General features: G+C 41.9%; 1 protein-coding gene across 1 annotated transcript; it reads left to right on the forward strand.

Annotated features, from left to right (window-relative positions):
• Nucleotides 1-974: 974 nt before the first annotated feature.
• On the forward strand, nucleotides 975-44201 carry LOC126354655 (ribosomal RNA processing protein 1 homolog). The gene is made up of 8 exons (XM_050004431.1): nucleotides 975-1579; nucleotides 1789-1868; nucleotides 2002-2145; nucleotides 20347-20700; nucleotides 36505-36773; nucleotides 38730-39789; nucleotides 40035-40299; nucleotides 43955-44201. The coding sequence occupies exons 1-8, from the start codon at nucleotides 1426-1428 to the stop codon at nucleotides 44101-44103; spliced, it is 2475 nt and encodes an 824-aa protein (XP_049860388.1). The 5' UTR covers nucleotides 975-1425; the 3' UTR covers nucleotides 44104-44201.
• Nucleotides 44202-72089: the final 27888 nt, after the last annotated feature.

Genomic DNA, 72089 nt, shown 5'->3' on the forward strand with positions numbered 1-72089 from the left:
CAGCCTGCATTGCTGCAAAAGGTGGATATACACTGTACTAGTGCCGACATTGTGCATGCTCTGTTGCCTGTGTCTATGTGCCTGTGGTTCTGTCAGTGTGATCATGTGATGTATCTGACCCCAGTAATGTGTCAATAAAGTTTCCCCTTCCTGGGACAATGAATTCACGGTGTTCTTATTTCAATTTCCAGGAGTTTAAATTCATTTAAGAAAGGTTAAATTTTACATTAACATCTGACGTACTATACACTGAATCCCGATCTATCTGTGTCAAATGGTAATTAAAGGCAGACAAATGTTCATTGCTTATATGTCTATAGGATCTATAGGTGTGGGAGACTTTGTTGCACAAACTAATGTTGTTGGTGTTATGAAGTTGTCCATCATGGTCGGACAGGCCATAAATTACTTTTGTAACATGAGCACTGTTAATTCTCTTGTAAATGAAAATATTATCTAAAAGGCTCTCGCAATTTTGTGTAACTCTAGTGGACCAGTTAATCATAGCAGTCTAGTTGTAAGAATTCATTAAATGATTTAGCTCAGTCTTAAGGTGGTTATCAGTTAATAAGTTGACATTAAAGTCAGCTGCAACTATTAAATTTCTGGTTTTGGAGAACAGTTTGGCCAAAAGAGATTCTAACTAATTCATTAAGATGGAAAACTCCGCTGTTGGAGCTCTATAAATTGTAGGCGCAGTAACATGTCCTCTGCAGGAATTTCAGTCCCACAAACACTAGAATGTTGATCTACGATACTTATTTAAATCCAATCTAATAAATGATTTTACTGTCTATATAAATTAGCTCATCAAGTTCATACAGTTCTTTCTGCAGATAATTTTGTATTGTGTTTTGCATTTAAGTCGCAAAGAACAGAATACTTTCCGCCTTTTCCATGAATAGTTTCACATATTCAGCACTTTTTTTTTTTACCTTTGTCATGTTCGATACACCGCTTGAATAAGTATAAACATTACCTGCCGCCATATTGCCTTTCCCCTAGCTTATTTCCTTCCCTTTCCCAGAAAGTTATTTTCTTTTAGGTTCATCTTGGTGTTTTATAATTTTCCAATGGAAGTTCTGAAGAGTGTAGGGTTTTCCAGTACGTCTTTCCCTCATCTCACTACTGCAAGTCGAATCATTGTTGTTTCGCTCATGGCGTTGGCGACTTAGGAGCTCTCCTACTGCCTGTGTTGCTACCTTTAGTCGCGCGTTCTCTGTTAGCTATTCAGTTTTTTTTATGTTGTCTAAGTTTGCTTCCACTTTCCCGATGTATGTATTCTCTTGGCCTGTAAGCTCACTGGTGCTCTCGCAACAGTCTCATTCAAGACTATCGACTTTGGTTACGAGTTGATTTATTCGATAGTCAACCTGCGTGTTTACAAAGTTCTGAATTTGAAGAGTGTTTCCAAACACGTGCAAGATGGAAACATCGAAAAAAGCTCGGCAAGAAGTTTTATTAACAGCTCAACAAATATCCCTTGCTAAAGTTTTAGCATCAAATGATAAAGCAATACGTGACAAAGGCATTAAAAGATTAAGCAAATGGATAACTGCCAGATCAGGTAGCAAATTAGGTGAGACCAGGTCGTTCCTATGATGACAGTTATTCGTTAACATTCATGTAACTTAGCTTTCGTTCAGTACGATCAATATACATATTTGAAACATAACTTGTATGTGTAATTCACGTTCAGCATATAGTTTCCGTCCATTTTATTGGCTGTGGTGTTTATTTATTGTTTCAATGTGACTTTTCACGTAAGTAGTTCATTTTGAATTGCAGAATTTACCAAACAGGATTTGATGACTATATGGAAAGGTTTATTTTACTGCATGTGGATGGCTGACAAACCGTTGTACCAGGTAACACACCTTTATGTATGGTTATATCTTTATTATATAACGAAAATCATACTATGTAACTATTCATATATGTATGTGTGTCCAAGCACTCGATATAATACCCAACATGCCATTTACACTGATTTGTTTACAGGAGGAGTTAGCAGAACGAATTGCAAATTTAATTCATTGTTTCAAGAAATTGGAACAGGGATTACTTTATGCTGAGTGCTTCCTTCTAACATTGAGGCGGGAATGGTTTGGAATCGACCAACACCGTTTGGATAAATTCATGATGGTAAAATTTGTAAATACTTTCTAATGTTAGTGGCTGTGATTTTCTGGATAGTAGATCATGCGAGCTGATACATGTTGTTCGTAGTAGAAATAACATCCAAAAGTAAATCATAGCAGGGAAGCAATTAGTTACATAAGTTGGTCATAATTTGCAAGTTCCTTTGTGTAGAGTATATGGCTCATTTAACAATTAAGATGTAGGAACATGGACTGACAGCATTTACTCCCCATTCGCCATCAACAAGGAGTAGTAGCTGCATGTCTAAACCCACAGCCACACCAACACTGAAAATATCACAAATTAAAATTTTCTGTATCTCACCATATGTAGATGATTACAGAACTCCGACATTTATTCAAGGGATATCCATGAAATTTTGAGTGCCACTATTAGCTGGTAAATACTAGTACAACACAAGTCTGAATAATTGTTGTGTCATTAGCACTTGCTTCTGCGAGTTAGTCAGACTTGTACAGTGCCAAATGGCCTTCCTGTTTTTATTAACAACACCAGTTTTATTTTTAGGTGACAGCAGTAAGACATATGAAATATAAATATGCACTGTAGAATAATCAAGTGTGTGTGTGTAATTTTGACAAAGGCCTTACTGGCTTAAAGCTATATTTGTGACAGTCTTTCTGTTGTGCGTATCTGCGACTCAGCACCTCTGCAGTATGGTGAGTAGCAACTTTCCTTTTCACGATATTGTACGCTCTAGTTAGGCCTAGCTGCGAACCGCAGTATGGGGGATACTGTCATTACATCTCTGCAAGCCACTGTACAGTGCACTGTGAAGAGTACATTGCACTTTACTCTTCCTATTCTAGTCATAAGTACAGCATCCCAACATATCTCAATCAATCACAAATTGTTATTGTGTGGGATACACGATTGAGGCAATAGAAGCAGTTTAGTCACCTGACATGATAGTCATTGAAGGGGAGTTGGAACACACTATCCCGACAATGTTAAATTTAGTGTCTTGGCTTCCCTGTATTTCAGGAACCACTGTAACCATTGACGTGAAACTTTTATAGGATATTAAACTGTATGTTCTGAGTCTACTGAACTACAATAATTCCATTTCAGCACTGCTTTCAGAAATAAAATTTTTAATTACGTGGTTAAAATTTTGTGTACTTTTTTGTATGTTATCCTAAATAATTTTAATTATACAAAAAATAACGTTCTTCTTTTAGCTCAGTAGACTCAGGATTTGTATGTTATTACTCTCTGAAAATTTGAATATTCTACTCGAAGTGGTTTCTGAGATTTAGGGGAAAATGCAACAGAAAATGTAAATTTTCAGGAATGGCTTCTAAAGTGTCTAAAAACTATAACCCACTTAATATATGCTTACTTTTTTTTTATATTTAGTCACTCAGAAGCACCCTGCACCATACTGTCTATCATCCTCTTTAACATTTTTCCATGTTTTTTCTTCTTTCTTGACTCCTTAGTGGCCAGCTGTGCTGCATACTCTGCTTTATCAATGTGAATCTTCTCCATACGTTGAAGTTCTGTGATGCAGTTTGCTCCAGGATTAATTCCCATATACTGTAGCACTTTCACCCTACCAATGTTGCCATCTTTAAAAACAATAATAGCATCACTGACACCCCACTTTAGTGTCTTCATTCCAACAAAAACATTTTTTGGTAAGTAAGTCCATATAAGATTATTGAAGGACTCGTTAGGATTTTGAGTCTGACCATGCAGACACTTCTTCAGTAATTCAGGATTTGTCAGGTCTCTGTTAATAGGTTTTATGATATCCATGACTGCTGCTGGAATGGAATGTTTATGGCTGCATGAACTGTTTCAGTACTGGGCATTTTTCAACAATTCCTCAGTATTATTTGTAATAGCCATCCCATAATATTGCCGTAGTTCATTAATCATTTTGTCTGTAAGCCTGCCTCTTATGGTTTTACAATCAGAAAGTTTCTTGTCTCTCAAACTTTGTTTCAGCTTCCTCAACCTGGTGCCCGTCCTCTTCTGGACATGACAAACACTGTTAACCTTTATAACACAGCAATCCACAGCCTTCTACATAAAAAATTACCGATAAATTAGCTTTTGGAGTAATGCATGTAAAAAATTTAACATTTTCAACTGGTGTAGATTATATCTAAAAAATAAAATACTTCCCATGTGAGTTTGTAAGAGATATATATATATATCATTTTATTTGGAAAATTGCAAAATTTATAATGTGAGAAAAATCTGAAAATGTGAAAGAAAATATTTTTTCCGATTTTAACTCCCCTTAAACTATTCTAGCAGGATTACATGGAAAGTCCCTATATTAAAGATCACTGAGCATGAAGGTTAACACTCCAGTATTGATGAACTGACTGTCTACAATTTTAGTAGTTGCATAGTTGTGAATGCCATTGATATTCTCCTATAATATGAACAAGGGGTGCTATCAATCTCTCAAGCAGAGCTAACTTCTGGACCAAGGGCAGTGCCAAGCAGTGCATTATTCATCTGTTGTGCACAGGCTGACTGTGTCAGTTTTGTTTAGCCAATGAAAGGACAGTTGTAATTAACCTTTGAGCAGTGACTAAACAGGTGATGTCAAGCACTGAAATTGAAACCGTTCTGTATTCACCGTACATTGTTCGTGATTTCTTTCAATTTTTGGGACAGCAGCTTGACAGTTTGTTTACTTCTGTTTTGTATTTGTTTACTTCTATTTTGTAATAGAGGTTGTGATGACATTTGTATGTAGTGGCACCTGAGGTCACGGTAACTTAAAAGATGACAGTTTGGTTGTGAGCTGGCGAAACCAACAAATGTTATATAAAAATAAGATATTTGTTAAAATCGAGGTTATGGTGACAGATTGTTTGTAGAATCACCCAAGATCTAATGCGAAAGGTTGAGATTTGGTGAAGCGAACAAATGTGTTGTTATGCTGGGAAGTCTGCCTACATTTAGCAAACAATTAATGTTGTTGAAACTTCCTGGCCAATACCACAGCTTACCTTCGTCCACTACCTAATCTCCATTCATTCCGATTAATTTGGTTATTCAGACAATAATCACTGTTCGCATGTTAAAAACATCTTTGTATTTTGTGTCAATATTTCAGTTATACTTTATGTGCCATCAATTTATTTTTAATGTTGCAGCAGCTATCTTTTAAGTTTACCAGTTTTTCTTCTTCTTCTCCTCTCCTTTTTTGGTTTACAATCAGTTGTGGAAAAGCTCTGCGATGTGCTCACATGCTATGTGCCAATCATGCTCCATTAAATAGGCTACATAAGTAATAACACTATGTCTGATCAGTAGTGTTATTCTCAAGCAGTACTGTTAGAAAGTTGCACAAGGCTTTTATTTGTGGCCTCCTTTGCAGCTTTATTACACCTTCCTAGATTCTTCTCAGCATTAGAAGTTACACATACACACACACACACACACACACACACACACACACATATACATACAGGGAGTGAAGGACATAGAGAGACATTGAAAGAATACTATGGACAAAAATTCATATTTGTAAAAGTATGATTTAAGCGAGAGGACCATAGTGAAGTAGTTGGGACTAAGAGGCTGAATGATAGCAGTAGTGAGGGAAGTAGATAAAGGCAGATGATGAGGTTGCCAGAGGGGGAGTACTGGATATTGCAGGGAGCCATTTCATTTGCAGGACCAAGGAGTATGTAAAAAAAGAAAAAAAAAAAACTTACTTGGGCAGTTCAAAGAAGCAGGTATTGTGAGACGGGGATCTGTATGTTACCGCTTCTGAAGCTCATGTTCAAGTTATCAGAGTTGTTTTCACCTGTGTTCTTTGTCAGTGTATGGTAAACCTTACTCGTGTCTTCTATGTAACACTGCCCATTCATTCAGCTGGACCTCTGGTCATGTCCACCTAAAAGGCTGTGCAAAAGTTGTTCAGCTGGTATGTAACATGGCTGCTTTCAGAGGTAATACTGCTTATTATGGTGTAAAAAAAAATACCTATTACAGGACTGGAATAATTTATAGAGGTTGGGTGCATGGGACACACAATCGAAGCTCTGGTGGATAATGTGATGTTGTTGTTGTGGTGGTCTTCAGTCCTGAGACTGGTTTGATGCAGCTCTCCATGCTACTCTATCCTGTGCAAGCTTCTTCATCTCCCAGTACTTACTGCAGCATACATCCTTCTGAATCTGCTTAGTGTATTAATCTCTTGGTCTCCCTCTACGATTTTTACCCTACACGCTGCCCTCCAATACTAAACTGGTGATCCCTTGATGCCGCAGAACGTGTCCTACTAACCGATCCCTTCTTCTAGTCACGTTGTGCCACAAACTCCTTTTCTCCCCAATCCTATTCAATACCTCCTCGTTATTGAGTAATAAAGGATCCAGTCCTTTATACGTGGTCTGTAGGAATATTAGGGATCTTAGAGGATACACTTCTGGGCCAGGTTTTGGGGGAACACCTCACATATAATGTACTGAGTAATAAATTGCCTATCACTGCAGATGAACAGTCTGCAAGAGACAAGGCTGTGCTGGAGACACTTTTTGGTGCAAAAGCATTGACTGATATTTGAGTGGAGTTACAGTCATTTCCTGTATGCAGGGTCTTTTATGAGCTCTCAGCAGGGGGGGGGGGGGGGGGGGGGGTTGACCTCAAGGAATATGAAGTGCTTAGCTGAGGAGAATGAGGTAAAATTAATGGTAAATTTGGAAATGCTGCAATGGATTTAGAACTGAGCGTTGGTCCTGCTTTTATAACATGAAGATATTGGAGGCAGAACCAGGTGAATAAAGGGTTGAGAATTTGAGCATGTAGAAATGTTTCTTCTAGTTGGCGTATAAACTGATACTGTGTTCGAAAGTACCAGGCCAGTGCTCATGCCATGACATCGATTTGTTTTTATATATACCCTTCAGAAGAGAAGTAGTTATGAGTTATATGGTCTTTCATAATTATAAGAAGTGCGATAGAAAGTTTGTAATCAGCAAGACATGGGAAGACAGTCTTTGATTTCAGGAAAGCCATGAGCATGGGGATTGTTGACGTATATGGAGGCATTGAAAGCAGTAACAACTCAGAGGCCAGGTAGTTGTGGGGTAAGTATTGTGAAGAGCATTGGAGGATATGGTTAGTGGCCCAAATGTAGAAAGTTGGCTGCAAACAATATTGGAGTTGGTCAACTAGACCATAAATTTCTTCTGTGATGTCACAGTAAACAGACACAATAGGATGTCCACAGTGTTTTGTAAAAGTAGATTTTAGGGTTCTGGGGATTGGAGATCACATGGGACTGCATAGCAACATTGCTGGAGCCGTTGTCTGTTGGAGAATGACATGTGAAGTATCTTTCAGTTCTGTGGATGTGTGTTCATTCATCTTTAAAAATATCTGTGTTGTTGACACAGGGTATGTAGGCTTCCAGTGGGTAGGAGGGCAGTTGTAGTCTGTCCGTAAACTGAAAAGTGAGCAGTGCTTGTTGTGGAAGGAAGAGGCCTTTCCCAGAAGAATGTTTCAACTGCCATACAGGTTGGCTAAAAATGAGTTTCTCGCCAAGAAGTACAGTGTAACGTGTGCTGATTTACGTATATTCTGTTCTTGTTCATTTCTCTGGACTGTAGTTGTATTAGTTTTTAATTCCTTTATTCAGTATAGTGTTAACACATTTAGTGGCAAATAACACACTTCCAGGCATGTGTGTGGGCCCTCTGTTTTAAAAGGTGCACTGCAGAAGTGCCGGTGTAACTGTGTAAAACGGCTTTTAGTTGCTCCATGATTTGTAGATGGGTAGAGGGAGTGGGCACTTGCTCGCTTATCCATCATGTTGCAGACAGATTATACCAACATTCCAACTATTACCTCCCCCTTATTACTCAGTATTGCCACAGACTGTAACAGCTGCACTAAATCCTATGCTGAGGCTTTGAGTACTGTTTTTATTACCTTCAGATGAGGATTGTGCTCCCCAAAATCCTTCCCACTTCTCCCAAATTGTTATCGTCACCCTCATAATGTATGAAGCATCCTAAACCATGGCGCTCCTATCTCAAATGTCATGTCACATGGGTCATATGCAGGTGAAAGATCAATGTGCAAGAACTGGCCCTTGCACTCACTCAGCACACCCTATTCCAGTCCCATTATGAGTATTTTCTACCCCATGAGAGGCAGGGTTGTAAGTGAGACAAGGTGCTTCATATACCATCACGCACGAGCTTGTCAGGTTTGCGTAGGGAAGATCAGGCCCTTCCAAAATATCCTCCAGTCAACAATAATCCTCAAGTCCGTTATCACTAGAGTCTGCCCTTCAACAACTCTGCCTTTGTCCAGGTGGCTTTTTGTTTTCACTTCTGACTCACTCATCTCATCTGCACTGCTTTTTGCATTTCCTCATGATCGTATACTGCTCCTGCTACATTCAGTCTTTCTCCTATGAGTATTTCTAAAAAAAAATTATGAGCTGAACTACAGTGTTTCAGGTCTTGTTAAAATGCCTATTTACTGCTCAACTGACTAGTTACATTTGTTTATTCCATTGTTTTTATCCCAAAAGTTTCATATCTCTGTAAACCCATACACTTGGAAATAGCCATTTAAGTACTAATTTAAAGCATTAGAAAGTAGCAAAATATAATAAATTATAAACAGCGTTCCTGTTAAGTCACTGTAATAAGAAGTAGCAGTGCCAAGCAAAATGTAGAAGTTTGCTGTGGCTTCCTTTTCGCTTGTGACTTTTAAAATTATTTACGCATTTAATGTGAATCCTATTACGGTGCTATATAATGTGTTTGTTGGACTTGAATTATATGATGATGCTCGTGTAAGACCCACCAAGGTGTTAATTGACAAGGGAAAAAAGCATTATTGTTTGCGCGGGGGGGGGGGGGGGTGAGAGAGTGAAATTCCATACCTTGCTGAGTGTATACCCCTGTCTGTGTTAAATAAATTCAGTACCTACACTTATTATCAAAAAATTTAATCATATAAGGTGTATCAAATGAAATTTGTAACTGAATTGGAGATCTATTGATAAGGAGGATGCAGCCTGTTTACCTTCGACTGAGAGTTGCAGACAGATATAGAATTCGTGTACCTTGGAGATAATATTAACAGTAACCTCAGACATTTTGTAAATGATACAGTTATTTATAATGACGTACTTTCTGAGGTGAGGAGGGACTGCACTAATATGCAGATAGATCTTGATAAGATGCAGAAGTGGTGCAAAGGGCTGGCAACTTGCTTTAAATGTTGGTTAATGTAAAATTGTGCAATTCACAAAATAAAAAGAATAATATAGTGGAAGCCTGCAATATCGAGTCACATTTATAATTGGTCAATTCATACAAACACCTGAGCATAAAAATTTGTAGGCATGTGAAAATAAATAGTCACAAAAGTTCAGTGGAAGGTAAGGCAGGTGGCTGACTTTGGTTCATATGCAGTATGCTAAGGAAATGCAGTGAGCCTACAGAGGAGGTTGCTTACAAAAAGCTTGTGCGACTTGTATAATACTTCTCAAGTGTGCAGGACCTGTACCAAGTATAACTAACAAAGAATACTGATCATATACAAAAAAGAGCAGCACATATACTCATCTGATAGAGGGGCTGTTGAGTTGCAGACAGACTCAACAAAAATACAGCTGTACATTTGAACTTTTGGCCAAAAGGTCTCTTTCTAAAGTAGAAAACACACATTCATGCAAGCACAACTCATACACACTGACCACTGTCACCAGCCACTGAGGCCAGGTTGCATGCAACTGTGCTTAACGGAGGTAAGAAGGAAGGTGGGGAGGTGGAGGGTGCAGTGCTGATTGTGGGAGCATGAAGAGACATTGTGGGGACATGGTAGGGCTGTTAGATTAAGTTGAAAGGTTTAAGAGGAAGGGGAATGGAAAAGGAGAAAAGTAGTGGAAAAAAGAATAGTGGGTGTGTTGGTGTAATAGAAAGCTAAAGCTGTGTAGTGCTACAGTGGGAGCAGGGAAGGCGGTAAATGGTTGAAGGACAAGAACAAGCAAAGGTTGAGGCCAGAGTGGTTGCAGGAAAGTAGGATGTTTTGTAGGGAGTGTTCCCATTTGCACATTTCAGAAAAGTGGAGTGTTGATGGAAAGGGTCTAGATGGAGCAGTATGTGAAGCAGTGATTGAAGTGAAACACAATGTGTTGGGCATCACGTTAAGAAAATGAATGGCCCAGATATCTCTTGGCCCTAGTTTGTCGATGGCCTTTCACGCGGAAAGACAGCTTCGTGGTTGTCATGCCCTTTCACGCGGAAAGACAGCTTGGTGGTTGTCATGCCCACATAGAAAGGAGCACAGTTGCTGCATAGTTTGTAAATCACATGACAGCTTTCACAGGTAGCCCTACCTTTGCTGGGATAGGTGATGCTTGTGACCAGAATGGAGTAGTTGGTTGTGGGAGGATGTAGGGGACAGGTCTTGCATGTAGGTCTATTGAAGGGATATGAGCCAGCAAGTGGTTGGGAGCAGAGCTGGAGTACGGATGGACGAGGGTATTAAATAGGTCCTGTGGGTAGTGGAATACCACTAGTAGAGAATGTGATTCAGTTGTTCCAGTCCTGTGGTACTGAGTGACAAGGGGATTGCTCCTTTGTGGTTGAATAGTGGGAATGTGGAAGACAGTAGGTGACTGGAAAGACAAGGCACAGGAGATAAGTTTATATGCAAGGTTGAGAGGATTTTCAGTATATTTGGATAGAGCCTGTTGGTCCATACAGATGTGACAGTCACTGATGGCTAGGCTGTATAGAACGGACTTGCTGGTACAGAATAAGTGGCAGATATTAAAGTGAAGGTATTGCTGGTGGTTGGTCAGTTTGATATGGGTTGAAGAACTGATGTAGCTATCTTTGAGATGGAGGTCAATGTGGAGGATGGTAGCCCATTGGGTTGAGGAGTATGAGTTAAAGCAAATGGGGGAGAAGTTTTGAGGTTCTGGAGGAATATGGACAGGATATCCTTATGCTCAGTGCAGATGACAAAGCTGTCATCAGTGAATCTGGAATAGGTGAGAGATTTTGGATTCTAAGTGGTTAGGAAGGATTTCCCTAGGTGGCCCATACCATGCAGGTGTCCATTGCCACACCACAGATTTGTTTGTAGATAATGCCTTCAGAGTTTAAGTAATTGTGGGGGTCATGGTAATCAGGAAGGAAATTGTAGGTTTGGAGTCTGTTGAGCATTTGGAAAGGTAGTATTCAGTAGCAGCGAGGTCATGGGCATAAGAGATGATAGTGTAGAGGGATGTCCCATTAGGAGTGACAAGGAGGGTATTATGGTGTAAAGGAACAGGAACTGCGGAGATTTGGTGGAGGAAGTGGTTGCTGTGTTTTATACAGGGTGGTCAGAAACAGTCTGAAAAGCTTGTAAGGGTATTTTGCAGAGGAAAGATTGCGCTGAGAAATAATTGTCAAGAAAAAAATTCAAAACATTGTACTTTCTCAGAGTTATTTAGTGTGAAAGTTAACCAATCAAGTTGATGTGTGTGCAAATTCAAGCACTTGCATATGCCAACATATGGTAATGCACCAACATCTGTGGGTCCTTGAGGTACCACTTGTCGAAATGCTCATTACTAGTTAATATGTGCCTTTTTCAGAAGTTATAAATCTAAACCAGGTGAGCAAAAGTTACAATTATCCAGTTTAAGGAGAACTAATTTGGCAAGACTGCCTCTGGCAGGTTGCTTGAATTTGCACCTGTGACGGCCTGATTGGTCAACTTCAGTCCTAAATAACTCAGAAACTGCACATGGTCACAGACTTGTTTCTTAACTCTTATTTCTCTACACAATGCCCCCTCCCTACAACACCCTTACAAGATTTCCAGTCGGTTTCTGACCTTTCTGTATTGGAGGGTAGGTTACAGGTAATGGGCTGAAAGTGTTGGGCCATGAGAGCAGAGTTCCTCTCAGTGGGGACACAGTAACCGGCCACATTGGGGCTTCTGAGTTGTTGGGTTTACGGACTTTAGGAAGCATGTTTGTTGTTGTTGTGGTCTTCAGTCCTGAAACTGGTTTGATGCAGCTCTCCATGCTACTCTATCCTGTGCAAGCTTCTTCATCTCCCAGTACCTACTGCAACCTACATCCTTCTGAATCTGCTTAGTGTAGTCATCTCTTGGTCTCCCTCTACGATTTTTACTCTCCACGCTGCCCTCCAATAATAAATTGGTGATCCCTTGATGCCTCAGAACATGTCCTACCAATCGATCCCTTCTTCTGGCCAAGTTGTGCCACAAACTTGATCCTCTGCTGCCTTCACTACTTCATCCCTCAAAGCTACCCATTCTTCTTCTACTGTATTTCTTTCCCCCATTCCTGCCATTTGTTCTCTTATGCCCTCCCTAAAACTGTACAACCTCTGGTTTAGTCAGTTTATCCAGGTCCCATCTCCTTAAATTCCCACCTTTTTGCAGTTTCTTCAGTTTTAATCTACAGCTCCTAACCAATAGATTACGGTCAGAATCCACATCTGCCCCTGGAAATGTCTTACAATTTAAAACCTGGTTCCTAAATCTCTGTCGTACCATTATATAATCTGTCTGAAACCTGTCAGTATCTCCAGGCTTCTTCCATGTATACAGCCTTCTTTTATGATTCTTGAACAAAGTGTTAGTTATGATTAAGTTGTGCTCTGTGCAAAATTCTACCAGGCGGCTTCCTCTTTCATTTTGTACCCCCAGTCCATATTCACCTACTATGTTTCCTTCTCTCCCTTTTCCTACTGACGAATTCCAGTCACCCATGACTATTAAATTTTCGTCTCCCTTCACTACCTGAATAATTTCTATTATCTCATCATACATTTCATCAATTTCTTCGTCATCTGCAGAGCTACTTGGCATATGAACTTGTACTACTGTAGTAGGTGTGGGCTTCGTATCTATCTTGGCCACAATAATGCGTTCACTATGCTGTTTGTAGTAGCTTACCCGCTTTCCTATTTTCCTATTCATTATTAAACCTACTCCTGCATCACCCCTATTTGATTTTGTATTAATAACCCTGTAGTCACCTGACCAGAAGTCTTGTTCCTCCTGCCACCGAACTTCACTAATTCCCACTATATCTAACTTTAACCTATCCATTTCCCTTTTTAAATTTTCTAACCTACCTGCCCGATTAAGGGATATGACATTCCACGCTCCGACCTGTAGAACGCCAGTTTTCTTTCTCCGGATAACGACATCCTCTTGAGTAGTCCCCGCCCGGAGAGCCGAATGGGGGACTATTTTACCTCCGGAATATTTTACCCAAGAAGATGCCATCATCATTTAATCATACAGTAAAGCTGCATGCCCTCTGGAAAAATTACGGCTGTAGTTTCCCCTTGCTTTCAGCCGTTCGCAGTACCAGCACAGCAAGACCGTTTTGGTTAATGTTACAAGGCCAGATCAAGCATGTATAAGGTAGGAATGTGGGGAGTGATAGGGTTAGGAGAGAGATGGTTTCAGAGGAGAGGTTCTAGGATGGCGTAAGGATTTGAGGAGAGACTGAAGGTCCTGTGGGATTTCTGGAATATGGTCACTGTGGAAGGGTTTATAGGTGGATAAATCTGACAGCTGTTGGAGTCCTGCCATGTAATCCCTCTGGTTCAGAACACAGTGGTGAAACCTTTGTTGGCAGGTGGGATTGTAATGTTGTGATCAGTTTTTAGGTGGTTGATTGCAGTTCTTTCTGTGGATGTAATATTAGGTTCCATGTTGAAGGATTTGGAGACTAATGGTGAGGCAAGGTTTGTGATCAAGAATTTCTGAAACGTTAACAGGGGGTGATTAGGGGGGCAGTTGGATGGAGAAGTGACCTGAATCAGGCATGGTTCAACATTATGTTTGGGTTTAGTCTCATTGGTAGGGTTGTTGGTGAAAAAGGGTTTCCACTGTAGGCACCAGGAGGAGAGAAGGTCTTTAACAAGTCCAGCATGATTGAATTGGGAAGTGGGACAAAAGGTAAGACGTTTCAAAAAGACTGATACTTTTGTCGAGCTAAGGGTTTTGGAAGAAAGGTTTATGACTGTGTTTCAAGTCCATTGTGGTTCTGGATTCTGTATGGTGGTAGCAAGGAGTTTCTGAGGGTGTGGTAAATGTAGTAGGTCTGCAAGGCAGGGGATGTTGGGGAGGTTCAGAGGCAGTCGGAGAGGTGGTGGAAGAAGCAGCTGGACCACCTAGTTGCTGAACACATGCTGCCCAACCTGTTGTGCTCCACTTCAATGGCTACTTGACAGCCTGCACCATTGGGGTCCATCCAACTAATGCCAGCTTTTCTGTACTGCACTGGTGGGAACTCTCCCTGCAATATATCCTTCATCGACAACCACAGATTGCTTCTCCCATTAGGCACAATTACTTGCAGTCCTGCCTCAGTGGGCGCATATGTGTGTGTTTTACACATGCGCTTGAGATAAACATGCTCAAGAATCCACATATTTTTCTGTCAGAAGCACATGCATACTGATATTTGTCTTCAGGCACCGTCATCCACTCTGGAGAGACTATAGCATTTAGGGTGCCTGTGCATGTAGTTCTGAGTTATTCCATACGTGGAACATTTACAAGCAGACCCTTCAGCCATAGACCATTTTTCGTCTTAATTGGCGTGGTTGCAAAATCTGCACAAGCAGTGATTTAATTGACAGGCATATGACATACCTTTGCATAGTGTGGGATCAATCACTGGCTTACTAAAAAACATATCAACTGGAGAGTATGAAGCAGCAAGAAATTTTTGTCATCAATCTTCTGATTGATTTGATCACCTCAGCACTGCTCTCTCTCTCTCTCTCTCTCTCTCTCTCTCTCTCTCTCTCTCTCTCTCTCTCTCTCTCTCTCTCTCTCTCTCTCTACCCCCCCCCCCTCTCCCTCTCCCTCCCCCCCTCTCCCTCCCCCCTCTCCTGTGCCAACCTTCTCATCATAAAGTAGTGTTTACACCCCGTAATTATTTGTTGGATATTTTCCAATTTCTGCTTTCACCGCTAGTTACTAACCTGTACAACTCCCTCTAATACAAAGGTAGTGATTCCCTGATGTCTCAACACATGTCCTATCATCCTGTCCCTTCTTCTTGACAGTGTTTTCCACGTGTTTCTTTCTTTGCTGATTCTGCAAAGAAACTCTTCATTCTGTACCTTTTCAATCCACCTATTTTTATGTCCTTGCTTTGCCTGTCATGGATTAATTTGCTTCCAAGGTAGCAGACTTTATTAACTTCCTTTATTAACTTCTTCGTGATCACCACTTTCAATGCTAAATCTATCACTAATATAATTTCTGCTACTCCTGTTTAGTTTCATCTTTCTTCATTGTATTCTCAATCCATATTCTGTGTTCATTCTGTTTAGCAGATTTTGTAATTCTTCATCATTTCCACTAAGGACAGCAGTATTATCAACAAATCTTATCATTGATAGTGTTTCATGCTGAATTTTTTGCTGACTCCAAAATCTATCTTGTATTTCTTTCATTGCTTCTGAGATATGCAGATTGAACAATATAGGTGAAAGACTGGATCTCTATCTTATGCCCTTCTTAATCTATTTAATTCTCGGGCTTCCATTCTCATTGTTACCTCTTATTTCTTGTACATTATTCCCAATAGCTTACAACTATTTCTCTGAGAATTTTGAACATCTTGCACCATACAATTACAGTTTTGTTAGTGGTAGGCATTATAAGACATCCCGTGAAACATTAGTAATGCCTCCTCTGAAAACTACCTAGAACAGATAGTTCTGAACCCTACTCATAATGGAAGTATATTGGATCATATGGCAACAAATAGACCTGACCTCTTTAAGACTGTCTACATCAAAAACTGGCATCAGTGATCGTGACACTGTTGTGCAGTGATCATGATGCAGTTGTGGCAACGATGATTACCAAAGTACAAAAGATGATTAAAGCAAGCCGAAAGATATATAAGACTCTCACAATTAAAGCTTTCGGCCATTAAGGCTTTCGTCAACAATACATACACACACGCCTAAACGCAACTCACACATGCACACACCTGATTGCAGTCTCAGGCAACTGAAACCACACTGTGAGCAGCAGCACCAGTGCACAATGGGAGTGGCGGGGTGAGGGTAAGGAGGAGGAGGAATAGTATGATGGGGGTGGCGGACAGTGAAGTGCTGCAGGTTAGACTGAGGGCAGTGGGGAGGGGGAAGTAGTGGAAAAGTAGAGAAATTAAAAGACTGGGTATAGTGGAATGACAGCTGTGTAGTGCTGGAATGGGAACAGGGATGGGGCTGGATGGGTGAGGACAGTGACTAACGAAGGTTGAGGCCAAGAGGGTTACGGGAACGTAGGATATATTGCAGGGGAAGTTTACCAAGGCCTATTCATTATAACGCTAGGAAGTACAGAGAAGGTATAGAAATTCAAAAACACAGAAATGCCTTCAACATAAAAGCAGGAGTGAAATTGGACAAGTTGTCATCTGTAGTCCTAAATAAACCAAACAGACCAACTCTTTAGCAGAATAAGTTCTATATTGCACATTGATGTGAATCTGCATTCGTAAGCAGTGGCCAGATGACATCACAACCAAACTATTACATGGTTGCATATAAACAGTTTGACTTTTGAGCTTCTTTGTGTTAGTATACCATCTAACAAACTCTTTATAATCTCTTAGGTTGTCTCCAGCATTAGGAGTTTTTAGGCACCGAAACGTGCCTTTAGACCACATCCTAATGCCCATCCGAATAAAATCACGTAGAACATCTAGCACATTTCAAACTTTCAAACACTTCTCTAGGTCAACAAATCCTATGAAAGTGTCTTAATTTATTTTAAGTATTGTTCCCATTATCAAGTGCAATATCCAAACTGCCTCACTGATTCAAACCAGTTTTCATCTTACAGATCCTTAGTTTTATTTCCCATTTTCTGTATATTATTCTTGTCAATAACTTGGGTGCAAGAGCTGTTAAGCTGATTGTGAGATAGATCTCACTCTTACCTGCTCTTGCTATTTTTGGGATTGTGTGACTGATACTTTTCCAAAAGTCTGGTGGTATACCTCCACGCTCATAGATTATACACGTCAACATGAATAGTCACGTGGTTGTCAGTCCCCAAAAATTTTAGACCTATGTCTTCCAAATCCACTCCCATTTCTTGTGCTAACGTGTGACTAGACAGTTCCTCCCCCTTGTAGGGGCCCTCAAGTTTCTCATTACACATATCTGCGCTCTCTCTCTCTCTCTCTTCTGCTTTTAACTGAAGAATTCTATTGCACTTCCTATGTTGATACCTTTCCTTTTAATTTCATGAAAAGTTGTTCTGATTTTTTGTATGTGCTGAATCTGTGCTGATGACGTCTTTTCCAGTTTTCTTCACTTTTTTTGGAGCTGTTTCACTTCTCTTCCTCGAATTTCCTGTTTATTTTGCTCATAAGTGACATATTTCTGTATTCCTGTCTTTTTGTGAAGATTTCTGCACTTATTTCTTTTGCTGTTGAAGTTAAGTACTTTATCTATTACCCAAGGTTTCTTCACAGTTACCTTCCTCATACCTATACTTCTTGTTCCAAGGTCTCTGATTGCACCAGTAAGAGATGTCCATCCCATTTTAACTAAATTGTATAGTGTAGTTATTCCTTACAATTATCTACTGCCTTAAAGAACTTCAAATCGACATGTTCATTCTTCCAGTTCTTTCCACATTGATACTTTGTGACAACTCTCTTAAATTTCAGTTTAATCTGGCAGTCCAAGAACAATGTGTTTTCATATTTAGCACACAACTGATGGCCTATTTTCACCACTGGGCCCAAAGACTATTGCGTGGGACATGTACATACTTTTTTTTTTTTCCATGACGATTAACACCATGCTGAAATTTCTCTCTGTCAGAAGAATCATTGCCTCATAATTACTGAAGTATTTAGCCACAGTAGATTCTTTAGCAAGATGTTGCCAAGATACAATGACGACCAACTGGCAAAGTGTGCGAAAGCCCCAGAAAAAAAAATATTTTACCCTAAACAATCTACTTATTTTGATTGTTGTTGGGCATTACTTAAGTTAAAAAAAAAGTGACTGACAGCATTTATTTATCACATATAAAACTGTTCCAATTCTAAACAGCTTGAATTTGCATTCATTTTGTCAGTCCAAATGATGAATATTGTTTTCCCACCATACATGTAGTTCAAAGAAAAGTTAATGTAACACATGACAATCATTCCGTAAGTCATGGCAACTATGGTATATCTTGTGACAATGCAACAACATGAGAATTCCATGATGTGCATTGAAGCAGTATGGCAGTGTGTATGTGAATGCCAACACAATATAGGGTTCCAGTTCAGGAAGTCTTGGTAAAGGTTGAAATGAAACACACGCATTGGAATGCTGTGTAAATTTATTCCGCACGAGTACAAGTGGAACAAAAATGAATGAAAATTAACTACCGTGCTTCAAGATAGTCCCCCAGTGCATATACAAACATTGTTGCCTGTGTTGAATGCCATTGGCATTCCCATCAGTGTGTTGCCAAAATGCCATGAGAACATTTGTCTTGTTGTAAAGTGCGTCCCTTGCTATGGTTTCCTCAGTTGTGGAATGAGGTCAAAGTTGCGTGGACTGATGTCTGGTGAGTAGAGAGGGTGTGGGAGGACCATCTTGTAACACGGCCAACCTTACAATAAATGTCTCTCGTGATGGTACTGAGCCATATTCACATGTGGTCACAATGTGTTGGCTGATTTCAGTAGTATTTTTCATGAGCTTTCAAATGTATTTATTGTGATTACAGTGATTCCATACTTCTGCGCGATATACCATAGTTGCCATGACTTATGAAATTATGAAATGATCCATGTATATCCTCATCAGTCATTTAAGATTCAGTGCCTGATAATAGCCTCCTCTAAACTTTTCCATATATTGCAATCTTAAACTACACACAGCCATGTTTCTCTTTCCATTAGGTTATCTTGGTGTTTTAGAGTCTTTCTGCATTTAGCAAAGAACTTCCTTTGTCCAGCTATTATCCAGTTGCCTACAGTGGGGTGCACATAAGAAGGGAGCAGCACAATGCGTTCTGAGTGGACAAGACAGAGAATATTTTGTGGTGTCACCAGTGTCCCCTTAGTCTCTATCTCGCACCTCACACTCCAGCCATTGCCTACCTTGGTAACTTGCAATGCCAGAGTGAGCATTACACTCGGTCACAGTTTTTGCTTACGACTCTGCCTAACAGAATTTATGTGCTCAGAGAACTGTCGCTGTTGCTTCTTAATGTAATACTTATCCTGTTTCCTTTATGACACCCATAATGAACACTGATGTGGCTAAGTAACATCACAACACCTGAACTAAAACAAAAATTAATGCTCAATGTCCTACATTCACACCGATGTATCTGCTACAGGCACACACACCAGAATGACACTATTGGCTGGAGTGTCATGTGATGCACTGCTCCTTGCCACTGAGCATTGCCCATGACCCGTCATGTTACGACCAAGCGAGGTAGCACAGTGGTTAGCCCACTGGACTCACATTTGGGAGGATGATGGTTCAAACCTGTCTCGCCATTCAGATTTAGATTTTCCTTATTTCCCTAAATCACTTAAGTCAAATGCCAGGATGGTTCCTTTGAAAGGGCACAATGACTTCCTTTTACCCCCTTCCCTAATCAGAGCTTGTTCTACGTCTCTAATGACGCCATTGTCAATAAGGATGTTGAACACTAATCTCCTCCTCCTGCATCTTCTTATGTGCACACCACTATAAATACATGTACTGCTCACTTTTTATCTCATTTTTATTAGACAGTAGTCCATGTCACTCCGGCATAAGACAAACAGGTAGTATGCATTAATTTTTTGAGCTTTCCATTTCACACACATTGGAAGCTTAGTTTTAGAAACTCTGTTTAGTTTACAGGAAGAACGCTTGGCCACTTTTACTCTGACATTTATTTATTCCTCAGGTCACCAGCTCATTAACTTTAACAGCCTTTAATACCAAAACTCCACTACTGACTCCATGACTTCATTGTTAAATTACACTGTTTTCTTTTCAGTGTGTTGGTTATACACTATTTTAGTTCTATCGCCAGGTCCACTTTTTATATATTTCTGTTGATAGTGGTTTCTGAGGTATGGTCTGAATATTTATTTACTTGTTTTATAGCTATATGCTAATGAAATAGAAGTAATCAATTCTTCTGAAATTGTTTCAGCTTGTTCGTCGATGCATACGTCAACTGTTTGCATACTGCTCGTCTCACTCATGGCCCAGTGAAACTTGTGAAGGTATTTCAGGCTTGTTGGAACGGGGCATCACATCGTCTGCCGAGTCATCTCCGTCAATGGGTTTGTTATTTCATGTGGCTGACATAATACTCGAAGAACTGGCAAAAGTGGAAAGCCCTGAAAAGGGCCTTCATGCTGTTCTCTTGCCCTTTGCCACATTAATCGCTTGCAGTAAAGATGGCCGGATTCGTCAGCATGTTTCAGAAAGGGTGTTTCATCACTTGATCCAGCAGTCTCCACTTGGTATTGAATTTCAAGAAAAATTTGAAGCCTGGAAACAGGTTTGTTAAATCTTTATCATGATTTGCTACTACCTGTGTGTGTGTGTGTGTGTGTGTGTGTGTGTGTGTGTGTGTGTGTGTGTGTGTGTAATTTGAAGCAGCTGCAACTTTATGGCACAGCAATTTTGAAAACCAGCAGATTCTCAGTGCCAATATTTTTTTAAAAAAGAGAAAAAAAACATTGCTCAGACTTTGACTTTGATTCATACAATATTGTTCATTATAAATTTTCAGTGTGATTGTTTCAAAGATGATGGTAAAATATTTTTGGTGCATCTCTTATGCTTTTCCCCAATGACATTTCCATCAATATGATATGAAACTAAAGTTGTCAATATGCAGCATTTTCCACTGTCTGAACTTGTCATAAAAATGTAGTTGAAGACAATGATACATTTTATGGAAGTTATTGAAGTTCTGAAGTTTTTCTCAGTTTAGATCCTCAATGAGAAAACAGTAAATCCCTCAACAAGTTATGAGAGTAAAAATTAAGGCTGCAGTCATGTAAATAAGGATTTTTGTCATGTAGTTGAGGGACTAAATAAGGGTACTAACTCATCAATGAAACTCTCACTATCTTGGGTGGGTCAATAGAGTTTTACAGGTCATGACAAAATTACTGCTTGATTGTACAAGACAAATTGAAAGTATTTGCTGGACTTGGAAAGAGCCTTTTGTGGACAGTGCACTAATCAAGCCATTGAGTGTGCCTCTAGCACCAATACAGTATTTGTTGTGGGGTTGTCCCCTCTCTCTCCAATCTCTACATAGGTTCTCTCAAAATATGTAAGATTAAAACCTGTGAAACACATACGCAGGATATAGTATGGGGTTAGGCATATCAACTTTCCATGGTTGTTGCTGAGAATGAATGCTTTTAACATATGCGTATTTGCTAGTTTCGGAGCATTGTGGGAAAGCCTCTGCAGTATTTAAAGGAAAGGAGAGGAACCTATGAGAAGCTGGTGCTCGGAGTTGGTGTATGAGGTGTTCTTGCACTAGGTAATCATTAGCGCATTATTCGAGAAAGGTAGAGATCTGAGTTCTAATCCCTATCTGACTCTCATCTAAAAACTTGTCATGAATCAATGCAGTATCTTCTTTGCATAGAATGATAATTCACTACCAGAAAGTGTTGCTTGTTTAAATATGGGATACTTGGTCATCTTTACTGTATTACATCACCTTGCAGTGTTTAACAATTATAACAGAGTCAGTGCAAGATGATCCCTGACAGCTACACAGTGCAATGGTCAGGGACAACTTATGCCGATCCCCCTGTGGGTCTGGAGCTTAGAATAGGCCTGAGCTATCCCTGCCTGTCGTAGGAGGTGACCAAAAGGAGTCTTTCACCTTTCAGCCCTATAAGTTCAGGTCCCATTTTATGATTTGACCTACCACTTCCCAAATTCTACGGAATTTGGGCTATATGAGGAAGGATGCCTTACGTGGGGCATGAGTTATCCTTTTAGATTCGATCTCTTGAGCCTCCTGTCATGGCTTTGCATTTCCACCTGCAATTCAACTATTTGGGCGAGGACACTTCCGGGGTATGTCATCTTCTCCCATTGTCTCCTGTCCTCTTTTGCACCCATGACATTATTGGATTTCTCTGTGCCTAATGTCCAGCACAGTAGCCAGTCTGTTGTGGTGGGGCAATCATGTATCCATTTGGTGGTAATTCCCTGACAACACAGGGATCGTACTGCTGATGCCTGAGCTGTAAACTTCCCATGTATGCCAAGGAGTACATGCCTGTCTTCCTGGGGCATAAGGACTCCCAGCAACGGTCATCATGCCAGGTGGCCTTTGCTGTGGCTGGGTGACACCTGTGGGGAGAGCCCCTGATCCGAGTGAGTGGCATCAGGGTGGATGACCCGCATTGAAGCAGACTAAGTCATCTCTTGCTGTCAGCAGTCTCTAAGAAGGGCAAGATTGAGTACAACACTGACAGATATGACCCTAAATCGTTTCCCTCCCTCGCTACATCATGGTAGGAATGTAGGGCTACAGAAAGAAGAGCCATATTCACGTCGGTATGGGGACTCCTTTCTACCTATGAAGCCTCAATATTTTGTTGAACATCTTGAGGATACGTTTGGGCAAGTGACAGCACTGCCCAAGATTAGAAACGGTGCAGTCTTGATTCAGACAGCATCCCCAGCCCAATCCCGGCCGTTACTCGCATGTGACCGGCTGGGAGATATTCCTGTTTCTGTCACTTCCCATTAAAGTCTCAACATGGCCTTGGGGATTATTTTCCATCGCAACTTCCTCTTGCGTCTGATGCAGAGCTCCATGCCAATCTAGAACAGTGGGCTGTTCATTTCATCCGTTGCGTTACAGGGGATCCAAAGACAACAGGGTTGCTACCGGTGCCTTCATCTTGGCCTTTGAGGGCGAAGGTGATGGTTTACTGCTGTGACGTTAAACCATACGTCCCTCCCCCTATGCGGTGCGTTAAGTGCTGGAAATTTGGCCACATATCTTCCCGCTGCACTTCCAATGCCACATGTCGAGACCGCAGACGTCCATTGCATACAGATACTCCTTGTGCGCCTCCTCCCACGTGTATCAGCTGTGGAGAGCACCCGTCCCCCTGCTTGCCAGACTGCATAGTACTCCAAAATGAGTGGAAAACTATGGAGTACAAGACTCTGGACCGGTTGACTTACCAGGAGGCTAAACGTAAATTTGAACAATTACACCGCGTTCAGTTGACATCCAGCTTTCACCTCTGCTGTCACTGTTGAATCTCCCCCACATGGTACCATCTGTGTGGTAGTTGAGCAGGTCACTAGAACGATCGTTTCTGCAGCAGAAAACACGATCCCTTGTTCTTTAGGGTGCCCCCAGCGAAAGTCAGTACCTTGGTGGTCGCCGGAAATCACTGAGGCCATTAAAGAGCTTCAGTAAGCTCCACAGCGACATAAGCGGCACTCTTCCCTAGCTTGCATGTTGTCCTGATACAGCTCCTGGGCCAGATCAGATCTACAGTCAGATGATCAAACATCTCTCGTCCAACTACAAGCAACATCTCTTCATCATCTCCAACCAGATCTGGTGTGATGGCGTCTTTACATCATGGTGGCGGTAGGGAACCATCATTACAGCATTCAAAACCCATAAAAACCCACTTGATGTGGGTAGCTATTGGCCCAACAGCCTCACCAACGTTTTTTGTAAGCTGTTAGAAGGTAAGGTAAGTTGGTGGTTGTGTTCGACCCTGGAGTCACGTGGCCTACTGGCTCCATGCCAGAGCAGTTTCTGCCAGGGTTGCTCTACCACTGAAAATCTACTTTCCCTTGAGTCTGCCATCCAAACAGCCTTTTTCAGTCACCAACATGTGGTTTTGATCTTTTTTGATTTACAAAAAGCTTACAACATGACCTGGTGACATCATATCCTTGCCACATTATATGAGTAAGTTCTCTGGGCCCACTCCCAATTTTTATCCAAAATTTCCTATTGTTCCGTACTTTCGGTGTCCAAGTTGGTGCCTCCCATAATTCCCTCCATATGTAGGAGAATGGGGTCCTGCAGGGCTCTGTATTGAGTGTGTCTCTATTTTTAGTGGCCATTAACGGTTTAGCAGCAGCTCTCAGGATGTCCGTCTCACCTTCTCTGTATGCAGACGGCATTTGCATTTCCTACTGCTCTTCCAGTACTGGTGTTGGTGAGCGGCACCTACAGGAAGCCATCCACAAGGCGCAGTCATGGGCTTTAGCCCATGGCTTCCAATTTTCAGCCATGAAATTGTGTGCTATGCACTTCTGTCACCATCATACCCTTCATCCAGAACTGTACCTTAGTGACAATCCACTTACTGTAGTGGAGACATTTTGATTCTTAGAATTTGTTTTTTACCCCCGATTGACGTGGGTTCCTCATCTTCATCAGCTGAAGCAAAAGTGCTGGCAGCACCTCAATGCCCTCCCTGAGCAACACCAACTGGGGTGCAGATCGCTCTACACTGCTGCAGCTCTACAGAGCCCTTGTTCAATCCCGCCTTAAAGAGCCCTTGTTCAATCCCGCCTTGACTATGGGAGCCTAGTTTATGGTTCAGTGGTGCCCACAGTGTTGCGTTTACTCAGCCCAGAGCACCACTGTGGTGTTTGACTGGCAATAGGAGCTTTTGGGATGAGTCCGGTGACCTGCGTCGTCATAGGGGCGAGGGAGTCCTTCCATTGAAGGTTAGGTGTGCACAACTGCTCGCCAGTTACATTGCACACATTCATAGTTCTCCTGAGCGTCCAAATTACTGTCTCCTTTTCCCATCCATCGTGGTTTATCTCCTGCCCCCCCTGCGGGTTCGGGGGTACGAATAGGCCCGCGGTATTCCTGCCTGTCGTAAGAGGCGACTAAAAGGAGTCTTCAAAGTTTCGGCCTTATGTGATGGTCCCCACTTGGGTTTGACCTGCCATTTTCAAAATTTCCGTTGTTAGTGCGTGCCATTTGGGGAAGGACGCCTTACGTGGTGTTTTTCTATTGGTCCATCGTGCACCTCCATATTGCATGCTATCTATTGTCGTGTGGAGGGATTTACACCCCATGTCTTCTGGGTTGCCTCCTCGTCTTGTGCGCAATCCCCTTCTTAGCGCCCACGGCAATTGTGGACCCTTTCAACACCTAAAATCCAGCACGGTAGCCAGTCCGTTGTGGTGGGGACGTCATGTACCCTCTTGGTGGTAGCCCCCTGACCACGCTGTTTCCTCCCCATGCATGCCAAGGAGTATGTGCCCATCTTGTCTGGGGCACGGGGACTCCGGGCAATGGGATATCGGCCAGGTACCCGTTGCTTTGGCTGGGTGGCGCCCTTGGGGAGAGCCCTCGTTCGGAGTAGGTGGCATCTGGGCGGATGTGGCACAATGAAGCGCAATAAATCTCAGCAAGCTGGTGGCCGCACTGCCACCAGCGTCTCTAAGCGAGGTAAAATTGAATTCGATGCTGCACAATATGATCCTCAGTCGTTCCCCTCGTTGGCTGCGCCATGGGAGGGACGCAGATCTTTTGCCAAGCAGGAGCCTTATGTACCACAATACCTTGTCTGCAGCAGAAGTGATGGTGACTCCTTTCTTTCGACAAAGCCTATGTTTTTTGTGGAACACCTGGAGGATAAGTTTGGGGAAGTGGCGGGTTTGTCTAAAATGAGGAATGGGTCCATCCTCCTCAAGACGGCCTCCCCAGCCCAGTCACGGGCGTTGCTCTTGTGTGATAAGCTGGGAGACGTCCCTGTTACCGTCACTCCCCACAGTAGCTTAAATATGGTCCAGGGGATTATTTACCATCGCGACCTCTTGTTACAGTCCGATGACGAGCTGAGAGCTGACTTGGAACGACGTGGTGTGCATTTTGTCCGTCGTGTGCACAGAGGACCCAAGACCAACAGGGTGGCCACCGGTGCCTTTATCTTGGCCTTCGAGGGTGCTGTATTGCCTGAGAAGGTCAAGGTAATGGTTTACCGTTGTGACGTCAAGCCATACGTCCCTCCCCCGATGCGGTGCTTCCAGTGCTGGAAGTTTGGGCATATGTCCTCCCATTGCCCATCCAGTGCCACATGCCGAGATTGCGGACGCCCCTCCCATCCCGATTCTCCATGTGCGCCTCCGCCTGTCTGTGTCAACTGTGGGGAACACCACTCTCCATGCTCGCCGAACTGCCCCGTTCTTCATAAGGAGCGGAAGATTATGGAATTTAAGACCCTGGACCGGCTTACTTATCGCGAGGCAACACTGAAATTTGAAAGGTTGCATCCTGTCCCTCTTCAAACTTCTTATGCTGCAGCTACGTTATCGTCGCCCTCGCGGGCGGCAGTTGTCGCCTCCTCTGTGCCGCCTTCAGTTGGCCCTCGGGGCCGTCCATCTCTGTCTGCCCCCATTGTGTCTGGGGGCAAGCCTTCCTCTGTTGCCCCCTTAGCAGTTGGGGGCAAACCCCCTTCTGTCACTCCCCCCGCACATGCTTCAGGAGTGACATCTGCTCCAAAACCAGGGGGCTCGATCCCTCCCCCTCCCCCTCCCCCTTCTCTGCCGGCGTCGTCTCCGCCGGCGTCGTCTCTGCCGGCTCCTCTCTCGCGGAAGGGGTCCCTCGGGGCCCTCCCTTCTTCCGTTTCTTCTGCTACCCCGCCGGATGTCAGCCAGTGGCTGAAGGTTCATCCACCTGCTGGTCGTAGGGCTTCTGCGTCGTCGTCAGCCTCCGACGCTCCTTCAGAGAAACTCTCCCAGCCCTCTAAGCCAAGGGACAGACGCGAGAAGAAGGACCGGAACGTGTCCAAGAAGAAGGACGCTCCGGCAGTTTCAGTACCGCCTGCTGTCAATAGCTCTGGCTCTGGGGATGCGGTGGAGATTCTCGCCTCTGCCGCGGATCTCGCCCTCACGGAACCCTCGGGGACGTCTCCTATGGACACAGCTGACTCTCGCTCGGTGGCGGCCGTTGACTCTGCGACGCCGTCTGCCTCTTAGTGGACTTAACGCCCTCCCAGTCCCTTCCTGCTTCCATTCTCCAGTGGAATTGCGGCGGTTATTTCCGCCACCTGCCTGAGCTCCGGATGCTTTTGAGTGTTTCCTCTGTTCTGTGCATTGCTCTTCAGGAAACTTGGTTTCCAGCAATGCGGACCCCTGCCCTTCGCGGTTATCGGGGATACTATAAGAACCGCGCTGACTGTCAACGAGCTTCAGGTGGAGTTTGCCTCTTTGTTCACCACTCTGTCTGTAGCTCACCAGTACCCCTTCTGACGCCTTTAGAGGCAGTCGCTGTCAGGATTGAGCTCTCGCCGGCTATTACTGTTTGCTCTGTTTACATTCCTCCGTATGGGCAACTCCCCCGACATGTCTTGGCTGCGCTGCTGGCTCAACTCCCGCCGCCATTGCTGCTTCTGGGCGATTTCAATGCCCACAACCCTCTATGGGGTGGGACTGTCTCCGATGACCGTGGTCGCGCTGTGGAGCATGTGTTGGCTCAGCTCGACCTTAGCCTCTTGAACACCGGTGCTCCCACGCATTTCAGTGTGGCCCATGGCTCGTTCTCGGCCATCGATCTCTCTCTTTGCAGCCCCGGACTTCTCCCATCCCTTCACTGGAGAGTGCATCCTGACCTGTGTGGTAGTGACCATTTTCCCATCTATTTGTCACTGCCCCAGTGTCATTCTTCTGGTCGCCTGCCCCGCTGGGCTCTCAACAGGGCTGACTGGCCGGCTTTTACTTCCGCTGCCACCATTGCTTCTCTCCCACAGGGTGACATTGACGAGGTGGTCCGTGTCTTGACCTCGTCAATTATTTCTGCGGCCGAGACTGCCATCCCTCGCTCTTCTGGACTCCCTCGGAGGAAGTCTGTCCCCTGGTGGTCGCCGGAGATTGCTGAGGCTATTCGCGACCGTAGGCGGGCTCTTCAGCGTCATAAGCGGCACCCGTCTCTGGAGACCCTCATCGCCTTTAAGAAGCTCCGTGCCTTGTCCCGTCTTCTTATTGCACGGCGTAAGCAGGAATGCTGGGAGAGCTACATTTCATCCTTGGGCTCCCGTGTCTCCCCGTCGCTCGTGTGGTCCCGCATCCGGCGGATTTATGGATACCAGACCCCTATGGGTGTCCCTGGAATCTCCCTGGATGGCGCTGTCTGCACGGACGCCGCCACCATTGCTGACCACCTTGCCACGCACTTTGCTACGAGCTCTGCGACTGCAACTTACCCTCCTGCCTTTCGCCCTCTAAAGGAGCGCGCCGAGCGGACGCCGTTATCGTTCCACACACGTCGTTCTGAAAAATACAATGCTCCTTTCAGCGAGAGGGAATTCCTCGCTGCCCTCGCCAATTGCCCTGATACAGCGCCAGGACCGGACTGCATCCACGCGCAGATGCTGAAGCATCTCTCCAGGGACTGCCAGAGACACATCCTCACCATCTTTAACCGCATTTGGAGCGAGGGCGTGTTCCCGTCGCAATGGCGAGAGGGTGTTATCGTTCCCATCTTGAAGCCCGGTGCGGACCCTCTGGCGGTGGACGGCTATCGCCCCATTACACTAACCAACGTTTTGTGCAAATTGCTCGAACGTATGGTGGGGCGGCGTTTGTGTTGGGTCCTTGAGTCGCGCGGTCTCCTCGCTCCATCCCAGGGTGGCTTCCGTCAGGGCCGGTCTGCTGTGGACAGTTTGGTGCGGCTGGAATCTGCTATCCGTACGGCCTTTTCCCGCCGTCAGCATCTCGTTGCTGTATTTTTTGATCTGCGGAAGGCATATGACACAACATGGAGGCATCACATCCTTGCTACGTTGCGCGAGTGGGGTCTTCGTGGTCAGCTTCCAGCTTTTCTTCAAAACTTTTTATTGCGCCGCTCTTTCCGGGTGCAAGTCGGTGCCGCCTCTAGTTCATCTTATATACAGGAAAATGGGGTCCCGCAGGGCTCGGTATTGAGCGTTTCCTTATTTCTAGTGGCCATTAATGGTCTGGCTGCAGCTGTGGGGTCGTCGGTGTCTCCTTCTTTGTATGCCGACGACTTCTGCATTTCATTTAGCTCAACGACTACGGGAGTCGCCGAACGCAGGCTGCAAGCAGCCGTTCGCAAGGCGGCATCATGGGCTCTGACTCATGGATTTCAGTTCTCTGCGGCCAAGACTCGAGTTATGCACTTCTGCAGGCGTCGGACGGTCCACCCTCATCCGGAACTTTACCTCGACGGTCACCTACTTGAAGTGGTGGACACTAGCCGCTTCTTAGGACTCGTCTTTGATGCCCGGCTCACATGGGTTCCTCATATTACTCAGCTGAAGCAAAAGTGCTGGCAGCACCTCAACGCCCTCCGCTGCCTGAGCCATGCGTCTTGGGGTGCAGATCGCAGCACGCTGTTGCGATTGTACAGAGCCCTTGTGCAGTCCAGGCTTGATTATGGGAGCCTGGCCTATGGGTCTGCATCGCCCTCAGTGTTGACGTTGTTGGACCCCATACACCACTGTGGGGTTCGGCTTGCAACTGGTGCTTTCCGTACGAGCCCCGTGGATAGTCTGCTGGTGGAGGCCGGGGTTCCCCCGCTGCGGATTCGCCGCCACCGACTGCTCGCCGACTATGCTGTCCATGTGCATTGCTCACCGGGCCATCCCAATCATCGCCTGCTTTTCCCTGCCAGGGTCCTCCCTGTGCCCGACCGGCGACCTAGGTCTGGGCTTTCCATTGCTGTCCGTGTCCAGTCCCTGCTGTCGGAACTGGGGTCGTTCCCTCTTCTGCCGCCCTTCCGGGCCTGTGCACCCACGCCTCCCTGGTGTATGACCCGTCCGTCCGTCCGCCTGGACTTGGCACGGGAACCCAAGGACTCGGTTCCGCATGTGGCCCTCCGTCACCGTTTTCTTGCGCTCGTCGCCTCGTTTTCAGGCTGTGAGCCTGTCTACACTGATGGTTCCCTGGTGGATGGTCGTCCTGCCTACGCTTTTGCTCACGCTGCCCATGTTGAACAGCGCTCCTTGCCGGCTGGCTGCAGTATTTTTACTGCAGAGCTGGTGGCCATATTGCGCGCTCTTGAGCATATGCGTTCCTGCTCAGGTACGTCCATCGTCATCTGCAGTGACTCCCTGAGCAGCCTCCAGGCTATCGACCGCTGCTATACCTCTTGTCCTCTGGTATCCTTTATTCAGGAGTCTGTTTTTGCCATTACCCGCTCTGGTCGTTCGGTGGTCTTTGTTTGGACGCCAGGTCACGTTGGCATCCCGGGGAATGAACGTGTCGACAGGCTGGCCAAAGGGGCGGTCGACGCCCCCACTTTGGCGATCGGCCTCCCGGCTCGTGATTTGCAGCTGGCGTTGCGCCGTAAGGTGCTTCAGATGTGGCGTGACGAGTGGCGTAGCCTGACTTCTCCGAATAAACTGCGGGCTGTCAAGGAGACGACCGATGTGTGGCAGTCCTCCCTGCGGGCTTCTCGCAGGGACTCTGTCATTCTGTGTCGGCTCCGCATCGGCCATACCTACCTGACGCACGGACATCTTTTGCGTCAGGAGGATCCCCCCCTGTGTCAGTGTGGGTCCCGGTTGACGGTCGCCCACATTTTGTTGGAGTGTCCCTGCCTGCGCATCCTCCGGCAGACTTTTAATCTCCCGGGCACGTTGCCTTTGGTTTTATGCGACGATGCCTCAATGGCTGACGACGTTTTAAATTTTATCCGTGGTAGTCCTTTTTATGGTTCCATTTAGGGGGGACCTGTCCCTTTCCCTTTCTGTGTATCTTGTCCTCGAGTGTCTCATTGGTTACAGATTTTAATGTGTGTATTCGGATGGTTGACTCTTTCCCAATTTTTGTACCCATGGTCAGTCAACCAGTCTCCGACCCTCTTATTTTCTTCCGTTTCTTTCTGTCCAGTGTTCGTCTGTACTCTTCTTGTCTCTAGTGTTCGCTGACACATTGGTGTTCTTTCAGTGACTGGGGGGAGGGGCGTCTACTCCCCCCTTGGGGTTTTACCTGTTCCGTAAATTTTGTTTCGCCGGTTTTTTGGAATGGGGGACTGATGACCTTAGCTGTTTGGTCCCCCTTAAACATCCCAACAACAACAACAACAATTATCTCCTGCATCGGAGACCCAGGTCAGGGCTTAAGATTGCGGTTCGCGTCCAATCTCTTCTGTCTGAAGTGGAGTCTTTGCCTTTACCACCTATACTCGATGTCCGTTCACCTAAAACTCCATGGTGTACACCTAGGTCAAAGCTTCGCCTGGACCTTTCACATGGTCCAAAGGACTCGGTTAACCCACAGCTTTTTGTCACTTCCTCTCGACTCTTGACGTGTACTGAGACCAGGAAGTGGTTTTCACTGACAGCTCAATGGTGGATGGTCATTTTGGCTTCGCGTATGTTCATGGAGGACATATTGGACAGCACTCCTTGCCAGATAGCTGCAGTTTTTCACTGCAGAGCTGGTGGCCATTTCTCCTGCTCTTGAGTGCATCCACTCATGCATCTCTGTGACTGACTCCTTGAGCAGCCTACAAGCTATCAACCAGTGCTACCCCAACCTTCCCTTGGTAGCGACCATCCATGAGTCCATCTATGCCCTGGAATGGTCCATTTGTTTTGTAGTGTTTGTGTGGACCCCAGGCCACGTTGGAATCCCCAGAAATGAACTTGCTGACAGGCTGGTCAAACAGGCTACATGGAAACCGCTTCTGTAGATGGGCATCCCTGTAACTGACCTGCGATCATTATCACACTGCAAGATTTTTCAGCTTTGGGAGACGGAATGGCATATCTCTGTACACACAACAAATTGCGTGCCCTTAAAGAGACTACGAATGTGTGGAAGACCTCCAGGTGGGCCTCTCTCAGGGACTCTGTGGTTCTCTGCATTGGCCATATGTGGCTAACACATCGCTACCTCCTCCGTCGCGAGGATCCACCTTGGTGTCACTGTGGCTCACATATGACTGTTATCCACATCTGGTTGGACTGCCCACTTTTAGCCGCTCTGGGGTGGACTTTTAACCTTCCCAGCACCTTACCTTCGATAATGGGCAACAATGCCCCAACAACAGATTTAGTTTTACATTCTATTTGTGTGTGTGTGTGGGGGGGGGGGGGGAGGGGGATTTATCGTGCCATCTAAGGGTGGGCATTTAGCCTTCTCTCTGATGTCGCCACCCTCCCTCCATTTTAACTCTGTCACACTTTCTTTGAATTTGTTTGTCTTGGTGGTTGTCTTTTCCCTACATGTGTTTGTCTCACCTTGTCTTTTTGGGGTGGACATTTTAATGTGTTGCAGAGTGGTTGGCTCATCCTGATCCACCAGCCCAGACCACGTGCTTTATGATTTTAATACCGTCTTCTACTTTTCCTTGTGTTGTATGTTTTCCCTGTTTTTTGTTCGTTCCATTCGTTTTCTTTTTGGGTGTGGTCTTGGGTGTTTTTGTATCTTGAGCCTTGCTTGCGTCAGGGAAAAGGTACTGATGACCCCGTAGTTTGGTCCCTTTATACCCAAACCAACCAACCAACTAACTTATACTGAGTCAACATTTTCCACTATCACTCTTCATTTCCTTCAAATTCATTTGCAAATGGTATCTATTAAGAAAGACTATAAGTAAACTTCTGTATAAACTTTTATTTTTTCTTATTTTACTTGCCTGGTCATTTTGTAGGATTTTTATGAGAGGAACTAGTATATTTGTGTGACTCTTTATTTAAATGTATTTGTTCTTGGAATTTTAAAATTTGACTTCTTTGTGTTGCTTAAAGCCTCTTGTGTCCACTGCTGACTCTGAGTAACTATCTCTGTGGCACACTCACACTGACTAAAAAGGCCATGATGAAATGTACAGGTCTTCCTTCAATCTCTTTTATCTCCTCTATTAATTTTAGGCTGTTTAGTAACTCAAGTACTGGTCAGAAATGAAGATTTTGTAAAGTATCTCTGTCATAGATAAATACTTCCTTATAATTCTTCCAGTGAATAACAGGCAACTGTTTGAACTACTGGTTTTGTTTGATTATTACATGTCGTATCACTCTGCTTACATACTCTTAAATGTTTTATGATTTTAGTTGATTTATCATGAATGGTGTAATCAAACAATAGTGTGTCTTTGTAGTTGTCTTCCATTGGAATCTACAAACACCTGTACATATGTAGATTGTTCTGACCCTCTGAATTTGAAACCACATTCAGCAAGTTACAAGGGCCAACAATGAAAATGTCTCTCAGTCAATAACAAGACATTCTGGTCTTTCAGACAAAGCATAGAAGGAGAAATGGTTTTGAATGATGTATGTGACTAAAAATACTAACTATATTTTGTATCTTCTTGTGTCTGGCTTTATATCTACTACAAATGGTCTCTACTAGCAATATGATAAGAAAGGAAGAGTGTACTTTCGTACCACTTTCATTTCTCCCCTTTCCTGTTCTATTCACTAATGTGTTAGAAGATTAACAGTTGGTAAACTTCCATACAGTTCCCCGATTTCACCCTTGTAGTCATTTTATGAGATACATCTGATGGCACAGAAATAACGCAGTAATTTCAAACTACTATAATTAGGTTTATTTTGGTCATTATAAAATGTATTTACACAAATGCAGCCTGTAAGTTAACCAATTGAAGAATTGCAATTCTTAAAAGATATCGGAAAGATGGTGTCCTCATTTGTGTACACACATTAAAAGTATTTCCTTAAAGTTCTCCTCAACTTTTGTCAAAGTGTCCCGTGAAACAGCAGAAATTTTTTCATATATTGCAACCTTTAGAACATTGAGTCAACAAGGTTTGCAGCCATATATTTTGTATTTTGAATGACCCCATAAGAAATAGTCAGAAACAGACGTGGCAAGTGTGCCGGACAGTGGAGACCACCAAAACGTGAGATCAAATATTGAGAAAACATCTCGAACAACGCCATGAATCACTTAGCCATTTGGGCTGTGGCTCCATCATTTTGGAACCACATTTCTGCCACGTTGATCCCCAAAGCCTCAAGTTGCGCCCACAAAAAAGTGTGTAGTATTGCGACATAACATTCAGAATTTAATGCTGCACTCATGCCACTGTATTCTTCAAAATAATTGCATGATTACAGGTTGTTTGAAATATCCATACTCATACCTTTATTATTCAATTTTCTTCCTTCCTTTGCCATACAGTTTGTCTGTTATGATTCTTGTAACATACCCTGTGATAGGCAGTCATAATTATATTTTGCAAAAGAGCAGATAACAAATATCAGAATTGCTGGAAGTTGGAAGTGTCCTCATGTACTACATTGTCATAGCATATACTTGAAACAAACATAGTGGTTGATGGTTTGCATAGGTAACTTAATTTGTGTGATTAAATCTTGTCCTTCACCTTGCAATATCTAGATGGTTTTACATCTGGGATCTTCCCGTATTATCATCTAGAGTAAAAATTAATTAGTGTGGAAAAAGTAAATCAGGTTTTAACACTACTACTGCAAGTTCGTGTCTAGTATAACGCTCTATTGCACTCTAGCGTTTCCCTCTGGGATGATTTTTTTGAAGTTTGATCGTGTGTTAACCTAATAGGAAGAGGGTATCAAACAATATTTTTGTTTCTATGGCAAGTAATAGAAAGACTAACAGACTGAGTTTTGGAGATAAGGAAAGTTATAAAATGCATACAAATGACATAATCGATGGTCACCAACCTAATTAGGCATAATACTTTGAAACATTTAACTTTAAAGAAAAACGAACATGGGTTGCTGAAGTGACTTTTGTTAATGCTGCTTTTCAATAGTACAGTGGATACACACAACTAATGAATGAACTACGTAGTGGTTAGCAGTAGATAGCTTTTACACAAACCAGCAAACATAGAGAACTAAATAATACTTCACTCATAGTAATAAAAGTTAATATTGCAATCATTAATTAATTCAGTACTAATTCAACATTAAGATGTTACTAAAGACACACTCGACTGAAATTGGGCATGGAAAGAGTTCTGATTTCAGCTAACACTTACATACCACAAATGAAATGAAATAATCCTACACCTGTATTTATTATGCCTTCATTATTAGCAATGTCACAGATGTCTTTTAATAGCAACGAAAAACCCAGTTATCTTTCAATTTGAGAATAGATTACTGTGGGGAGCCATAAACTGTTACTTTCTCTACTTGCAAACTCGTGACACCAATTGCAATTTAATAACATTAGTTTTTTAGCCCCACTTGCAATAGATTATGTTTTAAAGCTTTAACACAAGTTAGTCAAATATTAAGCTCAAACAATTTCAGAAAATAGTTCATAATACTAATCAATTCAAGTTACTTTTCACCATAGTCCAATATAAGCGCCTTTCTCACCACCTGTGAAGCAGGTAGCAACAACATTCAAATATTTTAGCACTGAACATTAGCACCTTTAATGCAACAACAAACCATTTTACTTTCAGAAACATGATGCTTGGTTATCTGTACATTAAGGACAGGACCCTGTATTGGTTTTTGATTAGGACAAAGTTTAAGGTGCAAACACAGTTTTATGTCACTGGAATTATTATTGGGGAAAAAAAAAACACATCAGTATACCGGTCCATACTGTGATACATATCTGAATTCCTGCAGTTGGTTGAGCAGTGGCGCAATAGTGGTGGCAAGGACGTGATGATTAAGTGGTCCCATGCTCTTGAAGTTGAACGCTCTTTATAAATTCTTCTTGGTGACATATTTCCTTCATTTCAGAGCCATTCCATGAAAACAAGAGCACCATTCGCCAGCCAAAACCACATCCGAGGCAATTTCAAAATAAATTTGCTTCCCGATGCCTCACTTGGCAGCTGCATTATTAACTGTACAACATCTAGCCACTGACTGCGTAACATGCTCTCTCTCTTGCCACCCAGATTGACTGCCAAATCCACCTTTTCCCATGAGCCAAGCCCCTTCCATAGCGGAGGGGGTTCCCGACGTCTTTTAAGTTACATCATACAATTTCCCTAAGTATGAACCAGTATTCAAAGCACAATTTCTCTTTTACGAGCATACATATTTTTTAAAGTTTCATTATTTTTAACCATTATTAAGTTTTTACACTAGATATACTTTACAAACTTCCACTTCCCTCTGACAATTCAAAGATATTAATCAGTGAAGAACAACTACTTCATAGTTATGTACATATAATTGCATTGTATAAACTACTTACAATCGATACTGGTGTTACAAGGTGGGGGAGGGGAGCTTGTATGTACGCAAATGGGGTAGGGAGTGACAGCCTGCATTCACATATTTACTTCTGTCGACCAGGTAAAATATCTTGATGAAGAAAACCTAGCCATATAACACTTTATAAAACAGTTGTGTTTGTTGTGTCATTTCAGGCTGGATTTCCAGGGAACAGTTGGCGTGACATGGTACCAGTGGATGTCAGTGATAATGAAGATGATGAACTAGATGAAGAACAGGGTGAAAATGAAATTTCTTCTTCAGTGACTGGAGAGAAGCTTCTTGACCCTAGAGCTGGGAAGGTTGATATAGTGTTGCCAACTATAGACTTTGATGCTGTTGAAATTGCTTCATTACTTAAGTCACAAATGCAGAAGGCTGCTAATGTGAAACAAAGGAAGGCATTGAATGTTCTCGTATCACAGTAAGTGCACAGATGAAATTTTAGTAATGCTATACCTTTTTTCCTGCTTTGCTGTTCGTGTACAACATGTTACACAAACTTTTAACACTTCAAATATTCTCATTACTATGAAAGATAATAAAGTAAAAGTATTTGATTGCATTGTACAATATAGCTTGCAAACTTGATCAAATAGTTTGTGTACTCTATTTAATTATACAGGCCAGTATGACCAAAGATGGTGCCCACTGATTTTTATTACTTGTTTGTAATTCTTGTTTTTGATTGTAAAGATTGTAACTTTCTTCCAGAAACTGACAGTAAAATTGTAATTGTATGAACTATTAGTGGCCACTATAATCACAAGCCTTACACTATATTGACAATAATAATCACACCACTAACTTCATTTGTTGCAGTCACTTCCCAATTCATGAGCCAAAATTCGGGAAAGATGGCTCAATGATTAAAACAGTGGGCTCCAAGCTAGGAAGAATGGGATCCAAGTCCTCAGATGACCTTTTTTTATCAGATATTATATTGCTCATGAGCAACAGAATTAGTAGGGTATAATAGTTGTTTTCAAGCAGATAACATCAGCTATGAATCTTAGCATGGACACTGAGAATGAGCCTGATCCATGATGGCTCAGCCATTAGCTACAATTCAGGGAGACTGCTCAGAGCAGGTTTCGAGATGGGCATATCTCTCTCCTACCTGACCAGTTGTACAAGTGCCATAACATCCGTTGAATGTGCCTCAAACCCATTCTGACAGTTCAGGGGTGACGGTCACGTGCAATGTGTTGTTGAAAGTGCAGATACTTGTACTGTGCTGTAGGCAGACAAATAGATGGACATGATTCAAGTAGTTTCCTGTGGTCCAGTTTCTTCACACACAAATGTCCTTCACAATGGAATATGTCCACTGCGTGTTTGACCAGTGACCGGCAAGTAAACTGAACTGCCTCACCTGTTTTTCAAGTATTCTTACCACTTCATAAGTTGTAAGGTGTACTATAACTCATTAATCCAGTTGACATTTTTTCCATTGTTTTTGAGCATAAGATATTTGTTTTCCTGTGTCCATCAAATCTTTGTCCCCTGTGACGTACAGTTAGCAGAGATACACCTGATGTATGCAACGAGGAGGAGTGAATTTTTGCTTGGTATGGCTGTTCACAGTTTGTGGTTATTCAGCATTGAATTAGTGAGTAATTTCCTATACTGTGACCTGTCTATCCACTGATACGACTTAGTGGTGGCCCCTGACATCAGCATGTTGTTTCCTGTGGCAGTTGACTGATTTGTTTTGTCCCAAACTGAGGTGCACCTTTGACAGGCTGTTACTTGAAATTCCCAGTGCCTACGTGTAGTGTTACATGCTCATGCACCCACAATGATACAATAAACTGTGTGTTTACCATGTGCATTGACCACCTTGAAGTTGACTGTCACACTTATGCCCAGTCAAGACACAATCCACTCAAGGGGAATTGCAGACTGTTCCATTTTGCAGGGTGGGAGGAGTGCGCTCTCTCTCTCTCTCTCTCTCTCTCTCTCTCTCTCTCTCTCTTCTTCTTCTTCTTCTTCTTCCTGGTCATCTTGCTGCAGCAGAAAGTGTTTCTCCTGAGTATAATGTTTCCAATATTGCTTTAAAGATATTTTATTTATTGACTGGTAGTACTGCAAATTTATATTCACTGTGCAACTACACTGAAAATAATGTGTATTCATAAACCATATTACATCACCACAAAAAATAAAGCAACTTATTATATTGACTCTGCTTTTTGATGTTGCCTCTGCTTTGCGATTGGTTCTAAAATTATGAATTTTGTATTACTTACACAATCCTAGTTCACATCTTTCATTTGTGCTCTGTATAAGGTGCTTAATCTTTTTTATCTTTTGCAATTTTGCGAAACTAGTAGCACCTTTCAAGCATTTTTACTAACTTTCCCAATTCTCTTGACAGATTTGTTACTCTTTCTAACGGCAAGTATCCACTTGGGTTTAAGAAGCCACCAGGATCCACAGATCGTCCCAGTCGTGCTGACCACCAGGAAGAACTCTGGCAAGCAGCAGAAGATCTAATTGGATTTGAAGAAGATCTGCTGCAAAAGAACCCTAATGATGAAGGTGATGATAACAGTAGTCCACAGCCCGTCAAGAAAAGGAAGCGTCCTGATGCCGATGCTGAAACAGTTCAAAGCAAAAGAAAGAAGCATAAATTGTCTGAGGGAAATTCAGAGCACCTAAGTGATTTGCAGAAAAACAGTGGTGACGTAAAGAAACCAAAGAAAGGTGCCCACAACTTGAATAAAGGAAAGAAGTCTTACACAGTTGTTAAAAAAGGTGGAGAGGAAAACAAGGGAAATGAATTAACATCGGAGGGTAATGATAATGTGACATTTAACAATATTGTTGCAGACTCAAAAAGATCTAACATAATGGTACTGTGTCAGAATAGAAATGAGAACAATGATGTACCAAGTAAACAAGTTAATGCTGGAGTGCCGTTACCTGACAAACTTCTGAAGGGAAAGAAGAAAAGGAAACTTAAAGCTGAGGAGAACATAGACACACATGCTCCTGTTGGACTGCCCACACATACAGCTAGTAATGCCAGTCAACCAAGGAAAACTAAAATGAGTAAACAGAATAGCAAAGCCTTCAATGTAGCACAGAATGATGAGAACCACTTCCAACATTCTGATCTGGATTTAGTTAGTGGTGCATCAGACTGTAATCAAATTAATAATGTGCATACATCAAATACTGTTACAGGTGGTAGCAACTTTTTACTTGCTGCTAGGCAGAGTCCAGAAACACGTGCAAAAAAGAAACTAAATGGCTCAATCCATAGAGAAGAAATGGGTTTGTGCATAGGAAATACTCTCCAATCTCTCAGAAACAGTGTAAATGTAACTAAGATGGCCACAAGGAAAAGCCTGCCCTTACAGCAGACCTCTTCACCATACATCCCAAAGAAACGGAACAGTCTTTCATCGTGGATTGTAACAGAAGTATCGCAAGTAAGTCAACTTCTCTGGAACATTAATAAAATTATGTGGAACTTCTGTCAGAGTCTCTCTCTTCCAACTTAGTGTGAGTATAATTTGTGAAAATGAAATTAAAGTCTGTGTATCCACTTTATTGTTTTTTATCGTATAGCTTTGTAATGTTGTAGTTTTATATGGTTTATTTAGACTGATAGACTTTACTTATGTAGTTTTTTATGTAAAAAATTATTGCTAATGAGTTTTTTTCCCCTTAACAGCCATTTAGTATGGACGCAACTACAAAAGAACTTCCAGAATCGACCACTTGCACTGCTACAAATTCTTTGCCAGGAACCGCACCAGAAATGATGAAGAGTTCTGTTAAAACACCAAAGAAAGAAAAGAAAGCAGAAAATGAATATAGTACCAGCCCAAATGAAAATTCTTTGCTAACAACCACACTGGATTCCAACAGCAGTTGTGCCAAAACACCAAAAAGTGCCAAGAAAGTGAACATAGTTCTCAATAAAAATATAGCACATGGTAAAAATTCTCAACTAGTCAAATTTTACTGCATGCAAAAGTGAAAAAAATTCTGTTTTTACTGATTAGAAATGTGGGATAAACCACGACGTGAAAATAAGGTTTATTTTTCACAGGTAACGATCTGAGACATTTTTGACTGTAAGAAAGTTGGGGGGGGGGGGGGGGCAGCTAGAAATAGCTTAGCCTGAGATAGAGACTGCTTTGTTAATGGATTTGTGACATAAAATTGAATGTTTGCTTCATCTGTTTTATATTGAAACTGGATCCCAGTGAAACGTCATTTTGTAGATGACTCTAGTGTTATAGCAACATAGATTTAAATTACAGAATTTTAATAATGAGCTGCAAACAGTTAGAAAGAACTAAAACTTGGAAAAAATTCACATTTGTCGAGGGAGTGGGAAAGAGAAAGGTGTGGTGCTGGTGGTGGCGGTGGCTGTGGCGGTGGTGGTGGCGGTGGCGGCGGTGGTGGAAGTAGTAGTATGTCAGAAATGGAGAAAATTCTGATAAAAAATACAGAGATATGTTAAGAAACTGAGAACAAAAAGGAAAAAAGTAGCATATATTTAAAAAGTGAGGTTTATATTGGAGGCCCAGCAGCTATCTCTGTATCTTGGAAGTACTTAATGAGGATTTGGATGGGATCCACATTTTTTCAAACCATTAAACAATAATGGGAGGTCCTGCTGTTGTAATGCATTCCATGTTCAGCAACAGAATGTTGTTAGGTGGTATTAGTAATTTACACAAAGCACGTTGATGCAGAGACTGTTAATATATAAAGAAGTTATCTGTAATAAGTGTTTTCCTATAACCCATTTCTGCATGTTAAACTATGAAACTGTTTGTTTTTAAGACAACCTTGCATTTTAGTACAAAAATACATTTCTTCTCTTCCATATCATATTCTACAACTGCGAAGCTCAGCCATCTTGCCAGTTGGTGGAATCTTCATTGGAGAATAGGTCCAAGGCTGGCCCTTGGATGTAAGGAGATTTTCTCCCATGCTTGGGTCATCTATGAAGAAAAATGGAAGAGTAGAATTTGATGTGCTATCAAAACCGAGACCGTTAGAGACAAAGCACGTCTTCAGATTGTCAATGATGGGAAAGGAAATGGCCTGTATCCATTTCAGAAGGCGCACCTCATTAATCACATTCGATTTAGGAAAACTACAGAACACTGTTTCTTGATTGGATGAGGATTTGAAATGTGGTCTTCCCAAATGCACCCCCTTAATCTCTGTCACTGGCACACATGCACAAAAAAACAGACATGATAGGGCATGTGAGCAAAAACTACACTTGTCTGACAGTTGACCCTTACGATTGGATTCATGAAAGCATCAGCCACAAAGTTAATTGTAATCAAAGTTTAGGAATACTAGAGTAGAGTCACAAAGACAAAGGTCCTCGAAGACTGTTGTCCTTGAAAGTAGAGCTAGAACAATTTCAAGTATTGCAGGAAGTAGTAAATGTCTTAAACATGGGATGAAATATTGCAGTCAGTCAGTTGTATGTGTTGTTAAAACAAGAAAATTGTAAAACTATAGATGATTTTTATGCATATCTTAAAAAGCTGGTAGAAGGCAAAAGTGTGGAAAAGGAAGCCCTTTCTAATATAGAAACTTTTTAAAGCTAAGCAATGAAAGCATTTGTATTGGATAACTGGCCACATGAATGTAATTATTTGAAAAGTTACTAAATCCGTTAAATTACACTAGTGTTCATTGATAAAGAAAAACTGTGTAATTATTTTTCTTTGTGCTAATGATTTTATCTGTGGCTTGATGAACAGATGATTCAAACTTACTATTGACTGCAAATAAAATACTGTCACTTCATTACGAAAAGTTTCTCATTGAAATAACTGCATAGTTAGCTATCTTGACAACATGCATTTTTATTCTTTGTTTTCTTCAGTCCAGTATGAATTTACCAAAGCTTTGTTAACAGCAAAATTATTATTTTCCTCGATCAAAGGCAAATGAAGACCTGGATTGCTGCAACTATTAATTATTACAGTACTCTCTGATATTCTTTCACAGTAAGGCATACCACAATATGTCCTTGTAGTGAATAAAAAGTGAAGTTTGAATCATCACTGTCCACACAGTACTGACACTTTAAATATCCTTTTTGTTTAACAGGAAGAAACAAAGAAAATTAATTGGTATTTCAAGCAACTCTGTAGAAAGTTGTGATATGCATCTAGATGGCCAGCTTTCTTACAATTCACCATGTCTGTAGGAAGACTCGTGCTATAGTGGTCACTTTCCAATGAGTAAATGGCATTCATATTACATTGTCTTGTATTTTAGAGAGATTGGAAAGGGTACAGATAGGGACATGGCTAGATGCAGTGAGATCCTGAAAGAAATGTTCGAGCAAAATGAAAGATAAGGGTCAGTGCTCTTGTTCTCAGTATTGGGTTTAGTCTAGTCATATTGGAAAGGGGGGGGGGGGGGAGATACATGCTGTGTTATGAAAAATAATCAGTCCTTGACAGGAATAGTTTGATTAAACTGGGAGCATAGTTGGAGATAAAAAATCTTCACACTTTTGAGAAGTTGCTGAAGCAGAGTTTCAAACTAAGGTAACTGTTTTGTTAGAGCTGTGGCTGATCTCATTTGAGTCTAGACATTAGAATCCCTTGGTTAAGCTGGATTCGTGTAAGATGAGGAAAACTGTTGATGGCAGAGCACAGAGTAATTCCATGGAGGAAAAAACTATTAAATTTTTGAAATTAAGCTTAATTTATCATTGTAGCCTAGCTAGACCATATGGAGGATTAAGACTTAAATATGGTTTACACATCAGCAAAAGTTTGAGGATAAAAAGTTAACCAGTTGTGAAACTTTATTCATTCATTGTTCTTTCATTGCAATCTGTTGTACTATTTTGCTGTATAAATTCATTTCTATATTTTGCATTTCATTGTGCAATTCCTTTTTAAGATATTAACGATAACTCATTCATTGTCACTTGCTTGCCAAACAGCTTTTCCTAGAGCCATTGAGTTGAATCAGGCATTTTCTTCAATGCTTTACCCAATTTGTCAGCAGGGTAAATGAGAGAAGCACAAATTAATACTCAAGCTTTCAGAAGTGCTTGATTTTTGGTTTAATGCTTCATTAAGGTTTTCATTGCTCTTAACTTTCAGATATCAAGTTAAATGAAACAATAGATCAGTGAGAAAATAACAATAAGATTCCTACATATTATAGTGGTTGCTGGAATTTCCTTCCTTCTCGTGAGGAACACAGGACATTGTGTTGCGCTGAATGGAATACTTATATTTCTTCAAAGAGTATATGTAGTATTTATAAGTGCTAAATTAGAACTGTGTTCTTCTTGGTCATAGGAAATTGAAGCTATGATTCAGTCTCTAAGAGGGGACAAAAGGAAGTTGTACATTTTAAAATTCCAGACCAACCCTTAATTTTAACTTGTGATATAACATTGTTTCACATGGCCTGTTATAAAAAGCCTGAGAGTGGATGTATTTCATTGTAACATCCAAAATTATCTTCTTGTACTTAACTAATTAAATTGGGCTGTTGTGAGAACAGGGTAACAAGCAATATTAATTTAAGTGCTTTAATAAAGAAAACATTCATTAATGAAATATAAATCACTTTATCTTGTTCCAGATTTTCGTGATTACCCCAAAGCTGTCAAACAGAGTCCCAGTATTCCTTTTGATGCCAACAGAAAACCAGTTCAGGGAGTGCTTAAAGCAGGTCATTTACCAAGTCCTATCAATCCTTTCTATAGAAAGTCACAGAGACTTAAATTGTAACTACTGAAATTGTTTGCACTTAACAATGTTTTTCTTGTAATTGTAAATACTTTTGTAAAGGACATCAATGTAATAAAGCAATATTTTTATTATTTTAATTAATTTGTTGGTTCTTCATGGGAGGCCATAGTTATAAATTCCTGAGAACAACTATATATGTAAACGCATACATAAAAACCTACTCACCAAGTTGAGGCAGGAGTGTGTGCGCGCGCGCGCACACACACACACACACACACACACACACACACACACACACACACACACACACACACACACACAGGTTCATTGTTATATGTGAACAATTGTACTGTGATTTGCAGTTGTTAGCATCTGATGTTTAAAGTCCAATGTTGGATTTTGTTGCAGTAAGTCAATAAGTACTGTCTGCAGGCAGCCACCACAATGACCCTCTCTGCAGTAATAGAAAATTGTTGTAAAGTTTACTCCTACAGAAATGCCATAAAAAAATCTTAAATTCACATATCGAACAATGGAAACTCCTGGTAGGAATATCAACAATGTAGCAAAAGACAGATTTCTACTTACCATAAAAAAGGCACATGAAGTTGCAGACAGGCACAATTAAAAGGTACTTACATAAAGCTTTCGGACACAGCCTTCATCATCAAAAGAGAGAGACACAGCACTCGTGTGCTTGCTTGTGTATGAATGGTGTATGTCTCACTTTTGATGTATTAATGTGTGTTAAAAAGGTAAATAGCAATCTGTCTTCTTTTCATACATTGTTAAATCTTACGGTATACTTTTTAATAGCATCTCTAAGCATGTCAAAAATCTGTTCTTAGTTTTAATTAGGGCCAGAGTTTTACATTTTTTTATTGAAATGCGCAAAATGAATGTGTTCAGGACAGTTTCCCCTTGAGATCTGGCAGGCACAATGCTTTGCATCATGGAAATGGCAACACAGCACGAGCTGACAATGGCACTACTGCTCCCAGTGATTTATTGGTGGTGAGAGCTGTCCATCCGAATATTTGACTAATACAAACAGTCAAATCTAGAGATTCAACTGCATTCCTGTATGGCCTTACAAACTGAACTAGAGGTCAAGTTATGTAACTGAACACTTCTTTTAGTCACTTGACCTTATAGTTTGATATAACTATAAGGTCAAGTGACTAAAAGAAATGTTTAGTTACATAACTTGACCTCTAGTTCAGTTTGTAAGGCCATACAGGAATGCAGCTGAATCTCTAGATTTCAAGATACACAATTGATTACAAAAGTAACAATAAACTAATAGTTCTGACAATTCTACAGTGTGAGGGGGTGTTCAAAAGAAAAGAGACAAAAAACACTAGGGTATAATTGAGGTCTTTATTCAAAAGTAATCACCAGATGCCCCAGTATAACTATCCCACTGTTTCACAAGCTAAAGGATTCCATGTTCCAGAATTCCTATGACCCTGACAGGAGCCAGTCCTCAACTTCCGATTAGATTAGATTCAGTTTTTGTTCCATACACCCAAAAAATGAGATGATTCTCGTGGGGTGGAACATGTCAAAAAGTAAGACATAAAACATTTGAATATAATACTTACTACCCTGACCATTTGTCAGGAGATAGTCGAAAATAAGTTAATACAATGCAGTAAACTGGGACAGCTAATATTTACAGAATTAACACACTGTCAGAATGAAACAGTGTTATCCACTATTAATAAATTTATCGCACACAGAATACCTAATCTTGGCTGTTGTGACCAAGTGTTGTCAAAACTGAAATCTAACATATTTTTACTTAAGCTGATTTAACAGTCTCTGTTAAGATATTCATCTATGGAGTAGAAGGAGTTGCCTATCAAAAAGTCTTTCAAATTCTGTTTAGACCGTGCTTTATCTGAAACCAAGTTTTTAATGGTTGCTGGCAATTTATTAAAAATGTGTGTTCCTGAATATTTGGACCCCATTTTGGACCAAGGTAAGTGATTTTAGGCCTTTATGTATATTCTTCTTATTCCTAGTATTGATACTGTGTACTGAGATATTGGTTGGAAATAGAGATGTATTACTTGCAACAAATTTCATTAAGGAATAAATATACTGAGAAGCAGTGGTGAGAATACAAAGTTCCTTGAACAGGTTTCTGCAAGGTGTTCTTGAATTTACACCACAAATGCTTCTTATCACATGCTTTTGCACCCTAAAAACTTTTGTTCAGTTTGATGAGTTACCCCAGAATATAATCCCTTACGACATAATAAAATAAAAGTATGCAAGTTTTTTCTATATTTATATCTGCTACATCTGACATCATTCACATGGCAAATACAGACGTGTTTAGGCACTTAAGCACTTCTGTGGTTTTGCGCTTCCCAACTGAATTTATTATTGAGTTGTAACCCCAGAAATTTGACACTGTCAACCTCTTCGATCTGCTTGTCTTCATAAGTTATACTCTTACAGGTTCTGAACTGCATATAGAGGGTCTTCTCAAAGTTTAATGACAAAGAATTAGCTTTAAACTGCTTATTAATGTCAGTGAACATTTGATTAGCAGCTATTTCTATATCTGTATTTGACTTGCTACTTATTGCAATGTTTGTATCATCTGCAAACAAAACAAACTTAGCATCTGGAAATGTAACAGATGAGAGGTCATTAATATACACAAGAAAAAGCAGTGGGCCCAGACTGGAACCTTGAGGAACACCACCTGTAAACTAATTCCCAGCTACAAGAAGCCTGACTGCTTACTGCACAGGTATTTCACGACGACACCCTTTGTTTCCTGTTAGATAGATAAGACTCAAATCATTTCGCAGCATTGCCGGTGACACTATAATACTCTAATTTACTTAGAAGAATGCTGTGGTTCACACAGTCAAAGGCTTTTGACAGGTCACAGAAAATGCTAGTAGCCTGCAATTTATTATCTAATGAATTAAGTACATTCTCACTGTAAGTGTAAATAGCTTTCTCTATAGCAGAACCCTTCAGAGATCCAAACTGTGACTTGGAAAATATATCATTTGCAGTCAGATGCTTAAGGAGACACTTGAACACAACCTTTTCAGATATTTTTGAGAAAGCCGGCAAAAGTGAAATTGGTGGATTGTTTGACGGTATCTCTTTATCCCCCTTCTTGTAAAGAGGCTTAACTTCAGCCTATTTTAGCCAGTCTGGAAATGTTCTGCTGATAAAAGATTGATTACACAAATAACTTAAGATAGAACTTAATTCACATGAGCACTCTTTTATTAACTTTGTTGATATGTTATCATATCCACTGGAATGCTGGATGCTACTTCTTTGGGCGATGTGAGTGTCATTTCCATTTTACTGAAGTTATTTTTAAAGACTGGTTTCAGATACTCCATTGCACTGTTTACCAAACATGTTAACCCCCTAGCTGTCAGTAACAGAAATTAAGTAGTTGTTTAAGAGGTCTGCAACACTAACTGTACTTGTTACCAAACTTTCATTTACTTTTAGAGCTATCTGTTCCTCTTCCTTTTTGGTCCCACCTGTCTCTGTCTTCACAATATCGTAAACAGTTTTTATTTTGTTACCTGATGTAATTATCTTTTTCTCATAATAAAGCTGCTTCGATTTCTGGATTACTTGTTTCAATATTTTGCAGTATTCTTTGTAATGCATTGCGATTCTAACTTCAGAGCTGTTCCTAGATAGTAGACAGAGTCTCCTTTTTGTCCCATATGATATCTTTATTCCTTGTGTAATCCACGGTTTATTTTTTGACTTGTGTGTGAGTTGAGTTACCTTTAGGGGAAAACAATTCTCAATAGTGGAGGCAACTTTATTAATGAATGCTTTGTATTTACATTTGAGTCCAATATATTTTTATCCTGACAAGTTTCAACATTTAACACAAGATACTGCATGTCATGATCAGATAGCCCATTTACTATTGGTTTTGTGATATGACTTTTTTTCCCTAGATTTTTCTACAAAGATATTATCAATAGCAGCCTCAGAGCATTTACATGTCCTAGTAGCAAAGTTCACAGTAGGAACTAAATTGAATGATAGTGTTATTGACTGCAATAATTGTTCACTGACAGAGCTTTTCAATAAATCCACATTAAAATCTCCAGCAACCACTATTTCCTTGTTTTTTGCTATGAGGTGGGACAGCAGAGCTTCCAGAGTTTTTATGAAGAGGTTAAAATTTCCTGAAGGAGCTCTGTATATACCTACTATTATAAAGGACTTATTATGAAATACTACTTCTGTTGCAGAAGCTTCTAAGTGAAGCTGTGAGCAAAATTTATTAATATCAATATTCTTGAAATCAAAACAGTTTCTGACAAATATGGCAACTCTTCCTTCTCTTTGAGATGTTTTTGCAGCCAAACATGTGAAAGTCGCAGGGCAGATGCTCAAGCTGCTCCTACTTGAGTGTGACCATTACATTTGGTGTGACTGCAGAAAAAATGAAATGTCGTGTGACGAGGGCCTCCTGTCGGGTAGACCGTTCGCCTGGTGCAAGTCTTTCGGTTTGACGCCACTTCGGCAACTTGCTCGTCGATGGGGATGAAATGATGATGATTAGGACAACACAACACCCAGTACCCTGAGTGGAGAAAATCTCCGAGCCAGCCGGGAATCGAACTCGGGCCCTTTGGATTGACAGTCTGTTGCGCTGACCACTCAGCTATCGAGGCGGACAGATGTGTGGAAACACATTATCATGGAGCAGAATCAGTTCCTCTGTAAGCAGCCCAGGCTGTTTGCTCTTGATGGACTTTCGTAGGCTACGGTGTGTGTCTCAGTACACGTCACTGTTCGAACTTCAAATGTCGAAAAGAACAGTGAGCACCATTGTACCTGCTGAGGGCACAGCTTTGAATTTTTTTTTAGGGAGAAGTGACAACACTACATTTGCTTCCTTAGATGAGTCGTTCTGTTATCCCACAGTTGCCTATGCAAATTTCAATCAGTTTGGTTGTTAGGATGTTTCGTATTGTTTCATTTGAACACTCCTTACACTGCTGGCAATGAGATCTTTGTAACAGATAAGTACTGTCAGTTATGAAGTAAATGAAAGATAAAAGGTTATGAAAAAGATTTGCCCGGAGGAGGAGGAGGAAATGTGAGGAAAGGTAAAACAAATGAAAAGAGTGATATACAATAAAGGAAACTGGTGCAGAATTTAAATAAAGGCTAAGGAAAGTATGTGATATGAATATTCTGGTTGTTATTGAAGGAAAGATGCACTGACAGAAATCTAAAGTGGAACATCTGGACCAAATGCCACTGAACTGATACTAAAGTATTTCCGTGCCTGTAGTATACCATATGCTCATCAAACTATCGTTCTTATGTGAGCTTATTTTCAATATGGAAAAGTCACTCCCGTAGATGAAGAATGGTGTGAGTATGTGATGGCTATTGGGTATGTCTTAACATTACTGGAAGTTTTCAGATGGAGATTCTAACCCTGTGTGCCCATGGGATGTGCACATGCAACTAAGACCACCTTTACAACTTTGAAATACATCGAATCATTAGCATGAGGGACATAGCAGCATCATATCTACCACCCAAGACAGTTGACTGTAGTGCAGTGACTGCAGAACATCCCCAGGACTCGTAACAACTGTATTCCAGAAGAACTACACCAGGCACGTACAATCTTCTGTCACCTGTAGGCCTGATTCACATACTGAGCTCTTGGGCTACTTTGTCATGTGACACCACAGCAGTGCTCACAGCACATGTTGTCAAACTTAAGTGTCCATGATGTTAATGTTTATAGATAAAACCGCTGATATGAATGGCACCCCTTTTGCTACAAACCAAGCCGACAAATTATACCTCAAAACATGCATTTTATGTTCACCCATTGTGAACATTGTTTCTTTACTTATGACGTTTTACTGTACCTGCCTTAAAAACTTCCATTGCGAAATTCTAAGTGCACAATGTTCCTGACACGACAATAATAGTATACATCCAAATATGGGATACAGGCATCTTGAAATGGTGCCATGTAAAACTAAATGTCCTCAAAGCCAACTGGTTGCAGCTAATTCACTGTAAGCTACCCTCAGTTTCAACAGTTGTAGTGTTCTAATATTTCCCAGCCAGCAATCTTCATGAATTGTAAGAGAGTATTCATGGCCACAGGTGTCAGACCTCATACTCTTATATGATGGTGGACATCAGTTCTAAATGGAACCAAAGTTTAATCATTTGATACTCATTATATGGTTTCATCTCCACTTATTCCAAAATGGTCCATCTTTTGCTGTAATATTTTGCGATCACAAGAAACAACTGCCTAATGTTCACGACTTTTGATTATTCTGTTCATTGCCTCACAGAGAAAGAGAATGTAGCATTTTCATTTGTTAAACTACTTCTAAAACCAAACTGTATGTTTAACAGCAAATTATATGAAATGAAATGATCAGTTACTGTTGTATACCAATGGCATAGAAATAGGTCTAAATATGTCTGCATTATCCCTTTACCCCTTTCTATAAAGCAGTTTCAGTTCTGAGTTGCCAGTTTTAGGAAACTGGCTCTTCCTAAAGGAAAAATCATAAATGTGGCTAAATACAGGGCTAACATGCAGCACTGTACTTTAGTATCACGCTAGATACTCCATCATATCCATGAAAGTCCTTAGCCTTTAGTGATTTTATTATTGGCTCAGTTTCCTCCTTGACAGTATCATGGAGGTATGTTTGAAAGAGCAGCCTTGGAAACCCATTTTCTAAGAGACTAACAACAGAAAATCCAGGATGGAATATAGGATTATTGTAAAAGTATGGCCTTAGTTGCCTGAGACTGCAGTTGTGCGTGCGTGTGCGCCATCTAATTTTGACAAAGGCCTTACTGTCTGAAAGCTCTTTTTGTGACAATCTTTTTGTTGTGCCTATCTATGACTCAGCATTTCATAATATTGTTACATTTTCTAAGAGAGTTTTATGATTCCTTGTAGAAAGTAAGTTTATATTTAACTCACTTCCTACATTGAAAAAGGGATTGTTAGTTACTGTGCATTTATCTGACTTATGACTAACAAAAACATTTTTACTGTGTATTGACCTTGTACCCTTGACCCTGTGCTGTTGGCCAGACACTTACTTCATGACTGACCACATTGTTTTAATTTTATTTTGAGAATTAACTATTCCCTTTGCATACCACATGCTTTTACCCTTTCTAAAGACATTGTAAAGAGCTGACAGCAATGTTTGTAATGGGCTACTGCAGCTCAGTCGTGACTCCTTATGACATTTTGATGTAATTCCCACTTTTTTCTACATACCCTGAGCTCAAACATAATGAGGTATATATGTATGGTGTCTGCTCCTTTGGACACGTCTGAAAGAACAGACACCATGGTGGATCATGACAGCCATGCAGAATGGAATTTCAATGAAGTACAAACATCAGATGTGTATGGGACTTTGATAACAATGGGGAGAGTTGAAAATGTGTGCCCTATCAGGACTTGAGCCCGGGACCTCCTGCTTACTAGGCACGCACTCTAACCCCTAAGTCATTGAGGACACAGAAATTAGCACAGATGCATGGACTTATCCCAAACACGCCCCCCAGCAAACTCACATTCTCAGTTTACTCCACACAGTACAAAAGTAGTGCTCCCTGCCCATTAATCTCAATGCTCATGGCAAGGCCTATTCCCGCATGAGTTTGAGTGTATGTATGCATCTGCACAGAAATGATCCGCTGCTTGTGATCACCATTATTATATATGTATGGTGTCTGGTCTTTCGGACATGTCTGAAAGAATTACATATGTATGGTCTCTCCTCCTGCGGACATGTCCGAAAGAATAGACACCAAAAATGTAAAATTGTGCAGTTCCAAAACGAAAAAACATAATATCCTATGACTGTAATATCAATGAGTCACCGTTGGAATTGGCCAACTCATACAAATACCTGAGTGTAACACTTTGTGGGGATATGAAATGGAATGATCACATACGCTCAGTCGTGGGTAAAGCAGGTGGTAGACTTCAGTTTTTGGTAGAATACTGGGGAAGTGCAACCAGTGTACAAAGGATATTGCTTACAGATCACTTTTGCAATCCATTCTAGAATATTTCTTAGGTTTATGGGACCCAAACCAAGTAGGACTAACGGGGGATATTGAACATATACAGAGAAGGGCAGTATGAATAGTCAAAGATTTGTTTGATCCATTGGAGGTTGTCCCAGAGATAGTGAAGATACCAAACTGGCCGACTCTTGAAGATAGACATGAACTATACCAAGAAAGTCTGCTAACAAAATTTCAAGATCTGACTTTAAATTATTACTCTAGAAATATACTACAACTCCCTATGTATTCCTCATACAGGGATCTTGAGAGTAAGATTTAATTAATTACAGCATGGACAGAGACATTCAGACAATCGTTCTTCCCTCGCTCCCTACATGAGTGGAACGGGAAGAAACCCTAATAACTGGTACAATGGGACATGCCCTCTGCAATCCACTTCACTATGGCTTGCGGAGTATAGATGTAGATGTAATTTTCTTATCCCATTAGTTATTAGCCACCACATTGCCTGTTCGTGCTAGTACCATGTTTTAGACATTTTAATGGAAAGCGCTTTTCTAAGACCTTGAGAAATGTAATGAGGTAAGAATTAACTGTATCCTCTGTTATCAGCTCTTTAATGATGTTCAAAAATATCTTTGTTATACTGGATTAACATTTCTAAATAGTTTAATGATATTCAATGGAAACTCCGGGTTGTAATATGAACAGTAGAAGGAAAAGGATAATTTCCCACTCACCTTAAAGATGACATGCCGAGTTGCAGACAGGCACAATGAAAAGACTCTTTATGATACAGATTTAGCATTCAGCCAAAGCCCCCTTGTGAAAAGAAAGCACACACACATTCATCCACACAAGCAAGTACACCTCACCTCTGGTCCGTGCTGCCAGAGTTGGTGGTCATATGTGCGTGGGGTGTGCTTGCTTCTATGAAGGAATGTGTATATGTTTTCAAACAGTGGAAACTACAGGTGTTTTCAAACAATGTAAACTCCAGGTTGAAATATCAACAGTATTAGGAAAAGGATGGATTGCTGCTCACCAACTGAAGCTGCTGATGGTAACAAGCAGGTGTGCTTGAGGTTTGCTTGCTTGTGTGAATTTGTGCATGGTGTCTGTACTGAAAAAAACTTTGGCCAAAAGCTATATGTGTAAAAATCTTTTTATTGTACCTGTCAGCAACTCTATGTGTCTTCTTTACGATGAGTAGCGATCTTTCCTTTTCCTTATATTGTTAATTTTATTTAACGTGTGTGTGTGTGTGTGTGTGTGTGTGTGTGTGTGTGTGTGTGTGTGTGTGTGTGTGTGTGTGTGCGGGCACACTCATGCACATGAATTTCTTTTAGTGTTAAAATTTGTGCATCATAGTCTGAAAGGCCATGTACCCTTTTACTAACAATATACCTCTTCTGATAGTGAAAAATGAACAGAAATGTCTATATTTGTGCTATTGATCACCTGCACTCAGTCTGGAAAATCTGCATCAGATGATATGAATTTAGGTCTTCCAATCAGATGGAATGGAATGGAATGGAATGGAAGCAGTGTCAAAAGATAAAGTATTCACTAAAAAATGTAGCATTTATTATGGAAAGTCATTTAATAAAAGAAATTTTTCTTTTCCTTGTACAATCACTTACACAATTGATATTAAATGTCATCATACCACTATTTTTTTTATATTTTCTACAAAGTGATCCAAAAATATTAGCTTGAGCAAAAATGTCCTGAAATCACAGTTAGAAGACCTATAGATAACTATACACTTATCGCCTATAAATTTTGCCAACGTCCCTTTCCCACACCTAATGAGGTCCAGCCCATACCCTATGAAACACATTCTATCAATAGACTCAAATGTCACCATAGGAATGTAAGCCATACCCTCCATCATCAGTGCCTTCTCAAGCCCCATGTAAATACACCTAACAGCAGTATTAAGAAGAGTCTTATCCTGATGCTGAAACAGCTGCATTAGGTGAACATTTGATCCACCGGTTTGAGTAGCTATCTTTTCCAGGTCACCTCGTATGTCATACTATGTGGCACCATCAAGACTCTTCCCAGCTCCACCCACAATTCCATTAGATAAGTTGAAAACCATCAGACTCACAAAATGTTTAAAAACCACATACGACAGGCCATGATTTTGATACTATCACAAAATTGACTTCACTATGATTAAACAGAACAATCATTAAGGTTGTAGTCTCTGTAAATATTGCACTCTCCTACTACATCTACAAACTAGTGGTCATTTTCAAGAGGACAATTACAGCAGCAAATATATGGATTACACTTATGGTTTGCGGACCGGCATTGTGTAATGATGACACACCGATGACATCAGCTAAGTGATTATTTATCAAACTTTATAAATGATAGAAGCGTTTCTCTTGTAGACAAGTGACAGAAGGGATTTTGTAATAAACAATTAATTTGGGCTGAAGTTATCTGTACAACTTATTGTTATTACCTTTTCACGTGACTGAAACACCAAACAATTCTGAATAATATTTTCTCTAATTTTTAAAAGCTTCAAACCAAAACTAATTTCATAGTTGATGACACATCTTAATACCTGTGACCATTTTGTTATAATAAACAAGCAAGCACCATCTGGATCACAACTTATTGTTTACTTACAACTGGCTTTGGTCTGCACTGCAGCTCATCTTCAGGTCTGATGCTGCAAGGTCCACTTCACACAACATTGACAAACTGCACTTTGTGGTGCCAGACCTAAAGGTTACCTGCTGTGCAAATTTAAACCAGTTGTCAGTAAAATTTATCAAAACTAATTTCTTTTATTAAATGACTTTCCATAATAAATGCTACATTTTTTAGTGAATACTTTATCTTTTGACACTGCTCCATTCCATTCCATCTGTTTGCTGTAGTACAAAATTTTTTAGTCTGTGTTCTCTTCATCTTTTGCTACATATAAATATGTGTGGTGTCAATAGGTCGTATCGACCATGATTAACACCATTTTTGGACTCTTATTGCTCTGCTGAACCTCCATGTTAGTTTTTATTTCTGTTCTGTATCTCAAGCTGTGTACACATTTATGACTAGCAACGAAATATATCTCTATGTGGAATTTAATGGAGATAGTTACTGCATTCGAATGATAATCATATCTCGTTCCCATACTGGGGCCCCAGAAGTTTATACGTCTTCTGCAACTTCCATGCTGGGTGTTGTAAATCAACAGGTTATGCGCAAGATGTCATGGCTACCTCACCCAACGCTTTGTTTGAAGATTTGGAGGCCCAGCTACGACAACCAGACCACACCAGTCCTTTGCCAACGGCCGGCTCTCCACTAACCGACAGTGATTTGCGATCTCCTACAAAGTTACCCTCAAACTTTGTTGTTCTACAATGGTCAAGTGCTACACCGTCACCTCAAACAATGGACTCAGGTTTCGTGTCGCCGGCCTGTGCTTGCCAACGTGTGAAATGTGATGTGGATCATTTTCAGAACTATGTACCTACTGACTGATCATGTAAAGTTCAAAGTGATCTACATTCGAACACATACTTTGACTCTCAATGGGCCACAACGTCAGTTGCAGTCCTGCCGTGTGAAACGCTGCCATTTGTGCAAAACGCACACGCTATCAACCTATTCCAGTTTTGCCTCACTCACAAACTAATGATGGGCATTTTCATGCACCAAATTCCCCTTGCTCACCCACCAGACCTGTTGCTCAGTTTTTTAACCACATGGGCTCGAGCCCATCTTACGGCGCTTCACCTTCCAGGAACGTTTTACCGCAACAATGTGATCTGCAAGTTTCACCAGTAATTTATAGTCGGACCACATGGAGTGTGTTCCCAATGTGCACAGAAAACTCACACTGTTGTTGCACGAAGTACCAAACTGTCCCCCTACCACCACCACCCCCCCACCCCCCCACCCCACGCATGGGGGGACCCGAATCCGACTGTTCAGCCGCTCGCCTCTCCCACAGTTCCACCTGTGTCTGCCGTACCGGCCTTCCGCGTCATTTCCGAGGTGGAGAGTTTCAAATCTGTACCTCTAATCTCTGGTGCAGTTTACAGGACCACCACACGTGTTGCGCAACTGCTCGTTGCCAAAGTACCGTCAATGCGTGCCGCAGCATGTTTTCATGACACATCAAGAACAATGCAACCCGTTGTTGCTTCGGACGTGCTTAACCCTACCATGGACCAGCAGGCCTTTCGCCTTTCAAGATACACCTAAGCTACCTTCATCCCCCCCCCCCCCCCCGCCCCCGGCCATCTGCCAAAGCTGCCCCCTTTATACGAGGACAACCCCGTATCATAGTTTGTGCTTGTGGAGCATCTGTTCAAGTTACATAATATGTGCGACGACAACTTTAAATTCCTATGTCTTGTCACGCACCTCCATGATCATTCGGACTTAATTTGTGATCTACTCCTCTCGCCACCACCTCCACCGAAGTACGAGTTTGCAAAGAAAACAATATTAGACAGACTCACCTGCTCACCACAAGAATTAATCATCAAGGTCTTGTACGAGGAGCACCTTGGGGACCGAACTCCATCACAACTCTGGCACCGCCTTCGATTACTTGTGAGTGAACATACATACGGTGCCAGACGTTAATCTGTGGGGGTTATGGTCTGCCAAGTTACCTACTGACCTACAGATTCACCTGCTACCGCACTCCTTCAAATCAATCGGCTCTCATCTTTGCATCGCAGACCAGCTGTATGCACTGCTACGACAACACCGACCAGCACACCACTCACCACTGGTTGGCACAACTGCTCCTGTTTACTGGCCATCTGTGGGCAGAGGCAGAGCTCGCTCCACATCCATGCCGTCTGCACTGCCTGGCAGTATCTGCTCGCTTTCTCCTCCATCCGAGTACTTAAGAATCACCTACACACCATATGTGCCAGAATACATCCCATCCCGGAACAAAGCAATGAGGACAAGCCTCCTCTGCTGCCGCAGTCACCGCCATCACCACATCTGGCTCATCTGTATTGTTGGTACCACAAGATTTTTGGTGATGATGCCAAGAAGTGTCGATTACCTTGTCAACACCCAAAGACCGACTGCAGGATGTAGAAGACGCCAAGTCCTGCGGGAAACCTCACAGGCATCCTCACGCATTGCACTCAATCCACTGGTCCACCCGACCGAGCAGTTGTTTATACGTGACCGACATTTCATCTCAGCTTGTCTTCCTAGTCGACACAGGTGCTGACGTGTCTATCATACCCACATCGTTGGCTCCTCCCACCTTTTCACCGATGAGGTCACTTCTATGAGCTCTCAACACATCAACGTTACAAACCTCAGGTTCTGTCAAAGTTACGGTGCACCTATCTCCTTCTCTGTGTTTTCCGTGGACTTTCTACATTGCCAACATTGATGAACAAATTCTCAGTATGGATTTTTTGTCACATTACAAACTCTCTCTGAATGTGGTTCAGGGCTCAGTGCTACATCATCCCAGTAACACTCAGATACTGTGCTCCTGCACTTATGTTCCACGTTCTGTTTCTCTTGTGACATGTGAGTTAGTATGTGAGTGCTCTGCCTTCACAGGCGACATTGTGATCTGTGTCACTAACCTATGGTCAGAATATGACTCGGCAGTACAACTCTGCTGGTAAAACGACGAGCTGAAACAACGAATAGCACACACTTACAATGAGCTTGTCATGGCTCGTACCTCGCTGTTGAAACTGCAGTCCACAGTGCCGCCATCCAATCATGTTTCTCCAGCAGACACCAGCTCGGGCACTCATCAGGTTAGTCGAAAAACATTAATTGCCTGTGACGATTCACGTCTGATAGACACTGCACCCCCGACACGCTTGCCACGTTCAGTGCCATGTGTTTCGAACAGTGCTTCTAATGACAGTTGGCGTGCGCGATACGACCACACCCACCGCGCAGGCAGCCGCCCCTTGTGTTGATAAACATTCCCCTGAGCTGTCACTCCCCCTCTCTCCTGCACCATCCACATGACTCGGCAGACATCGCTGTTCCCCACACAATGCCAATGCCTCCCTCGCCCACGCCGGTTACCTACAGTAAGGCTGTCAACAGACAGTCGCTGTGCGTGCAGCCGACCTCGCCAAATAAGTGCACTCCACACTCACGTAATACGCATGTGACTTTTGTGCTGCCTTTTCTCACTCGCACTAACGGTTACGTCTCGTCGTGCCCCACTTGCCCAAAAACTTCATGTCAGGACGTTGCTCAGTCTCAAGTGCAGTTCTCAGTTTCTTCCGCCACTCACAGAATGACATACAAGATAGTTACCACTGCCGGCCCTTCTATTAGGCACAAGGTTAGACGCCTTAATCCCATTAAGTTGTGCGGGGCCCTGCAGCAAATTAACAAACTTTTGGAGGCAGGTGTCCTGCAAGCGTCAGACAGCAACTGGTTTCACCGATTCATCTCATCACAAAACACGACTGTTCTTTCCGAATGTGCGGTGACTACAGACACTTAAATGCTCATACAGACATGACAATTACCCAGTGTCAAACATAAATGATTTCACTCATATGTTATCGGGTGCCACAATCTTCAGTGTTATTGACTGTAAACGTGCCTATCACCAGATTCCCGTAGCACCAGAAGACATTCCAATGACAGCTATTATCACGCCACTCGATTCGTTCCAATACAACTTCATGCCGATCGGCCTGAAAAAAGCGGCACAAACATGACTACTTTTCAGCGACTCAATCTTACAACAGTTCAAGTTTTGCTTTGCTTATCTGGATGAAATACTCAATTTCAGCAAATTGGCTGAGGAACACGAAAATCATTTATCCAAGATCCTCTGGACCTTGAACTCCAATGGTGTCGAGGTCAACAAGGACAAATTCCAATTGCGCCAGTCTTCTGTCACATTTTTGGGTTACACCATCTCCACAGATGTAATACAGCCTCCCTAATCCTGTGTGCAGGCCATCACATCACTGCCGCCTCCGGCTACTTAAAAATAACTCCGACGTTTCTTGGTTACAATAAATTACTACCATTGGCTTCAGCCTTCTGCCGCTTCCATGCAGGCCCCGCTGACAGACTTGCTGTTGGGAAAATAGACTTCAGGCCTTAAACCAGTTCACTGGACTGAATCTATGCTGGAGGCTTTCAAGGCTCTAAAAACTTCCTTAGCTCATGCCGTGACACTCGCCCATCCTGACCCGTTGGCCGAGATGTTCACCACTACGGATGCCAGCGACATTGCGGTGGGGGCAGTACTACAGCAACACAAAGGCGACGTGGGTTCTCCCCTTCATTTCTTCTCTAAAAAAAGTGTCTACAGCTCAGAAGAAATATTATGCTTTTGATAGGGAACTTCTGATGGTCTATGAAGCCATCAAACACTTTTGCCCCGACATTGAGGGCCATTCTTTCTTCATCCTTACTGATCACAAACCACTAGTAGATGCTTTCTGCCACCATCCCGAGGACCCACCCCTTCAGCGTTTCTGCCACTCTGATTTAGTCTCTCAATTCACAACAGATGTCTGCTACATCAAAGGCACGGAAAACATCCCCGCTGATTTTTTCTCGTGGATCAATACTGCCTCATGCATCATCGACTTATCCAACCTGGCCACTCTCCTGGCCTCTGACGAGGAATCTCAAGGTCTCCTCGCAGATCCTCAAACATCTCTTGTGTTTACCAAAGCCAAGTTCCCCAGCATTCTGGACAAGGTGTGGAGTGATTCTTCAACCAGCACCCTGCGGCCATTGCTCCTGCCCACATTGCACTGGCAAGCCTTTGACGCCTTCCATAGCCTCGCTCACCCTCGCGTCCGCACCACCACATGGCTCGTATCTGAGTGTTTCATTTGGAAAAATATTAAATGGGACTGTCAGACCTGGGCACACAGCTGTGTCTACTGTCAACACAACAAAATCGGCTGCCACACCACTCCTCCACTAGGCAAGTTCAACATTCCACAAGGAAGATTTCGTCATATACATATCGACCTTATCAGTCCACTATCACCATCAGACGGTCACTGATATATTCTCTCCACAATCAACCACATGTCTCGCTGGGTGGAAGCTGTTCCTTTACCCGACATCACTGCTGGAACTGTGGCCAAAGGTTTCGTCTCCTCATGGATTGCCAGGATTGGCTGCCCGACCACCATCACCACTGACCAAGGTCGGCAGTTTGAGTCTGTCCTGTTTACCATTTTATGTAACATCTGCAGCATTAAAAAAATTCATACAACAGCCCACCATCCGCAAAGTAACGGGTTAGTTGGATGGTGGCACTGCACCCTCAAAACTGGCCTGAGATGCCACAACTGCCTCTGGTCCAAGGTGCTTCCATCACTGTTACTCATTCTCCATTCACCCTTTAAACCAGACTTACAGGGAACCATCTCAGAATTCGTTTTCGGGGAGAACCCAGACCTACCAGGGGAACTTACCCTGCCTCAAGCACCCGGGGATTTTGCCCCCTCCCCAGATTTCATTAGTTGTATGTGCTCTCACTTCAAACATGAACGGCTACACCCGCCTATCAGCCATTCCCTGCCAGACACTTACATGCCAGCCGAACTCAACACTTGCTCCCACGTTAAGCTCAGAGATGATTCCATTAGGCAACCCTTGCCTCAGCCTTTTAAAGTACTCCAGCAGGGCCAGACAACGTTCGGCATTATGGTTAAAGATCATCCTCAAACTGTTTCATTGCACAGGCTCCAAGCTGCTTTCGTGGACTCCGACACCCCTCTGCCATCTCAGTCGGACCCTCCTGACGACTTTTCTGCCATGGAGCCTGAAAATACTTCGTCTCATCCCATGTCACTGTTTTCTCCAACCCATGATTCGTCGTCGCCACACACAGGTTTTCCAGGCACGTCGTCATCCACCCCATGTGCGGATTTCACAGCCACTTCACCAACTGTGGAGACTTGCTCTCCCACATTCAACCTGTGCTGCAATGTGCCACCACACCGCATGGATGACATGTTGATCGTCACCTTCAATAACCATGTGCTCGTGCTCCTAACACACACAGCGGCCTTGCCCACCAATGGGCAGTTAAATGTCAGTGTAGTGCATAGCCTGTCCCTCCCCCACGAGTGTGACCCCTCAGAAATTTGCGCGTTCATCTCCTCGGACGGCTCGATCTGCATTTGGGGCGGGCACGCCTGCACTACACCGCAGGCCATTCCATAGGCCTACTCTCGAGCCAGCCAACGCATATCTGGTCCTGCTGGTTGACTGAATAAGAGGTGGACCTGCTGCCAATCATTCCGCCTCAACCGAGACGGAAATTCTGGTCGTGCACCTGCTGCCTCGCATGACTACTACCAATGCTGACATCCACATGACCTCCACTCAAGCCTCACAGGTGGTATGATACTCCTTACTGCAGGGGGGAGGGGAGGGGGAGGGGGTGCTGTATGGTGTCCATAGGTCGTATCGACCTGATTAACACCATCTTTGGACTCTTATTGCTCTGCCGAGCTTACTTGTCATTAGCCAACATTTGTTGAAATAGACAGTTTTGACATTACATTTGATAGTGAATCTAAAATTGGGAAACTATGTACATTCAGATTACATTACGTGAGGATAAAGAGTTATTCTCTACATTATAATTCCTTAACATCATAGTTACTCTCTACTACATTCCAATTCCTTTACATCATAGTTACTCTCATTCTCTACTACATTCCAATTACTTTACATCATAGATACACTTATCAGCTGACAATTTGTGCAGCTGCTACTTGATGGCATCACCTGGTAGGTCTTTCAGTGATTGTGGTAACTTGTTATATAATTTTAGTCCTGTTTGTTTAAAGCTACTTTGGACCTTAGACAGCCTAGTAAAGTCTACATCAAGATTGTTTTTATATCTTGTATCATGTGAAAGAACATCTCTTCTGGAAGGTAAGGTATGTATTTGTTTTTTTATGGAAAGAAGACACGTTTTTATATACAGAGAAGGTAATGTTAAGAAGTTAAGTTCCTTAGAATGCTCTCGACATGATTCCTGGCTTTTAATACCTGTAATTGCTCTAATTGCTTTCTTCTGCCACATGAACACTGTCTGAGCACCAGATGAGTTGCCCCATAATTTTATCCCATACTGTAAGTGAGATTCAAAGAAGGCATAATAAGAAGAAGTTCTGTTCTGTATCTCAAGCTGTGTACACGTTTATGACTAACTACGAAATATATCTCTATGTGGAATTTAATGGGGATAGTTATTGCATTTGACTGATAACCATATCTCACTCCCATATATGTAATTGCAGTGTTTGTGAAAGTTATTCCTGCATACTGCGTGCTCATCCAATTTGTGTGTTGAAATTTGTGCTATTTATTGCAATGTGTTAGTGAAGTGCCCACCTTTTATAATGTCCACCATTAAGGCAGTTGGCTGTTGCCAGCCAAAGAGATTATGTGTGTTTTCATTGGTTAAGTATTTAGCTCACTGGAAAACTTTGAATATGATAGATGCGTGTTAATGGTATTGGTTTATACAGGGTATTACAAAAAGGTACAGCCAAACTTTCAGGAAACATTCCTCACACACAAAGAAAGAAAATATGTTATGTGGACATGTGTCCGGAAACGCTTACTTTTCTTGTTAGAGCTCATTTTATTACTTCTCTTCAAATCACATTAATTGTGGAACTGAAACACAGAGCAACAGAACGTACCAGCGTTACTTCAAACACTTTGTTACAGGAAATGCTCAAAATATCCTCTGTTAGCGAGGATACATGCATCCACCCTCCGTCGCATGGAATCCCTGATGCATGGATGCAGCCCTGGAGAATGGCGTATTGTATCACAGCCGTCCACAATACGAACACGAAGATTCTCTACATTTGGTACCGGGGTTGCGTAGGCAAGAGCTTTCAAATGCCCCCATAAATGAAAGTCAAGAGGGTTGAGGTCAGGAGAGTGTGGAGGCCATGGAATTGATCCGCCTCTACCAATCCATCGGTCACCGCATCTGTTGTTGAGAAGCATACAAACACTTCGACTGAAATGTGCAGGAGCTCCATCGTGCATGAACCACATGTTGTGTTGTACATGTAAAGACACATGTTCTAGCAGCACAGGTAGAGTATCCCGTATGAAATCATGGCGGTAAATCGAGGAAGTGCAGTACATACTGATGAAACTGAAATGAGCTCTAACATGGAAAATAAGCGTTTCCGGACACATGTCCACATAACATCTTTTCTTTATTTGTGTGTGAGGAATGTTTCCTGAAAGTTTGGCAGTATCTTTTTGTAACACCCTGCATATCATTATTCATCATACTATGGAATTAAAAATCTATTGTGAGGCTTGCATACTTGTTTGGTGACTATTAGTAACTGATTCATTCTGTGTGGATATAAAATTTTATTAATTTACAGAACAGTTACAATATTACGGTTTTAGTTACTTCAAAATTTACATACATGAGAACTTGTGTATTATGTTAGAAACTACCAGCTTTCTTAATCTTTTATTAGGGCACAGTAATTTCTGTAGGAGTAATATTGGGGGACTTCATGTTCTGTTGAAAGATATATGAATGTAATGAAAAATAAATGTTTCTTACTAGTTTTTCTAATGAGATATTGTTAAAAAAAAAAAACAGCAGTTAACTGTCTGCGTTCCAACAAGAAGTTAATGCAGTGTCAGAGTTAATTAAGCAAAAACTAATTGAAACAGTTAACTCTGTTGTTTCAAACTATCTTGCTCACAGTTCTTTGTAGTCAAAAAGTACACTTACTTGCAATGTCTTCATAACACTGAGTTCAGTGAGATGTTGCCAGCCCGAAACATACCTGCTCTCGTTTCTTTCCCCACTGAATTCCCTGGAAGAAAGCTTACAATGGGGGCAGAGTCAGTTATTTATACTACTACTACTACTACTACTACTACTACTACTACTGATAATAATAATAATAATAATAATAATAATAATAATAATATTGTGTGCCTCAACAGCCTGGCACAAATCTTTCTAGTGGACACCACTTTATCGAATTGTGTGCCTCTGAGCCAAAGGCATCCAGAGTTCTCATGTGGTGAACCATCCAAGTACTAACCAGGCCCAACGTTCTTTACCTTTGGTGATCAGGTGAGAACCAATGTATCCAAAGTAGCATGCCATTGGGAGTAATTTATATTGACTTCGGATTCATATATCTTTTATCAATTATGTATTCTTAGCAAACAAAATGGCTTAGGTAATTGAAATTTGGAACCATTACTACAGCATTAAGATCAGTTCATAGAAACATCATTCCAGGAACTCTTTGAAATGACAAGTGTTGTTTTATAAATCTGACAGAAATTTGTTCCTTTATGTGGCACAGAAAAGCAGCAACCATATATATTTCTAAGACTATTACCCCAGTAATCCTTGTAACATAGGTGCTACGAGCCAACTTAGCACATAATTCTGTGTAGAGTCACCACATACTGTCACTGAATGCACCATCTTGACTGTAGCATCATCTGAGTCCAAATGCCATGTGATTCCTTCACCAGGCTGTACCAATGAACTCATGCTGTCTGCTATTGCTGACCAGCATCGTGCCCATACACAGTGGTGACCTGTGTCTGGCAACCTCCTGAATGCTTCTGTCATAAATTTTGGTCTTTCCCAGCTGCCAGCCTGTGTTGACAAATGTATTTTGGGAGGAGAACATAAACACACAATTGGATTTACCTGCATTAATTTTAGCCCAGTGGTTGTAGCTTAGAGAACAATCACACACCACTGCAAAACAGTTCCTAATTAAAAAATTCACAAGTTTTTAAGTTCTTTGCAGACTTGTTAACTGCAAAATCAATAAATGAATGTAGCTAGAGTTGATTATATCCAGTGAGCTAGGTGAAACGAAGAATACCTTTGAAACTCAATAGCTTATTTATTAAAAACATAACTCTTTTTTAGTGGCACTAGTAATCTCAGAAACTCTACCAGGCAGCCAGAAAACAGCCTCAATAATAATTGAACAAACTGTTAATTCCCCTATGTGAATCAATACTCTTCCTTATGAAGCATTCGAAGTTGTATAGACTCACTCACAGAAAAATTCTAAGTCATGATGTGAACAGGTCTCATGAAAAAATCAAAATCACAATTTTTGTATTATGCAGCTACTTACCATTCAGAAATGCAAACTCACAAAATTTACAAACTTGCATTCTATAGGCAGAACTCTTCGACCCTTCAAGTCTAAAAAAAATCTCACTTTCCAGTCTCAAACACCTAGACTCAATTTACTATGCATTACCACCGCTACTTATTTTAGCTTGGCTTCTACTGGTTGCTACTACCATCTTTCTCCCGAGATGGCACTCTGTCCTTCTGATGTGCATTACATCACAATCCAATACAACTTTTAACATTTGGAGAATAAAGGAGAGAGCAAGATGGAAGGGGGCCACTATGTCGAGGTGCACATGTTAAGGTATCCCTTCATTATATTGTATTTGCATAGAGGTGATATTGTGTGACAGCTGGCCCTGTCCGTTGACATGGAATGCAAGCACATATCTGGGTGTGCAAGGTCGTGGATAGCCAGGAAAATTGTCGGACAGGAAAGGGCTGGGATAAGGGGACCCACAGATGTATCACATAATACAGGAAGTGAAGAGCCTGGGAGGCAGTGGGACACCAGGATGAGTGCAGCATTAGGGTCTTGTCACAGATTATCCAGTGGGATACTGCTAATCATGTCCATATGGCATAGTCTCCTCGGGAGCAGGTCCTGTGCTGGGTTGCAAACAGAATCAGCAAGTGGCTTATGGTCAGTAAAAGTCGTAATTGCGTACCCTTCAATGTCCTCGTGCAAGTATCTCACAACTTCATAAACTATGAGTATCTCGTTATCAAATGCTGACCACTTACACTAGGAAGCCGTAAATTTCTTTGAGAAGAACCAGAGCAGTTGGGTTGTATTGCCAACATGCTACTGAAGTACAGTGCCCATCCAAGTGTCACTCATGTCAGCTGTGACAGAGATACATGAGTCTGGGACAGGGTACGCAAGTGTGACAGTGTTCAAAAATGCAGTCTTAGGAGTGTTGAAATCTTGAATCATTTTGTCCAACCACTGCACCCTACATTGCCCAGAGGTGTTTTTTCCAGCCAAAGCATCTATAAGTGGTCCTTGGATAGAAGAGGCGTGGAGTAAATATTTGCAGCAGAAATTTTTCGTACTGAGAAAACAGTATAAATCATGGTAAGTCATGGCTAATGGAAGATCACAGATGAATTTGACGTGATCAGTAGTCAGGTGGATGCAGTCAGCGATGACAGTGTGCCCAAGAAAGGTTGCACTTGCTCTGCCCAATTGCGATTTGTCATAGTTAATTTCTGTGCCATTATCATTTAGGGCAGCCAGAACCTGGTCCAGGTGGTGTTCATGGTCCTCAATAGCTGAGGAGAAATGAGGTTGTTGTTGAGGGAAGTGTAGAAATATGGGAGTTGAACAATACAAAGAAGAACTCAATGAATCTATGGCATGTTTGGACCGCATCTTTCAGGCTGTAAGGCATAAAGTGACAAGGCATAGTACAAATGGCATAATGATTGCTGTTTTAGCAGGTCATCTTTGAACATAGGGATCTCCAGGTACACTCCCAACAATCAAGAATACTAAATAATCATGCCCCTTTAAGCAGTTGGGTAAAGTACAAGATGTGGGGGAAGTAAAGTGAGCAGTCAGTGTAGAGCACTCAGAAAGGGCAAGCCGAAGTAGACCACTATTTTGTGAAGGAGTGGGGGTCAAAGGACCAAGTCAACCTTGGACGTGCGTGCCAGTAGTATGTGGCAGTAAGGCTGCCATCTGTAGATTTGGTGGTAGCCCGAAATGCTTGAGAGTACTGGTTCGTCAGCGTCACCTGTGTGGAATGTCCAAGTGAACTCCACTCCAATGTAAGTTGGACCTGATGTTCAGCTGCACCGTTAACATTGATGTGGGATCTGTTGGTGATTCATAAGGAGGGTTTTGCCAGAATGGTAGGCGGGGGCATGTGAATGGTGCCTGTGTCACCAAGAAAGTGAAGACTCATAAGATGCGAGATGTAGAGCCTTCCACTAGGTGTGGTGGTGGTGTTGCTGACTGCTGCTCACAACGGCGCCGTGCACAGTCGTCGCGAGCTGTGCCATCTAGACTGGTTAGCATGTAGAGTTTGGGTAGGTGCAGGCCAGCCAGCAGTTTCTCGCTGTGTCGTCAAATGCTACCAGAGCAGGTAAGTAGGATGGAGAGTGGGATGCTTTACCATGCCATCTGTTATGGTATGCTGTTAAGTTGGTTGCATGTTTAGGCGGAGTGTCAGCACTCAGGAATCCAATGCAAGTAGTGCCCATTGTCAGCAGCTGCCAGGTGTCTGCAGATTGTTCTGATGTATCAAGTCTGTTCTGATACATCCCCCTGCCACCCAAGCATATCAGAGGAGGTGGGGTCGTATGTACAGTATTACCAACCTTGTCTACAGCCAGTGTACTTGCGACTGGGAGTAACCATCCAAGGTGAGCCTGGTCTGTAAGTCGAGTTTACTTTCCAACAGGCAGGGCATGCTTCCAAAGTAAAAGAACAACTTACTTCACTAAAAGCCCAGTGCCTTAACGAATCCAGGTTCTCTTCACCATTTACACTGACTGAATTGGATGAGGCCCTGAAACAAAGTAAAGATGGTGAAGCACCTGGTCTGTATAATATACACCTGGAATTTCTGATAAACATGAGTAAGAGTGGAAAAAATGGCTGGTCTGCTTCTTCTCCAACATCCTACATAATGAGGCACTGCCCAACAAGCTAAAGAGAACAAAAATAGTGGCAATTTTGAAACTGGGTAAACCAGCCAGCCACGCTCAAAGTTTCAGACCAATTTCCTTTCTGAACTGTTCTTATAAACTCTTGGAGAGGTTCATTTATGATAGGATTAGCGGCTTCATTCTATAACATATCGTAGCTGAGCAAGCTGGTTTCAGACTACAGAGAAGTTGCTGCGACCAGATACAGCTTTCATAGAAGCTGGTTTCCAAAACAGTGTGAAGATATATGTCACGTTTGCAAACCTAACCACAGCATATGACACAGTCTGGAGTGAAGAGATGATATACAAATTATTAAAAACAATCCGATGCTGAAACACTGTAACTCTCATCAGCACTATGATAAACAATAGATATTTCTGTGTTTACTTGGGAGAAAATGTAAGCAAGAAGAGGAAATTAAGTATTTAGGGGCATCGTATTGGCCATCCTATTATTTGACCTATATATCTCCGATCTCCCCAATACCAGGTCTGCAAAATTCTGCTACAGAGATGATATCGCTTGTGCTTGTAGAATTAAAGATCTTGGACAAGAGGAGACAATTCTCACAGAAGATCTAGCCATTATGAGCTCCTATCTTAGAAAATGGCGACTTAAACCCAGTGTAAGTAAAATTGAAGTATGTACATTCCATCTGAACAACAAACAAGCTAACACCGAGCTCAGAGTGAAACTTAATGAAAACACTCTTTGTTGTAACAAATACCTGAAATACCTTGGTGTCACCCTTGACTGTGCACTTTTATATAAAAAGCAACTTGAAAATACCACATCCAAGACAAAAACTCAGAACAATATCATTCAAAAATTGTGTGGAATGACATGGGAAGCTTCAGCAAATACCTTGTGCACATCATCCATTGCCCTGGTCTTCTCAGCAACCAAGCATTGTGCCCCAGTGTAGCTAAACAGCTGCCACACACAAGTCTTGTTGATGTCCACTTGAATCACACTATGTGGTTAATAACTGGGACGATCCGACCAACACCAATGTATTGACTTCCTCCGTTTCCATCCACCTGCATTCCACAGAAGCGAGGCCTTGCTTATGAAATACCGCAAGCTACAGGAGAATCTGGAATCATCCATACAAGAAGACATACAAAGTCTATGACAAAACAGACTCCATTCAAGAAACTCACCATAATAGCATACAGAACAGCTAGATGCCAGTAATACCGAGGTGAGAGATGTACAGAATCAGAACTGTCCACTTATTGAAAATACTGATGAGCATGAGACATTCTGAAAGTATAACTGTGATACTGCTGGCACAGAACTTGACAGGAAGCTCTGGGTCAAATTAAACAGAGCTTGCACTGCGCATGGTTGTTGCATTGACTCACTTTACAAATGGGGTGCCACAGAGTCTCCAGTTTGTGACTGTGAGGCTCCAAACCAGACACTCAAGCACATTAGAAAGGAATGCCGCTTGTGTTCCCATCAGGGGTGATGGAGAAACCCCATGAAAGCTGACGACCCAACACTTATATGGATTAGGACATTTAGTTAGTTTTCATATGTAGTTTCGTCTTACGGTATTCTTGTTATATACATAAACTAATGTTATATACCTATATTTTTACACTGTCAATAAAATAGAAAGAAATTTCCACATGGGAAAAATATATTAAAAACAAAGTTTCAAGACTTACCAAGCGGGAAAGTGCCGGTAGACAGGCACAAAAAAATAACACACACACAAAATTACAAGCTTTCGCAACCGGCGGTTGCTACGTCAGGAAAGAGGGAAGGAGAAGGAAAGATGAAAGGATGTGGGTTTTAAAGGAGAGGGTAAGGAGCCATTCCAATCCCGGGAGCGGAAAGACTTACCTTAGGGGGAAAGAAGGATAGGTATATACTTGCACACACACACACACACACACACACACACACACACACACACACACACATCCATCCATACATATACAGACACAAGCAACTTGTGTGTGTGTATGCGAGTATATACCTATCCTTTTTTCCCTCTAAGGTAAGGCAACCGCCAGTTGCGAAACCTCGTAATTTTGTGTGTGTGTTTGTGTGTTATTTTATTGTGCCTGTCTACCGGCGCTTTCCCACTTGGTAAGTCTTGAAACTTTGTTTTTAATATATATTTTTACACTGAATGAATAACTAAATAATCTTTCCAACAGGTCTGATGAATGCAAGAGAGGTTAGAGTTGTAGTTCATGCAGAAGTTTCACTAACCACAGTGCCCAGAAAAGTTATATCAGGCATGACCTCTGGATCCACTCGTGCACACTGGTGGCACCAATGCTGCAAGGACAATCTTAAATCGAGATGCTCCATGTGAATAATATGATGCATTGCTTCAATTGGCAGATGCAACAGTCACTGATGAGACCTGTGGAATTGGTGATATGGCATATGAATGAGATGTCATCGCCAAGAATGCCGTGTATGTCAAGTAGATTGTCCAACAGTGCAAACCACATTTTGGGGCTGCCCTTCTGAACTGAGGTAGCTTTGGGAACCTGCCCATCAAACATGTTTTATCGTTGGGGTTTGAGTAAACACGTGGTGAGATGTGAGCAGCAATGTAGAAGCGTGCAGTGAGAGGGAGCAAGGCAATGGCCACAGGTGATGCATAAAGCGGTAGACACAGGCGCAAAGTCGCCTGATGCGAGGAGGTGACTGGTCATCTGGTAATGAGGCAATAGATGTGCAAAAAACGAATTTGACGAATTTGATAGCATAACTGATCACTGTGATTCATTCAGAGAATAACTGTCTGCCATCTGCTGAGGGAAGATATCTAATATTGCAATTAGGTAGAGCGAGGTAATATCTGATTTTGGAGAGAGTAAACCAGTCTGATGGAACCGGCGAAACAGAGAGGTTTATCTGAAAGACGCTTGTTCAATGTTCCGATTACGAACATAGCTCAGCTGAAGGCACACATTGCGCAACGCACTGTGAATGTGACCCTTGTGACACTCCAATCTGTTGTGGAACATGCTGTTTCCCGATTTCATCTTGCGACAGGAAATGGTAGACAGTATATTGATCCCGTCTTGCGCTAGTCTCACTACAATGAAAAAACCGATTTCATTGTTGCTTTTTATGTGGTTTTTGGCTTCGGGATAGTCAAAAGCCGATTTTATTGTTGTTGTTATGCCGTTAATGCCATCAGAACAATTGAAAACAGATTTCATGTTGCGTTTTATTCGGTTTTGCTCAGGACAATTGAAACCCGATGCCTTTTATGCGGTTTTTGCCTCAGCACAATTAAAAACCGATTTTTCCCATTCGATGTGCTGTAAACTTGCCATGGCGGGTGGTTTCACATATGTAACGATGCCGCAACTTCTAAATGCTGAACCTGAGAGGTCATATACATTGCACATTACGGTAGGTTCAGTATGCAACTCACGTCATATCCGTCGTATAGCGATTCATCCGTCATTTGTAGCTGAATCCTTTTACGTTATGACACTTACAGCACAATTTAGCACGACAATTTTCGTGAGAATTATTTTGTTTCTGTGACGCTCCCCCCCTTCTGCGGTAATATTCCGTTGAAATTTGACATAATTCTGAGCAGCGGTTTTTTTTACGTAGCGTTTTGGAATGGAACATTAATCAATCACCATGTGTTATAAAGTGGTAGCATTAGGCCTAGAATGTTAAGTTATTATTAAGCACCGTTTTTCAATAGGACAGACTTTTATTTTGAAATCAAACCATCCGCTTTGCAAGAAACTGGGGCCTACTACGAGTTGCCTCCCTCTTCAGATCCAGGGTACGCTCTCGTTGACGCCTTCTGTAGATCGTTATGTAACTTGTGCCCATCTACATGTACAGCTATACTCAGCAAACCACTGCTTAGTGCACAACATGAGGTACCTCCCATTGCACGAATTGTTGGGGCTTTTTCCCGTTCTATTCAAGTTTGGAGAGCGGGAGGAATTACTGTTTCGCATCTCTGTACGCTGTAATTAATTCCATTGTACGAATTGTTGGGGCGTTTTCCCGTTCTATTCACGTATGAAGAGCAGGAAGAATTACTGTTTCGCATCTCTGCGCGCTGTAATTAATTTAATCTTATCACAATACTTACGGGGGTGATATCGGTACTACGGGGCTGTAGTATACCATA

Source organism: Schistocerca gregaria, chromosome 3, assembly GCF_023897955.1.
Source record: "Schistocerca gregaria isolate iqSchGreg1 chromosome 3, iqSchGreg1.2, whole genome shotgun sequence".
NCBI classification, from domain to species: Eukaryota; Metazoa; Arthropoda; class Insecta; order Orthoptera; family Acrididae; genus Schistocerca; species Schistocerca gregaria.

Excerpts from the sequence above, each read along its gene's own strand:
- LOC126354655 (XM_050004431.1), top strand. The coding sequence starts at position 1,426 with ATGGAAACATCGAAAAAAGCTCGGCAAGAAGTTTTATTAACAGCTCAA. Across the intron at positions 1,869-2,001 it reads CTGACAAACCGTTGTACCAG|GAGGAGTTAGCAGAACGAAT; the intron begins GTAACACACCTT and ends ATTTGTTTACAG. Across the intron at positions 20,701-36,504 it reads AATTTGAAGCCTGGAAACAG|GCTGGATTTCCAGGGAACAG; the intron begins GTTTGTTAAATC and ends GTGTCATTTCAG.